This window comes from Lactuca sativa, chromosome 1, assembly GCF_002870075.4.
Source record: "Lactuca sativa cultivar Salinas chromosome 1, Lsat_Salinas_v11, whole genome shotgun sequence".
NCBI lineage: Eukaryota > Viridiplantae > Streptophyta > Magnoliopsida > Asterales > Asteraceae > Lactuca > Lactuca sativa.
Genome location: NC_056623.2, coordinates 218,427,784 through 218,499,872, shown reverse-complemented (window position 1 = coordinate 218,499,872; position 72,089 = coordinate 218,427,784). Strand labels below are relative to the sequence as shown.

At 39.3% G+C, this 72,089-nt stretch overlaps 1 long non-coding RNA gene across 2 annotated transcripts; it reads left to right on the top strand.

The window, feature by feature from the left end:
- Positions 1 to 45,630: 45,630 nt before the first annotated feature.
- Positions 45,631 to 48,386, top strand: LOC111892417 (uncharacterized). Of its 2 annotated transcripts, none has more exons than XR_008229371.1 (8): positions 45,631 to 46,048; positions 46,419 to 46,478; positions 46,624 to 46,876; positions 47,035 to 47,089; positions 47,258 to 47,346; positions 47,458 to 47,549; positions 47,691 to 47,813; positions 48,172 to 48,386. It is a non-coding gene; the product is annotated as an uncharacterized LOC111892417 (long non-coding RNA). The 2 variants fall into 2 exon arrangements; XR_008229370.1 differs by having other exon boundaries at positions 45,633 to 46,048; positions 47,645 to 47,813.
- Positions 48,387 to 72,089: the final 23,703 nt, after the last annotated feature.

Sequence of the window (72,089 nt, the reverse complement as noted above, 5' to 3'; positions counted from 1 at the left end):
CAGTAGATATCAAGGGAATCCTGGTAGAGCGCATTGGATTACGGTCAAAAACATCCTTAAGTACCTTTAGAGGACCAAGGAATGGTTTCTAGTCCTTGGAGGGAGTGATGACTTAAAGGTGCGAGGGTATAGTGACGCCAGTTTCCAGACCGACAGGGACAACTATCGTTCACAGTTAGGATGGGTATTTACGCTTAATGGAGTAGCGGTAACTTGGAAAAGTTCCAAACAGGAAACTATAGCTGATTCAACGTGCGAATCGGAGTACATTGCAGCGAGCGAAGCGTCAAAGGAGGCAATATGGCTGAAGAACTTCATTGGCGATCTTGGAGTTGTGCCTGCCATAAAGGAGCCCATGGAAATTTTCTGTGATAATGAAGGAGCGGTTGCCTTGACCAAGGAACCGAGGGATCATGGTAGATCTCGGCATATCAACAGAAAATATCACTTTATTAGACATCGAGTAAAAGGACACTCGTGGTTAAGAGGATATCATCAGAAGATAACCCAGCAGATCCGTTTTCGAAGGGACTGAGCAGGGTTAATCACTTGCAGCATGCTAGGAGTATTGGGCTGAAGGATGATATTAGTTTAGGTAGATAGTTTTAGAAACATGAAATAGATAAATGTAATTGACATTTGATGATTAAATAAAAGAGTATTGTTTATAAGTAAAGCTACTGTCTTATGTTAATTGTTTAGCTATTGTTTCACTTTGCATGTTTTGACTTCCAGAATAATTGAGTTTATTAAGAATAAACGAATTATTCAAACAGTCCACAATCGTTCATTTGTTGGAAGTAGGTATGAATGAAGATTGTCATGAATTGGTGTGTAGATTGTCTAAATGGTATTAGACATAGCAAAGGTTTTCTGCAACGTTCATGAGTGCTTCTGAACAAGTTTTGAGCATTGGAATAAACCCGCGCTTGCTGGAATCACTTTGGGGTGATCGCAAGACGATAATATCATATGGTCTTAAAACCTAGATATATGGTTTATTATTTACTAATTGATTGTACATTGATAATGCGAAACCGCATCAGTAAATTGATGTCATAAAATGCATTGTTGTGTATAGTTGGTTAGTCGATAAGTAAATGCATATAAGTCGAAGTTTATCTGTTACTTCTATCCTAAGAGGGTAAAAGCGATATCTCGGCCGCTCGATGATTTGATTTGACTTATGTTCCGGGCCCGGTCAGGACTAAATTGATGTGTTCAATTAAGTTCTATGTCTAATAAATCTGAGATCGAGAAAATAGTTGCTGGACAAAAAGTATGACAATGTTTCATGAAATTGTCTGCATGATATCAAAACAAAGGATTGTACGATCCCTTATCTAAAGGACAGGTTACTAATAAGATCAAAGTTGACAACGTCTTTGAGAGCTACGATTGCTAATCGGATTGTGTTTGCGTTTATAGTTACTAGACTTATCCAAGTACGAGACTGTTGGATTAGTGTCTAAGGCTGTAACTATATTTGGTAAGTACTTGACCCGATTGTGCATGGTCCTTTTGGGTTGCCTTCACCATAGCAACTTGACAGGGTGATTTAGAGAGAAGAGATATTATTATTAATGTATTATAAGAATAATACGTTAAAGGAATAATAATATTATTTGTTTAGTATAAGTCATAAATTAATTAGGAATTAATTTGGTGACATAAAGAGATTACTTGAAGTAAGGGGTATAAACTGTCAAATGTGTGATAGTTGTATTCTGGGCTAAGGATCTTTATGGATTAAGGGGTGGACGATTTTAGAGATATGGATCTCCTAGAAATCGTCCAAGGCTTCTCTAGAATGATCTTTGGATTGCTTTGAGGCTAAGTTATCCAATTTGGGTTTAAGGTGAAACCCTAGGAGCTCACAGTAGAAATAGACCCTTAGGGTTCAAGAAATCGGCCACTCCATGTTTGAGGAAACCCTAGAGCCGATTTCTCACCTCTCTCCTTCTTTCAAATCATCTTCTTGCTAGTTGGTGTTTGTAAGCCATTAGAGGAGTGACATTTGTGACTCTAAGCTCCAAGAAGAAGAAGGTTTTCAAGCAAGTAATTCAAGGTATTATTCTAGATCTGTTTTCATATGTTTTGATTGTTTGTTTACATTAGATCTAGCCATGAAAGTCTTGGATATATTGCATGTTCAATTAGGGAAACCTAGATCCAAGCTATAGGGTTGTATCTGCACATAGGAAAGATCTTATGTCTAAAACCCATCGAATACCTCATACCATACAATCCTACAGTAAACAGCTAAGAGATACGGGCCTCGCCCACACTCATGGAGATACGGGCCTCGCCCACACTCTGCTATCTGGGAGATACGGGCCTCGCCCACACTCCGCTATCTGAGAGATACGGGCTACACCCACACTCCGCTATCTGAGAGATACGGGCCTCGCCCACACTCCACTATCTGAGAGATATGATCCTCGCCCACACTCAGCTACTAAACCAAAAAATACATGTATCACACAGACAACGAGTATAAGCAATTCTATCATACTGGCATATAACATAATCAAACTCAACCATGTGATACGGGATCTGCCCACACTCCGATACTAACATATCGTCTATACGGGCCGGACTTGGTGCCTTTGACCCGTTCCTACTGGAAGGAAACTCACCTCGAAAAGTAGCTACCGAAAGTCTGACTGTTGGACGTCTGACTGCTGCACCGGTTATCCTCCGGCTACAAATCCATAAACATAGATTAGCTACTCATAAATACCCTTAGGTCAATTGACTGACCCACCCCTGGTCCAAGGTCATCTCCTTGGTCAAAGTCAACTTCCAATTGACTGGACTCGCCGATTCATGACACAGACTCGCCGAGTCCTTCTTGTACTAACCTGGTCCTACTCGCCGAGTCCTTCTCCTACTAACCCGGTCCTACTCGCCAAGTCCCTCTTCCTACTCACTGAGTCACCCTTAACTCACTACTTGGGACTATAGGACCGACTCGCGATCCGACTCGCCAAGTCCATGGACAACTCGCCAAGTCCCCTCGAACAGATCTCCTACTTGCTTCCAAATCCTCACTAGAGCATCCCTTATGAGGATTTGCGTTTCTGGGACTATTGCTACACATTCAATTGCTAATTCCGCATGCAGATACGAAGGTTTGACCTTCAACACTTAAATCCTTCTTACTCAGTAACAGTTCATATGACCCGCCAAGTTTGAAGAACAACTCGCCGAGTTCCAGGCAATCTTCATAGGACTCACCGAGTTGTTCATCCAACTCATCGAGTCTAAGACCATCTTCATAGAACTCGCCGAGTTCCACTTTGGGACTCGCCGAGTCCCTTCGACCCACTTCCCATAAAGACCAAATCTGAGACATGCAACCCTTCTAAAGCATAGATCTATGCTCCTAGAGCATGCTTATCACGTAAAGTTGCAAACTTTACGCGCATGCATGGCCCCAAAAGCTTAAAAAGGCAAATCCAAGCTCTTTAAGTGGTCATACACTCCATAGGGACCTCAATAACCCCAACCACAGAGACTTTACACTTCCAAGATGTCCATAAGGTCCAAATATGAAGTCCTTTCAGAACATAGAGAATAACACATGGAGCTTGAGGTTTTAAGGCTTGAAAACCACTAATTTGGGACAAAAGGGGATCTAATGAACTAGTGATCAAGGTGAGAACTTTTCTACCTGAATGGATGCTTCTCACAGTGTAGATTCCGGATCTACCTCCCCTCTTTGCACACTTCAACCTCTTCCTTCTTCTTCTAAGCTCCAAATCTTCTTCACAAAGCCAAAATCACTCTCAAGAACAATATGGGGGCTAGGGTTTCTCACTACAACTCTCTGGAAGTGTTAGGGACAAAGGAGGCCAAGTTAGAGCGTTTAAATAGGGTGCAAACACCCGGATTTGGGTTTTTGCCCAAACAGGGTCTACTCGCCGAGTCTGGGGACCGACTCGCTGAGTCCAAAGCTTAGACCCCGCATCTCATCCGGCTTCTACTCGGCAAGTTGGTCCTTCAACTCACCGAGTCCAAGGTAAAGTGCATAATTAAGAAATGTCAATTACAAGGATTACGTACCAGGAACCAGGTGCTACATCTATAATGGGAGAAATTCAAGTTAGTTGATTTAAAGTCCTTAATATAACACCCAATATGAAATATTAAGGCTAGGATCCAACAACCTATTTATAACTGGAAGTGGGACGCCGTAATCCAAGTTATAAAATAGTTGAATGTAGGTAAATGACGATTTACCAATTTCCACCATGATAAACGAAATATAATTAAGTTTTAATTGGATTTGGAACTCCTAGATCTTTTGAGATACATTGAACATTCAATGGCATGTTTGAATCTCGATTGTGCCTTCTCAAGTTTGTGACTAGGATGCCGAGGATCACAAACATGGTGTGAATAACCATACAAATTGACTGGGTACCCTTATCTTTATCACCTAATCGATGTGCCGGTTAGCCACACAGCTCCACCAATCTATAATAAGGTCAAGTTACCCCTTGCCACACTTACTAGTCCTTGTTAGTGTGCTGGTTAACCACACACGTTCTACTAACGACTTGGTAAGGTACAAAGTGTAATTTTATGGGTTAGCACCAAATTCACATTTTCCTAAAGTAACTAAGATTGGGAATTATTAAGGTATAGTAACTTTATAATTTCATTATTCTTTTAATGAGGATTAAGGTCCTATCCTACCTTTTTCGGCTAACAGCCCTCCACCAGTCAAGGAAGCGTTGGGTGAGAGTGGACACCCATTAAACTCCATTTTATAGGCAGTAACGTTATACCCCCCTTATAGACCGGCTTCGTGAATGAGGCATACTAATGGTAAGATTGACTTATTCTTATACGTATCTATATAATTAAAATTATAATAATAGTATAAGGGTGTATTTTAAACATTTAAAATACTTGGTGGTTTAATCTATTAATTAAACTATACTCTTAATTTAATTAAACTTAAACCATGTCTTTATGGAATTATTAACTCTTTTAATTTAACACTTTAATTAATTTAACGAAATTCATAATGTTTGAATTTTTTAACTTTTAAAAAAAATTAATTTGGAGTTAAAGTGTAAGACTTTACAAATTCCAAAACTTGAGGGCAAGTTTTGAAACTATTTCAAAACCCTTCAAATTTGTAACTTATGAGTTTTGATGGTTCATAAAGTTGAAGACTCTTCATTTTATGAAAGCTACTATTCTTTAATGACAACATTTAAAGAAGTGACTTTTGGTTATCCATGACTTGAGGACAAGTTATGGACACCGTCATTAACATTAAGATCATGAATTAAACAAGCATGTAGGTTACACACAATTCTTATAATCTTCTAAAACTCATAAGAACCAATATTAATATCAAACAATTTCAAGAAATCATAATAACATATATAAAACTTGAAAATTGATAATAGTCATTTAAAATGGGTTAACATAATCATTACCACTTTGAAAAACAATTTTTTTACAAGTCCAAAACAGTTTGGGATAATGATTTTAATCCATTTGCAGCATCAGAACTCGAAAAACTGCCCAAAACGCTCCTACTCGTCGAGTACAAGAACCTACTCGACGAGTAGGATGAATTTGTTCATGGACTCGGCGAGTCCTCCCCATGAACTCGGCGAGTCCAGTCGTCAGTGAGCAGATTTTTTGATTTTTAAGCAGTTTTGCATCAAGTATACAGAAAACAATCCTAGGCTCTGATACCACTGATGGGTTTTGAGCATTCTAACACTTCCTAAGTGTACATGCAACCCTAATAACCTTGAATCTTAGTTTTCTCCATATACATGCAAATTTTTTTTTCAAGGCTATTTCCTAAATAGCATGGCATGGGGAATATATAAAACTTAAAACTAGTACAAATACATACCTTGTTTTTGCTTGGATTCCTTCAAGACTTTGTGAGCCTAGCACTCCAAATGTTGTGCCTCAAATGCTTCACACAACACTACAAACTTGGAATAACTTGAGACAATGTCACTTAGCCTCAAAAATCGGTTATGCCCTCTTATGAATACCTTAGTGCCGATTTTGCATGCTATAGGGTTTCTTTTATAGTGTGTCATAATTAGTAGTTACAAATGTAAACCCTAATTGTCATGACTCTTCATTTCTCATGACCCATGGGTTTGTAACTCCCATGGACTAGCCATGGAGCTCCATATGGTTATAACTAAACCCATAAACCATGGATCATTAATCCACCATAAAAGAATTGATGATTGTCATAATCAACCCTATATATTTAATTAGTCTCACTTTGATCACCAAATTAATACTAGATTAATACTTGATCAATACTAATTAAATAATACTATTATTAATATATTAGAACTAATAATATATTAATAATCACAAGTGTACTTTCTCTCATTTTGTCTATCCAAGTATTGCAATGCCATGCATCCTAAATGGACCATGCCGGATCGGGTCAAGTACATACCAAATAAAGTTATGGACTTAGACACTATATCCAACATATGGGACTCAAAATTTTAGAGCTGGTGTGGAGTATCTTCACAGGTCACGATGTGAACTACGGATAGATCCTTTGGGATGACTTTCTTCAATACATTGCCAAGGAGAGCGCAATGGAGAACCCAACCAAACTCACTTTTGCAAGGTTCTGGTCCCTTTGCATTTCAGACCTTCATGCGGACGCAGGGATCGACATGGGCAGTGACATCAACTACTTTGTCACAAAGGATCTCAAAAGGTACAATCCTTCATCTGATCAATCAAATTTTGGACCAATCCGAAGACTTCCTACCCATAATTTTTCTACCCTCGGTCTTGAGACTGCTGATGTCACAGACCACATTGAGGCTACAGAAGGTACTGACCTATACCTTCCTACCCCACCTCTTCGAAATCTATCCTCAACCATTAACCCTGAAGGCACCGCAGTTCCTTCTTCCACTACTCTCTCCAACATTTCTCAATCCCAAAGACGCAAGCATAAAGCCTCTGCTCTTCATGGCCCCTGCAACACCAAGAAACAAGGAACTCCTAAAAAGGATGCTTCCAAGCCTTCCAAGAAGAGAAAAACACCACTAGTAATCCTTATTGTCGAACCAAGCCAACATAAATCCAACAGTGAATCAGAGGAGGATGCTCAACCCGTTTCAATCCTCAAGAAACGCAAAACCGATTCCTCTAGCCATATGCGTGACTGGAATGATACCTTTGATGGGTTTTGAGCATTCTAACGCTTCCTAAGTGTACATGCAACCCTAATAAACCTTGGATCTATGTTTGTCTAAGATACATGCAAAAAATTATTTTTCCAAGGTTCATATCCTAAATAGCATGGCATGGGGAACATGAATCAAATAAAGCTAGTAGAAATACTTACCTTGTAGTAGTAGTTGATTGCTTGGAGTTTTAGAGCCTAGCACCAATAGTGTGGACGCCTCAAATGGAAATCACAAATCACCACAAACTTGGAACTTTGAGAGAATAGTCACTACTATCTTGAAATCGGCCCTCTTGCTTTTCTCAACTCAACTAGTGTCAACTAGTGTCCATGTAAACCCTAATACCCATGTCTCTCCATTTCCATGAGATCCATGGGTTAAAGCTCCATGGAGTATCCATGGACTTTCCATGCAAGCCTAGCCCATTCCAAATAAGCATTAGCCCACACTATATAAATATAGAAGCCCATATTTAATTAGTAATATCTTTGACCTCTAAATTAATCCTAGATTAATTATAGATCAATACTAATTAAATAATATGATCTTATATTAATATATTAGAACTTATAATATATTAATAAATCATAACTTGTACTATTCTCAAAAGATTATCCATAAATTGTTCGGGTAAAGTGCAACCCAAATGGACCATGCCGGGTCGGGTCAAGTACATACTAAATATAGTTATGGACTTAGACACTATATCCAACAGTATCCCACTTGGATAAGTCTAATAACTATAGTTGCAAGTATGACTTTAGGAACCGATCAGCAATCGTAGCTCTTTAAACTCTGTTGAACTAGAACGCGCCATTTATGATAAGTGATCATATAATCCTCTGTTCTAGATATCAGCCAGAAAAATACATGGAACATGGTCTTACTTATTGTCCAGCATTTGTTTCCCGATTTCCGATTTGTTTGACATAGAACTTAACTGAACACATCAATTTAGTTCTGACCGGGCCCGGTACATAGGTCAAAACAAAATCATCGAGGGGCCCAGATATCGCTTCTAATCTATGAAGGAACAGATAAACTTCGACTCATATGTTTGTTCTACCACTCATTGAATTCTACACAAAGGCACGTTTTATAAGATCGAGTTACCAATGCATTTTCATCTGGGGGTTGACGCCTCCCATTACGGGTAACGTGATTTCTTCAAAACCCAAGACCTACGAGAGTGCAAAATGCCTGGCCAAGAAACTTTCTGATCACAGTGACAAGAAAAGTACCAAATAACCGAGTGAGAGAACAAACAAGAAGGAGGGAGTAACAAGAACTCGGAGAACAAGCGAAAAGGACGACATAATTCAGGGCCATCCAACAAACCACAGACAGTAGCAGTCCATTCTGCTACCACTCCAACCGCACCAGCCCCAATCACAACCACGCCAACAAAGCCATATGCAGGATGCAATCCTAAGTGTGACAAGTGCAACTATCACTACTACGGGGAATGCAAGGATTTCCAATGCACCAAATGCAATCGAAAAGGACACATTGTACGGTATTGCAAGATGCCCCACAAAAAAAACAAGCAGCCCAATGACAACAATGTCGGAGCTAGCCGTGCATGTTACGGGTGCGGGGAAACTGGCCATTTTAAATGTAACTGTCCCAAGAACAACAATCAGAATGCAGGAAGATTCTTAACCATGGGGAAAGGAGAGGCGGTGCAAGATCCAACAGTGGTGACTAGTACGTTTCCCCTCAACAACTCTGATGCATGCATTTTATTTGATAGAGGTGCTGAGCGAAGCTTCATAAGTCACAGATTCAAACAACTACTCAATCAAAATACTCACAAATTGAATGAAACTTATACGGTCGAAATGGCTAATGGTAAAACAGAATCAACTAATGAGATCTACTTAGGGTGCACACTAACATTAAATAATGACTCCTTCCCAAACAGTTTGATGCATGTTAATATTAAGTGCTTTGAAGTGATTGTTGGCATAGATTGGTTAGGCCCCCATCATGCAGAAATTATTTGTCATAACAAGGTCGTTCGCCTTCACCTACTGATGAGTTAAAAAAAAACTAACTTGAAGATCGATTAGATCTTATAACAGGTAAAATAATAAATACGAAAACTGTAAACAACTCAAGTATGGATCGAAGAATGTCGAATGATTAATCAACAATCCTCAGCAGAGCTCGATAAAGAACTTCTACTGTAGAGGATTTAGGGTTTACAAGAACGATGAAGAAATAATCTGTGATCTGTCATAATCGCTATCGATCGTTAACCTAATATGCATGCAAGCATATATATTTATATTAAACCCTATCAGCTCACGGTTGGACAGGCCCAAACCGGAGTAACAAAACTTAGACTATTAACCGAGCCCAATGGACGCAATACATCAAAAAGCTACGCTACCCAACAATCTCCCCCTTTGTGTCAAATTGGAGCGAGATTACTTCTTCTTCATGCTTGGGCCAGCAGCGGGAACCTTCTTCTTTACAGTTTCAAACAGACGTGAGATGAGCGCGAGGATTGTCTGTCTGAACCGAATGTACCATTGTATCATGTCGTCAAAATACTTGATATCATCCGCTGTATTTTCTTTGCATCTGTGGATGATCCCCAGCACATGCTCTAGACAAGTAGTGGTATAAAGATGTTTATCAGCTAAGGCAAAGAGACATTTCTGTCCTTCACTCCTAGTGAACATGACTGAGTTTCGCCTCGGGTCAATTTTTCCCATCTTCATCTGGTTTAGATCACTGGCCGAGCCAACAGGAGATATCTTTGGTTTCTTCTTGAAGACAGTTGCAATCTCCTGATCCATCAGTGCGACCTCCATGATATAGCACACCAACATCCTCTTAAGATGGTCGATGATCGGACCATATTCAGCTTCGTTGGTCAGAAGGATGTTGTGCAGAACAATCCAATCATGTGGATTGAGGTTCGGTAGATCTGCTAAAGAAATGGCATGTTCGGTTTTTGCAGATCCCCTGAGCACCTTGAACTGGAAATTGATAAACTTCCCTTCAGTGTATGGTTTCAGGACCCGAACGTTGATGATCTTCTGAGCGCTCCAGGTTTGGTATTGGGGTTGAGCAGCCTTCAGATAGAATTCAATCAATTCCCGATCAACCTCCGGATGAGGATGAGGGAACTCAGCAACGTTGGCGAAGGCGTGAAAGATGAACGCCTTTCGGGTAAGTGGCATGTCGAACTGAGAGTCGACAGAATTGTAACAGTCAAATGAGATAACTGGTTCAAGCCACAAGATGCTCGGGGTGTCGATTGCCTCCTTTATCATCCTCTCTCGAGTCCAAGCAGGAAAAAGAGTTTTCCTACTCTCGAGAAGGTCGTGGGCTTCGTTCTTTTTGCGTTCAGCTTCTTCAGCTTCTCTTGCCACACGATCACTTTCATCTGCATCATTGCGTCGACTCTTGCGTTTTAACAAGTCGACAATGGTTTCTTGATCATCTTCCTCTTCTTCCTCAGCAATCTTCTTGCCTTTGTCTTTTACACCCGAACCGGAGGATTGGCCTACAGGAGGAGGTTCGGTGGTGTGAGTTGCCTTTGAGGAATGAGGTGGTTGAGGTGCAGACTCCTTTTCTCCCCCTTGTTTCGGAATGGACACGAAATCGGGTAGCCCTTCAATTTTGCTTAAGAGGTCTAGGGCAGGAGCGAGCTTCTCTGCAAGGGTACGCCTCACAGAATGATTGAGTATCAGATCATGTGCTTCGAGGATGTTAGATATTGCTCAGTGGACATCCGAAGCACACGTCTTGATGACCTCCCGTTCGGACCGAAGAGTGTCTATTTGTTGTTGAGAGTGGGAGAGTTGAGCACTCTTGACCTTCAAGGCAGTGGTCTTCTTTGCCAAAACATCCATCAATGAGTTCTCAGCAGCCAAATCTTCTTGCAGCTTTGAGAGACGCTCATCGATAGAAGCACGGAAGGCTGAGTTGTCGTCGGTGAGCGATTGACGAAGTGAAGCAAAGGACTTCAACTCAGTAGAGACAAACATGGTCAACTGTTGAACAATCGGTTCCAATGTAGTCTTGGTAGCATCAGCACTCTCCTGTAAAGACTTTAACAGGGCAGAGGCATCAGAAAATAGTTTATCGACTTTTTCGGTCGCAGCCTAGCAGGCTTTCGTTGAGGCATCGATGGCGGTGGTGGCAGCAGCGACAGAGTCTTGCTGAGCCCTTGAGAAAGCATCAACAAGCTTTTGAATGGCAGCTTCAGAGAGGGATGATTGAGACGTAGAGGAAGAGGCAATGAGCAAGTCGACCTTGTCATGGAGCTCCTTAAGATGTTTCTTTGTGACTGGAGCGTCATCATCATCATCGCTCTGGACTTGACACAGACTGTAGTAGACCGAATCAAACGTCATGTTTTCCCCGCCAAGGAAAGGGTTATCTCCGTTAGAGACATGATCGGGAGATGGTGGTGGTGGTGAAGCTGGTGGTACATTTGTATGGGTAGGTTCGGGTTGGGTTGTTTCGGGTGTAGGTGTAGGTGTAGGTGCAGGTTGATTTTGGGTAGGGGTAGGTTTGGGTGCTGTTTGGGTTTCGGTTGTGTGTATGGTTTCGGTTGTTGATGGAGGTTCGGTTACATCAGTATGAACCCCCGTATCAGATACGTTGGTTGTAACCTTTGCAGTGGATGTTGCTGTTGCATCGGTGAAGATTGGTGGTGGCATTGGGATGGAGGTGTTTGGAATGTGGGTGAAGGGGATTATGGTGGGAATGGAAGCAGGAATAGTTTCAGTAGGAGAGGGAATTGGAGAAGTATGGATTTGCATTTCAGGGGTTGGTGATCTGGGTGGTGTGTTGCCTCTTGGAGAGCCGTCAGAATCCGAACTCTCACCCTCTGACTCACTGGAAGAGGAAGCGATAATCAGCTTTCTCTTTGGTTGAGTTTTTCGCCTCTTGTGCTGCGGAGATTGAGCAGCTTTCGTGGGTTTCCTCTTCTTGGGGGAAGGGCCTTTAGTCCCTTTCGCCACCTGTTTCCCTTTGTCTACCTTCTTGCCTCTTGGAGCAGGCTTGTCGGCGTCGTGGATCGATTTCAACATCTCCTGTGTGAGATCCCTCAGGCCAGAACGTTTGAACTCTTTGTAGGTTCTGATAATCCGGCTGTCAGCTGGAACGTCAGCATACATGGTTTCTGGAATGGAACCATTGAAAGGGAATTTCGAAGCATCTGAAACGATGACCTTCGTGGTATGGAATGTACCAATCGAAGACATCGGTGCACCGGCGACAGTGGGGACGTTGTACTTGTCCATTACCCACTTCGTGATCGGGGTCCAAAAACGAGCATACGACACCTCTGAATGCCGCGAAGAAGATGAGAGACTCGGGATGAGTTGTTGCCAAAGAACAAACCCATAGTCGACATTGATGCCATTGTAGACCCCATATAAGATGGACAGGAAGAGTCGACTGGAACCATCTGAGCCAGAGCTCCTTTCAGAAAGACCTTTGAATAGCACAGTGAACATACCGTTCCACTGTGGCGGCAAGCATGACTTCTTGAACTTGGCGACGGAAGTAAGCACCTCCGTATAACCCATGTTGTAAAACATATTAAACAGGTGCCCCATGGGAATTTTCTCTGGATTAACCCTTGTTGGATCAGCTTCAAACCCTAACAGAGAGCAAAAGCGTTGCTTGGAGATAGACGCTTTATGATGACAAACATCAAAGAAGATCCTATCGACCACTTTATCGTAATGAGCAGTCGCATAGATCTGCGACAGGAATTCCATGGGCACTGATTCCACCCTTGATAGTGCAGGAGCAATTGGCGAATACTTCAAGCACTCGATGATGGCAAACATGTAGGAATCATAGACATGAGGGGTTAGATCGATAATGAGGCATTGTTGAGGGCAAATAGAAGAATGTGGGAAGTGGCGTGCACAGAGGATGAATCTGCCATTGTTGAAGTGAGTGAAGAAGATGATGAACAGTTAGGGTTCAGGGAGTTCTTGCACTCTGGGAATTTTGATTGCAGTAAAGAGGTAAATGGTAGATGATGTTGCCTTTTATACTGGGGTTTAAGGAGAGAGAAAAATCTTCCCAAATCTTCTATCGAAATACGAAGGGTTTTCCGGAATTTGACTGATGCGTGACAGTTAAGGTAAGCGATGATCACGCATGAGAGAGAGTGTCAGATTCCTTAGAACACGCCTCCCATCAAGCGTCGTTTGGATAGAAACCGTTTCAGATTCACACGCGCCCTTTCTGTGCTTTTTAGAGAAGAACCGTTTCAAATTCGTACACGCGTCTGCGACATCATTTGGAGATTGGACGTTACAAATTCGCACGCGTTCCCTTTTTACCGCCGTTTGAAATCAAATCAATTAGACTCCCGCTTGATTCAGCAACCCTTCATCTTATCCCTTTAAAGTGTGACGGCATCTTTTGAATAATACGCTCACGTGGATTAAAATTAACCACATCAATTAATCAACCACCAATCCAATGAAAAAGCCTGTAATTATTAGAACCAGAATTTTGGAAAATCAAAGATTTTCGTGCTAAGGGTGTAAAAGAAAAGAAATAAAGCAATCCTTTTTAGGAAAAAGTGTGATGTCAATAAAAGACATAAAACAAATGATCCCGGGCACGAATCTCTTCCTTAAAAGTCAAGAGAGACCTTAAAGTGTTAGTGTGGTTTCCCGTTGAATTACGATCAAACATTTATTAAGAAGTGTTGAAAGGCATCTTTTAATTAAGCTTTTGAGGGTGGCTTTTGCTTTGATTCAACAGTCCTAATCTTGAAATAAGATAGAAAGTGAACAAAGTACTTGTGAGACCGGTGTAGTCCGTTGAACAAGTAGGTTTGAAATAATTTTAAAGTGGCTGGGAAGTATAAAATCTCAACAAAAAAATTAAAAACTGGATCCCAAGGGAAGAAATGTTATGGTTTTTAACAATTTCATAGGAATCACACAAAAGAAAAATTTGAGACTTTATGAAGATGCATCCGTCAAGACATTAGTGAAAACTAGAGCAAATTAATTGTTCACCGTCAATTCAGATTGGGTATTGAATTTTGGGTTTCACTCAGCTCCTAGTGGGACGAAACTAAGATCATAAACGCAGTTTTTGAGTAACCATAAACCTCAGTGGTAATTTCTGAGAGTCTCAAGGGTTATGTTTGTGAAACGAATTTAATGGAGAAATGCAATAGAGATGGTGTAAGAAATCAAAGTACCTCTGCTGTAAAAAATAGGACCAAGCAGAAAACTCTTATCTCATGTGAGAAGAGAGTTAGGTAGCTCACGATTAGAATAAATGAGATAGCCTAATTGGGAAGACAAGGTTTGTGTATACCAAGTCATTAAGGCTATTATTCAGAATCTGATGAGGCTTTGGGCACGTACAGCAGCATGCTTCTAGGGACACTTAACTAATTCGACAATTTCCCCATAAACAAACACACAAATAAAATTAAAGGCAAAAAGTAAATAAAGAACAAAATATTTTTGGAGTTTATGATATTAGAAGAAAAGAAATATTTTTGGAATTTTTGATAAAAAATAAAAAAAAAAATTATAAATAAAAATAATAAAAAAATAAGACTTAAAGAAATAAAGAAAAACTTTGGAACCGAACCCGAGCGTTCGTTGGTTTCGGTTTTGAAAATTTTTGGAGAACCGAACCCGAGCGTTCGGCTGGTTTCGGTTTTGAAAAATTTTGAAAAACCGAACCCGAGCGTTTGATTGGTTTCGGTTTTGAAAATTTTTGAAAAACCGAACCCAAGCGTTCGGTTGGTTTCGGTTTTGAAAAATTTTGAAAAACCGAACCCGAGCGTTCGGTTGGTTTCGGTTTTGAAAAGTTTTGAAAAACCGAACCCGAGTGTTCGGCTGGTTTCGGTTTTGAAAAATTTTGAAAAAAAAAACGAACCCGAACGTTTGGTCTATTTCAGTTACCGAAGAAATTAGATTTTCAAAAAGGAAATACGTTTGACAATAAAATAAATAATTTAAAAACAATTGTACATGAAATTTACAACCAAGAAAACTACCTTTAGTTGATGAGCGAGAGGCAGATGATCCAACCGAACCCAAACGTTTGGTCTATTTCGCTTCTTATGTTTGTGATTGAGAGGTAGTTTGTGGTACTGACTCTGATTCCATCATTCCTAGCCCTTGTAGAATTTTGTTGAACGACGCTTCAGGAAGGGCTTTGGTGAAGACATCAGCCAGTTGATCAGTGGTTCTAACAAAGTGAATTTCAACGTTTCCATCTTCCACATGATCTTTAATGAAGTGATACCTCAGTGCTATGTGCTTAGTCTTGGAGTGTTGCACTGGGTTATGACAAATCTTAATTGCACTTTCAGAGTCGCAATATAGTGGGATCTTTTTCATATTAAGTCCATAGTCTCTGAGTTGACTCTGGATCCAAATCACTTGAGAAGTACAGGATGCAGCTGCAATGTATTCTGCTTCAGCTGAAGACAAAGATACACACGTTTGTTTCTTTGATTGCCAGCTAACCAACTTCCCGTCAAGGAATTGGCAGCCGCCTGTGGTGCTTTTCCTGTCTAGTCCACAACCTCCAAGGTTTGCATCTGAGTAGGCCTGAACGAAGAAGCCCGAGTTGGATGGATACCATAGACCTAAAGAGGTAGTTCGCTTGAGATATCGTAGAATGTTCTTCACTGCAAGCATGTGAGGTTCACGTGGGTTCGCCTGAAATCTAGCACAGTAACAAACAGAGAACATTATGTCAGGCCTGCTAGCAGTAAGATACATCAGAGAACTGATCATCTGGCGATAAAGCGTAATATCAACTGTCGGTTTATCCAAGGATGGACTGAGCTTGGTGTCGAACGTCATGGGAACTTTGACCTTTGAATCTCCCATCATGCCAAATTTTTCTAGAAGAGTCTTCGTGTAAGCTTCCTGATTGATAAAGATGCCTTCGGGTCCCTGTCTAATATTTAAACCAAGGAAAAAGTTAATTGGACCCATTGACCTCATTTCAAATTTAGTCTCCATCAGCTTTCTGAATTCAGCTGTTAAGCTGGGATTCGTAGAGCCAAAGATGATATCATCGACGTAAATTTGAACAATCATAAGGTGGTTACCTTCCTTCTTACGAAAGAAGGTTGGGTCAACCGAACCTTGTTTGAATTTCGACATCTTTAAAAACTTTGTCAGCGTTTCATACCAGGCTCTCGGAGCTTGTTTCAGTCCATACACGGCTTTGTCTAAAATATAACAATGATTAGGATACCTTTCATTTACGAATCCAGGAGGTTGCTCCACGTACACTGTTTCTTCAAGTTCACCATTGAGAAATGCACACTTAACGTCCATTTGGTAGACTTCAAAGTTTTTGTGTGCAGCATAGGCAAGAAAGATTCTAACGGATTCCAGCCTAGCAACAGGAGCAAAAGTCTCTTCATAGTCAATTCCTTCCTCCTGACAGTATCCTTTCACAACCAGACGAGCTTTGTTTCGTATCATGTTCCCTTCTTTGTCCATTTTGTTCCGGAAGACCCATTTGAGACCAACAACTGAGGCATCTGGAGGAGTTGGAATTAGTTGCCAAACTTTGTTCCTTTCGAATTCATTCAATTCGTCTTGCATAGCTTGAACCCAATCGTAGTGATCAAGAGCAGTGTTAACTGTCTTTGGTTCAACTTTTGAGACGAAGGAGTTAAACATACATAATTCTACTTTTGAGAACAAGGAAGTTTGTTTTGCTTTGAGTTGTGATCGGGTCAGAACCTTTTCAGATACATTCCCAACAACTTGAGAGACAGGATGATCTCTAGTTCATTTGGTGAGAGGAGGGAAGTTTGGATCAAAGGATGGATCCAATTCAGTGTTTATCATCTCTTCTGGTTCGGATGGACTTTCATCGTCATAAAGCGTATCGGCATGCTCCCCCTCGACAGATAAGCTTTCAGGAATGTCTTGAGTGTCTTGTGCTACAGAGGTTTCTGCTGGTGCTGAGCTTTCGGGTGTTGATGCACCTTCGGGTGATGAGGCACTTTCGGTTGGTGTGGTATTTTCGGTTGATAACGTGCGTTCGGGAGTAGCTTGAGAACTGTTCTCCCCCTCAACATGTGAGCTCGGATGTGATGATGATGGCGGATCCTCCCCCTCGACTGAAGCATTGTGTTGTGGAGGGTCGTCAAAACTTGATCCTCCTTCATTCATTCTCTTTGCAGCATCATCGATAAGTTGCTTCAGATGATCTACCTTGTTCTCGAGCACTTGTTTAATACCCTGTACGCTTTAGAAGTTAGAGAATAGCCCAGAAATATCCCCTCGGCGGCTTTGACATCAAACTTGTTGCGGTTTTCTTTAGAATTGAAGATGAAACACCGTGAACCGAACACATGGAAAAACTTGACATTTGGCTTCCTGTTGTTGATGATCTCATAAGGAATGAGAGTGAAGCGCTTATTGAGATATGACCTGTTCTGTGTAAAACAAGCAGCAGAAATAGCATCAGCCCAAAAATATAAAGGTAAGGAAGCGAAACTTAGCATAGTTCGGGCCGCTTCACACAAAGATCGGTTTCGTCTTTCGACAATTCCGTTTTGTTGAGGAGTGTAGGGAGCCGAGAAGTTATGACTGGTTCCCTTTTCGGCCAAGAATTCTTCAAATTCTTTATTTTTGAACTCCAGCCCATTATCGCTCCTGATGTTGCGAACGACTTTCTTCAACTGTACTTCAACCTGCTTAATGAACGTCTTTAGTTTGAGAGTCGCTTCAGATTTTTGCTTCAGAAAGAACACCCATGTAAAATGCGAAAAGTCATCAACAATAACAAGAATGTTCTTGCTACCACCGATACTTTCGATAGATGATGGACCACACAGATCAATATGAAGTAATTCTAGTGGTTCAACAACTTTAGTGTTTATTATAGATGGATGACTTTGACGACTCTGCTTCCCCATTTCACATGCATCACACAAATGTTCTCTATCGTACTTGAGCAATGGAAGACCTCTAACATGACCTCCAGTGACAAGTTTATTGATGTCTTTAAAGTTGAGATGAGAGAGCCTTCGGTGCCACAACCAGCTTTCGTCAGATTGTGCTTTGGATAACAGGCAGATAGTTGGGTTCCCTTTGATAGGTTTGAGGTTCAGGGGAAACATTTCACCTTTACGCTCCGATTTGAGAATAACTCTTTTCGTCTTCTTCTCAATTATTTCAGAACCCTCATCATCGAATGAAACTTTGAGACCGGTACCTCCAACTAGCTGAGATACACTGATGAGGTTATGTTGTAGTCCTTCCACGTATGCAACCTTTCTAATCGTGAAATCACCATTTGTAATCATTCCATAGCCTTTTATGGTGCCGAAGGAGTTGTTCCCGAATTTGACATTTCCACCATTTGAAAGAGATCTGTATTACCTTAGCTCTTCCTTCCTTCCTGTCATGTGACGCGAGCAGCCACTGTTAATGTACCATTCTTCGTCAAACTGCTCGTCACTGATAACCTACAAAAATCAAGCAGATTTAGGAACCCAAAGTTTCTTGGGTCCTCGTGAGCCTTTCACAAGAACAGGAATAGTAAGAGAGATGTCAACAAGATATGTTCTTTTTATTAGTGTTGTTTCATCTTTCTTTTTGATGGTGAATACTTTAATTTTATTGGGATTCGTTGCTTTTGGTTTGGACTCTGGTTTAACTGATGAAACCTTCGATTTTCCTTTCGCTTCAATTGATGATTGAGTTTTTTGAGAATGAACAGAATGGAATTTAGAACGAGGTGGAGAGGAATTAGAAGAGTTAGAATGAGAGAACTTAGACTGAGATGGTTGCTTGACTTGAGATTCTAGGGGACCTTTTTGCTTTTGATCATTAGTGGGACCGAACCTAGAATTTTGAACTCTTTTGTTCTCTGAACCGAACCTTTGCTTTCGGTTGATGTTGTTTTCTGAACCGAACCTCTGCTTTCGGTTGTTGTTGCTCTCTTGTGATTCAACAGGACTTTTCTCTGAATTTAAGTTCCTGTCATGATGTGAGAAATAGGCATTTTGAGATTGCCAAAACTGTTTTCTTTCAGAGAGATTCTTCTTGTATCTCTGATTCCTTTGCTGTTTTTGATTTCTCATCTGCTTCGGTTGATGATGGATATTGGCTTTTGGTTTCGGTTTCCCTTTAGCTGGTTCACTCTGAACTGATGATGTTTCGCTTAAAGGAGTGACTTCTTTTGCAGGAATTCCTTTTTCTTGAGGAATATCTTTTGTACCACTAGTACTTGGCACATCGAAGCTGTCAGGCTTATTTAAAGGTTCTGGCACATATCTGCCTTTGCTTTTCCATGAAGTTCTTTCTGACAGACCTACCGTTTCATCAGCATTGTCAATTGGAGCTGACCAGAAGAACTCGTCGCATCCATCAGCATTGTCTTCGTTTACAATGGTTGTGAGTTCAGCAGTCTGATGTTTGGTTACGCTTGTGACCTTATACACCTGATTTGGAGTGGTCCTAACTTTTTGATATACTACTGCCTTTTCTGCAAGGATCGGGGACTTTTGTTGGGATAAACGAGCAAACTCCACTGAATTCTCTGAGATGAGATTCTTGTGGTTTTCGGGTTCGCTCTTAACAAATTCTGAACAATCAACTGTGTCCTCTACAGAAATTTCACTCATATTGTCGTCCTCATTAAGCTCAGATGCATTTTCAACATCAATTTTATTTTCTGAGCTCAAGTTGGAAGTTAATGAGTCAAATTTTTGTATGGTTTCGGTCCTCAGTTTCAGTTTATCATTTTCATCCAGAAGATTTTTAAGCATGTCCTTATGGTCCTTGGACTTAATGAAAGATTCAATTTTGTCCAGTCCATACATATACGTTGGATTAACTTCCTCAAACGAAATAACACTTTCACAATTATACGCTTCAGCATCAATTTCATCCTCCTTAAACTCAAGGAAGGGTAAAATCATGCGATGAATCTTTTGTCCTATTTCACAGTCCAAATGAAGTTGAGTGATATTAGTATAAAGACGTTTAGCAATCAAACAAAAAACATTTCTCTGTTTTAAAAGCTTTAAATTGTCTCTTTGCAAATAAATGTTTTCATCTTTGGTTTTGATTAACTCCGACTCCTTCAGTTCGATCCACATTCTCCGTTCCTCACTCTTCGAAGACACCCTGCTTATTTGGTCAGTTAGGTTAGAATTGGTGACTCAAGTTTGAGTTAAACTACTGTCTAGATGAGAGATTCTTGAATTAACACTTTTTAATTCTTTTTCGTATGAGCATTGTGGGACTTTGAATGAAACAAAAACGGATTGTACCTTCTTGATCAGTTCATCAAGCTCGTTGAACTGCACGCTGAGCGGTTTTGCTGTGAAGCACAAGTCCTCTCGCTCCTTTGCATCTCCGTTCCCACCATCTATGTTGTATCCCCTCATCTGAGACACGTCCGACACCATCAAACATTTTCCACCGCTGCCTTCTTCTTTCACCACATAAGCCTTTCCATGAGAAGGCTTCCTTACTTCATCATCCTCAGAGTCGGTTGACCAGACCTCCACGCCACCGAACTCATCATTCGCTACCGAACCCTGCACAATTAAAGCATTCATAGAAGGGTTAGCAGTAGATTTCTTCTTCCTGATCTCATACAGCTTTCTCTGCAACAATGCTTCTTCATCCTTTTCTGCTATTTTCTTGAGGACACAGTCTTTCGCATAGTGGTTCTTTCCTCCACAGTAATAGCAGCTTACTCCCGAATCTCCTTCAGCTTTCGGTTCTTTCTTTGATTCTTCTGCCTTCGGTTCATCTTTGACCTTTTCAGAACTATAACTTCCCTGCCAATTTCTATTTTTATTTGTGGGAAATCTTTTCTTGATGAACCTCTTGGGGTTTGACACCATCATAGCATAGTCTTCCGAAGTAAGGTCATAGTCCTCCAAGTTGAGGTCTTCTTCTTCCATCACCGCTTTGCTTTTGGACAAAAGGGCCAACGAACCCAAGCTAGAGACCACATTTTTCTCCTATAACATGATCTTTTCTTGAGATTTCAGGATGCCCACCAGTTTCACCAAAGACTAGGATTTGAATTGCTCATGTGCTTTAACTGTGGACACTACAGCTCTCCACTCAGATCTGAGGCCGTTCAAAAACGTAACCTTCTGCTCAATTAGCTTCCTTTCAATGTCATGTTTAATCATCTAGCTAAGAAGATGATTGAAGCAATCGAGCGTTTGAGTCACGGTTTCTTCGGTTCCCTGCTTGAATTCACCAAACTCAGACAAGAGTAAGGTTTGAATGGAGTGTTCAAGATCTTCGTCCGTGGAATACAATTCTCGTAGCCTGTCCCATATTTCTTTTGCAGTCGTGCATGAACTCACCAGCCTGAAAGTATCGGATTGAAGAGCGAATCTGATTAATCTCAACGCTTTGATATTGCACTGAAATTTATCTTTTTCGTCTTGAGCAATATCTTTAACGTCTTTCAAAAGATCATTATACTCCTTCTGAGTTTTAATAATCCTTGAAGTTGCTGAATGAGCGAAAGGTCCAGAAACGATTGCTTCCCAGATGAGGTATCCATTGTCCTCAGATCCTATAACATAGTCTTCAAAGTGATGTGCCCAGACTTCATAATCGTGGGTGTAAAGGATGAGAATCTTCGTTGTTGATCCAATGTTGTTCGAAATATTAATTGGATTGGATTGCGACTCGTCCATGCTTGATCGAATAACCTGTTAAAAGATCAGACTTGTAATGTATTAAATTAGGGCAAAACAATAAATATCGAGTTACGTCAATTATGGGATGACGGCTCAATAAATATCAGTAAATGCGGAATAACCCTAATCGAAACCTTTTTCACAGAAAAGAAGTGTATGAATTACACAGCCTCCTGCTCTGATACCAATTGATGAGTTAAAAAAAACTAACTTGAAGATCGATTAGATCTTATAACAGGTAAAATAATAAATATGAAAACTGTAAACAACTCAAGTATGGATCGAAGAATGTCGAATGATTAATCAACAATCCTCAGCAGAGCTCGATAAAGAACTTCTACTGTAGAGGATTTAGGGTTTACAAGAACGATGAAGAAATAATCTGTGATCTGTCGTAATCGTTATCGATCGTTAACCTAATATGCATGCAAGCATATATATTTATATTAAACCCTATCAGCTCACGGTTGGACAGGCCCAAACCGGAGTAACAAAACTTGGACTATTAACCGAGCCCAATGGACGCAATACATCAAAAAGCTATGCTACCCAACACCTACCCAATGACGAAACCCTAATAGTCTATGGCGATAAACCCAACTCAAACCTCAAACTAATTTCTTGCATCCAAGCACAAAAGGGCTTGCATAAAAAGAATCACACCTTTTCTCGCTTATGTCATGGATAAAACAAAGGTGGAGAAAAACATTAATGATATTCCCGAAGAACGTGACATCCCTGACGTATTTCCCGACGATTTTCCAGGAGTCCCTCCCGAGCGCCAGGTCAAGTTCCGAATCAATATTGTACCAGGACCCACTCCAATCACCAAATCACCCTACAGGTTAGCTCCTGCCGAGATGCCAGAGTTATCTAGTCAACTAAGCGAGCTTCTCAACAAAGGATTCATCAGGCCGAGCTTTTCACCTTGGGGAGCTCCAGTTCTATTTGTCAAGAAGAAAGACGGATCTTTCAGAATGTGCGTAGATTATCGAGAATTAAACAAACTCACCGTCAAGAATCGATACCCACTTCCCCGAATAGATGATCTATTTGATTAACTCCAAGGAGCCAGTTACTTTTGCAAGATAGATCTGACGTCTGGATACCATCAAGTAAGAGTCCGAGAGGAGGATATTCCAAAGACTGCCTTCCAAATCCGTTATGGGCATTTTGAATTCGTAGTCATGCCTTTTGATCTCACAAATGTGCCGAAAACTTTTATGGACCTAACGAACCGAGTTTGTCAACCGTTTATCGACCACTTCGTAATTGTTTTCATTGATGATATACTCGTTTACTCTAAGAGTAAGGAGGAGCACAGCCTACACTTACGATAGATTTTGGGGACACTGAGAGCAGAGAAGCTTTATGCAAAGTTCTCCAAATGCGAATACTGGATTCGTAATGTGGAATTTTTGGGTCATGTAGTCAGCGAAGAGGGGATACATGTGGACCCTACAAAGATCAAGGCTATTGAGGGATGGACAACCCCAAGAACCTCAACAGAAATCCAACAATTTTTAGGCCTCGCTGGTTATTACCGAAGGTTCATCCAAAATTTTTCCATAATCGCCTAGCCTCTCACCACCCTCACCCAAAAGGGTGTACCTTTCCATTGGAATGAAAAAACGAGAAGCTACATTCCAAACCCTCAAATAAGCCCTCTGCAGTACTCTAGTGTTGTCCTTGCCAAAAGGAACGGAGGACTTCGTAGTATACTGCGATGATTCTAATCAAGGGTTAGGTTGTGTGCTTATGCAACGAGGAAAGCTGATAGCATACGCATCAAGACAATTAAAGACCCATCAAGTAAACTACACCACCCATGACCTCGAGTTGAGAGTTGTGATCTTCGCTTTAAAGATTTGGAGGCACCACCTGTATGGTAGAAAGTGCACCATTTTCACAGACCACAAGAGCCTCCAGCACATTCTGAACCAAAAGGAATTGAACATGAGACAATGGAGATGGGTCGAACTGCTGAACGACTATGAGTGCGAAATTAAGTATCATCCAAGAAAAGAGATTGTGGTAGCTGATTCCTTAAGTCGAAAGGAATACTCGGGTCGCCGGGTAATGACACTATCAATGACTATCCATTCCCATCTATCCTCACAAATCAAGGAGGTTGTGTGCCAATGAGGCATTGCGCAGAATGGAGAAGAATTTGACGGTCAAAAAAGACGGAGACAATTATCTTATGGAATGAATCTAGAAACCGAGGTTCGGTTGATTTTGGGACGTTATAATGAATGAGGCTCACAAAACAAGGTACTCTATCACTCTGGGTTCCGACAAGATGTACATGGATATCAAACAACATTATTGGTGGCCGAATATGAAAGCAGATATTACCACTTACGTTGGCAAGTGTCTCACTTGTGCCAAAGGTAAAGTGGATTATCAGAAACCCTCGGGTCTACTCCAGCAACCCGAAATACCCGAGTGGAAATGGGCGAGGGTAACAATGGATTTTATAACCAAATTGCCCAAGATGGCAGATAGTCTAGATACTATTTGGGTGATCGTTGATCGATTAACAAAATCTGCACATTTCCTGCCAATAAAGGAGACGTACAAAACGGAAAGGCTAACACAGATATACCTGAAGGAGGTAGTGAGACTTCATGGAGTCCCCATATCTATTATCTCGGATCAGGATAGTAGACTCACCTCTCGTTTTTGGCAGTCGCTCCAGAAAGCATTGGGAACCCGACTGGATATGAGCACTGCCTACCACCCTCAAACCGATGGCCAAATTGAACGAACTATTCAAGCATAGGACTCACCTGTCCTGGTTGAATTCGCATACAACAACAACTATCACACAAGCATAGGACTCGCCCCCTTTGAGGCCTTGTATGGCCAGAAGTATAGATCGCCCCTCTTTTAGGCTGAAGTGGGTGACACACAGCTGGTAAAAGGGTAATCACCAAGCAACACCATTACGAGACCCAAAATCATCCAAAAACTACAGAGAAGATAATCCAAATCAAAGCCCGACTCCAAGCATCGCATGATCGACAAAAGAGTTATGCTGACAAACGACGACAACCTCTATAGTTCCAAGTCAGAGATCGAGTGTTATTAAAGGTCTCTCCATGGAAAGGGATGATCCGTTTCAGGAAACGAGGAAAGTTAAACCCGCGATACATCGCGTTATTCGAGATTGTTGCCCGAATTGGTCTGGTGGCCTATAAGCTGCAGCTACCCTCCGAGCTCAGCAACGTGCACCATGTGTTCCATGTATCGAATTTGAAAAAGTGCTTATCAGATGAAACCCTTGTAATTCTGCCAGAAGAGATTGAGATAAATGAGAACCTCTTGTTCATTGAAGAACCAGTCGAAATCATGGACAGAGAAGTGAAGTGTACTAAAAAAAGTTGCATCCCAATTGTAAGAGTTTGTTGGAGTGCCAAACGCGGCCCTGAATTCACATGGGAACGTGAAGATCAAGTGATACATAAGTACCCCACCTATTCGCTTACCCTTGAAGGCTACTTCAAAGAAAAAATTTGTGATGAAATTCCCTCTAGTAGGGGATGATGTGACAACCGGCAAGCTTCTGGTCATGTCAAAGTGAAGTCAAGGTTAACGAGTCAATCTGGTCAACTTAACTAGTGTATATATGTTAGGGATTACTTTATGTTTACCAATGTATGACTCTAAATCTTAATGCGAAGTATCACTTGAAAGTTCAAGTGTTCAAATATTCTAGATCCTAATCAGGATAAGGGAACTAACAACTCTATAAAACACTATTACGTGCTCCTCGGGGGTGTATAACACTCAAAATGGGATGTAACTAAGTCTAAGTTCCTTGCCCAACAAAGAAAAGCATTAATAAAGGCCCCTAGAAAAGTATCTCCCAAATCTCTCCAAGTATATCAAATCTCTCCAAGTATATGAAATCTCTCCACATATCTCAAATCTCTCTCAAATCTCTCTATGTACCTTCCTCAGTCGTAAACAACTCAAAAACCGAAGGAGAAAACCCAAAATGACCCTCATCGTCTGGAACCCGCTTGGTCCTGAACCCTGTTGGCGTGGAACCCTCATAGTCCGAAACCCTCTTTCTCCAGAACCCTTTTAGTCTAGAATGCCTTATAAGGGACCAAGAGGAATCGCATCTCGGAACTCTCCTGCTTCAGATATCCTCGCAGCTCCAGAAGACCCCGCTTCTCCTCGCCTCGCTTCGGAATTGCTAGCCGGTCCGGACCTGCGGACTTTGCACCTGACTCCGGATTAGAGGGAAGTGCTCTGGAACTTAGTACGCAGCTTCGAAACTCGTCTGTTAACTCTAGAACCTCTTGAATCTACTCCAGAATTTGGATTTTGACTTCGGACCCTCGCAGGAGCAAGGCAACACTCCGGATTTTTGTCCATTTCAGACTTTTTCTTCAGTTTAGGATATTTTGACGTCGGGAATTCCTCCAAAATCGTATCTTTCATATCTTATACCCCTTAAACCCCAATTTTAGGCCAAAATTGATTATTGTAAACAAATTTATATAAAATAACGCCCAAGATTTTTAAAAGGGATTCTAAGCAGATAAGGGGTTTGACCTTATGATGTGATGCAAATCCGCCATTTTACCACGCAAATCTCAGTAAAACCCATATTACCCATAGATCATAAGGTTTATCCACCAGCCCTCCAAGCAAATGTCAAATCACCCCTTATCCACTCCATTTAGATACATGAACTCTTTTCCTCTTATTCCACTTCTCATTTTCATACTAAGTAAACTCCTAAGAGGTGCTCTCAACTCATTCAAGCTTCAAGTCTCAACCATTCAAAGAAAAATTCCCAAATTTTTGAAAGTATCTCATCTTCTTTGACTAGTGATTTTCCACATTATTCCTAGGATTTCATTATATTTACACATACAATTATTCTTAGAATATTCTAAAGTTTAAAGAACCTTTCAAGTGTTGGAACTTGGAAGCTCCTTAACACTTCTTTAAATCACCCTACAAGCTAAACCAAGGTGAGGTTCATACCCCTACTTTTTCGAGATTTTTATTGTTTTTGGGGGAGAATGCAAGTCAAAAACCATATTTTAAACTTTGATTTAGTTGCTTATTATGCTTGTATGCTAAGTTATGTATATTAAAGTTATGCAAACTCCTATAACTCAAAAATGTAGCTAACCTCAAGAGTTGATGTTTATATCACAACTTATGTATGAGAAACAAGAAACATAAGTTACAAATTTCTATGACAAAAATCCTAAGTATTTACGTCAAAAGAGTTTAAAGGAGTATTTTAGAAAGAATAGACCACTTTCAACATATCACATAGGTTTGAGTCACTTTTTAACAAAAATGGGTCTTATTTGTTAAATTATAAATTGAAGGACCATTTACAAAAGAATATTTTCTAAACAAAAACGGAATATCTAGTCAAGAAGTACACCATTTCTGTTTATGTAACAAAATAGTTGATTACGACGTGCTCCAAAAATCTGTTAGTATTCTAGTTAGACGAATCTTCAAAGTACCTATATATATATATATATATATATATATATATATATATATATATATATATATATATATATATATATATATATATATATGTATGTATATATACACTAGTGGGGTACCCGCGCGATGCGCGGCACGAGCTAGTTTCCAGTCGGCGATAATTTTCATTGACGGTGGATAGTTCCTTTCGGCGGACTATTTTGGACCAGATCGTTCCTTTATGCACTAGTGTATGGCTAGGTTCGTAGTCAAAAGCGGTTGACGGCAGTGGTATGAGACAATGATAAATACATTTTTTTAAATGCTATTTTCTTTATATGTGTTTTTATCCTATTAATACAACTTAAATGTAAAAATATGTTTTTAAAAGTGAAAATACGTATTGTTATATTTTTAGAATTATTAATATGTTTATACTTCTAAAAATGTTTTTATAAATCTAAAATACAGACAAACACATGTTTAAATAATTATATTTAAAAATAACATAAATTCAATGTTTATATAAACATTTTTCAATATGTAAATACGTATTTTGGGCATTCTATGTAAAAAAAATATAGGGGCTTTCGTATCACATCGCTATATTATAATAGTTAAGGTTTTATCAATTAAATACTTTATTTTAAATTAAGGCAACATAAATTAAGCCACATTTAAAGTTTTATTATTGTCTATCCAAACATTTTTGTTGTCAATCATCACATATTCACCGGATTCTAGTTTCAATATTAGATATATGTTGGTTTTAAAGTTTTCATACAAATTATGTTTGATCATTTTAGATTGTTCGCATATATATATATATATATATATATATATATATATATATATATATATATATATATATATATATATATATATATATATATATATATAACAATTAACAAACATTAGAGGTTAAGTGTAGATATAAATAGATGCTTGGTTTACAAATTAGTCAAGATAAATAGCCAAAAATTATTACTACTTTTTACTATGAATAATTTTCAATACACTTAGAGACTAATCTTTTTTTTTTTTATGGTTTAATGACTTTTATTTTTCAAACTATTTATCCCATTCAGTCAAACATTTAATCCAAAATTTAATCTAAAATTATACTTGAAGTAAAAAAAAATTACATAGCAAGGTACATAAACCAAAAGTACATTCCTATGTCTAGGTTAAACCATAAAGTACATTGCTGTTTCTTACTTTCACCAGATAGTACATTGCAATTTATTGCTTTAAACCACAAAGTAAATTGCACGTTACATACACTACAACTACATTAATCATCTTTGTGTGCGTTTTAGTTCGCCAAATGCAAATCAACTTGATCTTTAGTCAAACTTTGAATATGTATGGACCAATAACATAACTTGACTATATAAAAAATAGTCTTAGCCTAGTTACATGTATGTCGTTTTTTAGTCACCAAAAACCTATCCTCTTGCAAGTTCAGCTCATATAACCCATGTCCCTCATGTATTCATCACTACACATGGAACAACATTACCAATAGAGATATAGGTATACCAATAAGTAATTTTAATACAAGGGTAAAATAGTCTAAAAAATGTCATCATATTGTTGGTCTCTGCCCTATGCCCTGTCCAGGCATATCAACCTGTAACATACATATCAAGGACATCAAGTTGAACACAATTAAGCAATAATATCTCAATTGAATTAGTAAATAATTTTCCATAGATGTTTCTAGGAAATGTGTTACCAAATAGTGAGTGATATATCTGGAGAAAGAGATCAAAGTTTGGATAGCAACTCATGATATGCCTAAAAAGAGGGGATCACATTTTCCAACATCAAATGATTCATATTTGGGGGTTGTGTACTGCTAAACAAATCGATTACAACATTTAAAATCCGACATTATATATCAACAAAGAAATTCATCAAAACATAGTATGATGTAAAAATTCAAGTACAAGAATATCTCTTAATAATAGAAAAAACAAAGATATAAACTTCTTGATTGCTTTTTACTGTTATATATATATATATATATATATATATATATATATATATATATATATATATGGCTTATGCAAAGTTCAAGTTTTAAGCTGGTGGTTTTGTGGTGTGGCTGGTATTAGCTTTGATGGGCTTGTAACTCCAATACTCCAAATCATCGGCTTGAATTGATACGTGTTTGTGTTCGTTGCTTCAACTTTCTTTTATCTAATGGAATACTTCTGGATATCTCCCACAACCTTCATCTCCCATCGACCTCCAATACATTTGTCCATTGCAAAGTCTGGATGTATATTACTTTCTCTCATAAACCTTATCATCATTTTTGTTGCCCCCCACTACCAACATCGCTTTGTTGATTGTTGCCTCCGCTCACCCTTTCTCTCTGAAACGTCGGCCTCAACTTCTCCTGTCAACTTCGTCGTTGTCATGTACAACATGTAGAAATCGGTTCTAAACAAAAGAAAGCTCCAAAATCTAAAGGATTTGTTAGAAGCAACAAATCCACATGTTGAATTAGCAACAAATAATTTGTTATTTTGATTTCGCTCTTCATATATTTATTTCATTTTTTCTTGGTTTCTAGGATTAGGTTATGTTTGGTTTTTTGTAACACCCCGAGATTCAGGTACATTTCTTTCATCCTTGTTCTTTGTTGATTGGTTATGTTTAGTCCTTGAGTGGAGGGATTGTAGCAAGTGAGTACGTTGGGCGTACCAGAGGGGTACGATGCGCGTACTCATGCGCTTAATTTGGACGCGGAGTCGCCAAGGTACGCTGGGCGTACCTAGAGTTACGCCGGGTGTACCCGGCCCAGGTGCAAAAACCCTAATCCATCTTGTGCACTATTTAAAGGGTGTTAAGGCTCATTTCTCAGCCTCCATATCAGTGAGTGAAACCCTAAAAGAGAGTCCCCATCGTCCCTAGTGTGTGAGAGTGTTGATTGGAGCTTTTGTGCTTTGGTGACTTAGTGAAGGAGAAGGAAAGGAGCTCTTAGAAGCTAAAGCTTGAGGTGCCATTTTGGATCTGAGATCTACAGAGAAAAGGGCTACTCTTGGAGGTATAAAGTTCAAAACTTTCCTCTTCTTTTGGTTGTTGTTGCATGTGCCATTTCTAGGGCTAAAAACCCCAAAGGTAGAGACTTTATGAGTGTAAAATGCTCCATGGTCCGAGATCTGTCCCTTTTCAGTGGTATTAGTGATTTAGAACCATAAAGTTTCCATCTTGGATGTTAGTTTGAGGTCATGCTTGTGTAATAAGCCTTCTAGAGTTAAAGGATGGATCATTGTGGGAGTTGGTGACTTGTTCAGCCATGCAAAGGCTTAAAGTCATCAACTTTATGGATTAAGAGGCTTAGATGTGGTTAGATCTAAAAATTGGACATGGGTCTTAACTGTTTAAGACCTCAAGAGCTAAGGGGCTGAAGCAGGGGAGTACGTCGGGCGTAATCCCAGTACGCGTACCGGCCCGTACTGGGTGGCGTTCCCTGATTCTGAGATGCAGCCGGGTACGCTCAGCGTACACATCTGGTACGCGCGGTGTAACCCGGAAAGTTGACTTTTGGTTGACTTTTAGGGTATGGTCTATTGTGGGGCCTTTTGAGTTATGAGAGGGGTAAAATGGTCTTTTACCCTTCTGAGAGTGTCATAAGAGAGCATAGTCTAGCCTTTGAGAGTTATATTAAATAGAGTATTTATTTCATATGATTAGGTGGAGGCTAGGACAGCGTTTACTAAGACAGAGATTTACCGAGATACCCGAGGTGAGTCTTCTCACTATACTTTACCTAGTGTGGTAAAAGAGTTATGTGATAGAGTACTATAGAGTTATATGCCAGTGTATTTGCATGTCATTTATGTGTTGTGATTTATTGTGATATGTGATATGCATGATTCAGAGTTACAGAGTTGGGACTTTCGGGTCCCTAGAGTTAGGGCCAGAGGGCCCACAGAGAGTTGGGGCTGGAGGGCCCCACTGAGACACATTGACCAGAGGGTCGACCGAGTTACAGCCTCGAGTGGCTATTAGGTGTTAGAGTGGTATTTTGGGGAACTCACTAAGCTTATGCTTATAGTGTTACGTGTTATGTGTTTCAAGTACCAGTGATGACCGCGGGAAGGCATCGGCTTGATTTGTACACACACATGGGATTTTATGTATTTGATCTTGGGAGATCTTTGTGAAACAAAAGACATGATACTATGACATTTTATGAATAAATGAGTTTGCGAAAATGTGTTTGAAAATGCGAAAAATTGTCTTAATTTTTACGGTGTTACATTTTTGTTGTTATGGAGGAAGCAAAATTACCATTATATATGTTGTCTTCGGCCGTTGTGTGCAACAGAGGTAATTTCATAGTGTTTTATTTTTGGCATACTTCAGACTTTCATCTACTACTTCCAACTGTTTCGATTAAAAAAATTCATTTCATCTAGTGAATTGTGGAGACAGAAATTAGATTGAAAATACGAAATCAGGTTTCTTTATGTGAAATCGAATCTATGGTTTTAGGTAGTTTGAAAATAACCTTTTTTTTTCTTTTTTTGAGTTATGCAGATAATATGTTTGACGAAAGTCCTGTTAGAGATATACCATTTATTTGCTTCTTTATTTTCTTTTGGACAACATTGATTGTTAACTCCATTTTTAGGTTCCATAAAGCTAACCCCTTTAGCTAAGTTTGTCAATAAATTTGATCAAATTGTAACACCCATAAAAAAATCACAAGAAATTTAATCTTTTAAAATCAACCAAATTCATAAATTATTTACAAATCATAGTTTTCAAAACATTTTCTTAACATGAGAGTCTCTGAAAATCATAAGTTAGAAATAAGAGGATGTGTACGGTCATACTTTCGCCTTCCCGAGGTCATCCAAAGTACCTAAAACATAACCCAAAATTATAAGTAAATGCTTAGTGAGTTCCCCTAAATTACTAGCACATAAACTGACAACATATACAATAACATGTACTGGGTCCACAGCTAAAAGATTGGATTACCCCTGAGCCCACAGCATAAGTCGGGCTTGCCCTCAGGCCCATAGCTTATGTCTATCTTGCTCCCCGACCAAATCAGTGATCAGACTAAAATACCATCAACCCCTCACTATGAGTCTGGCAAACCACCCGGTCCTCAATTCGTATCTGGAATACTTCTGAGCCCTCGGTATGAGTATGGCATGCCCTACCCGACCACCCTCAACTCATATCTGGAATGATCCAGGGTTTGTGGATATCGCACGAAGTAGTACAACCTTATCCCACCACAATATGTCGACATATAACAAAAACCAAACTTATATAGATAATTATGCAGACAAAATCACATGTAGTCATACAGATCTACCAGACAAGCATATCGACAACTAGCATAAATATGGATATATATATTTCATACTCAGCATATGAGTGAATAGTAGGATATCAAACCAATGGGTCGGTCTTGTTGCCTTCGACCCGTAAGTACAGTGAGGAAAACTCACCTCACAGACTGAACAAAACCTGATGAGGTCTCGACTCCAAATCTCAGCTCTAATCATCACCAATTCTAACCAAATGACCAATCTTAATCAAAATCCGAAAATACCCAAAACACCCTTAAGTCAAACTTGATCAAACTTGTTTAAAGTCAAAGTCCAATTGGTTAAATCAACTTAGTCAGCTGAGTCAACCCATCCGAGTGAACCTTTAACATCCTGTTTCGGATCGTCTATGATCAGGGTTCGTGGGCTGCAAACCAGGCATGAGGAGGTCTCAGGGTTGCGATGAGTTGCTAAGACCTTAGGGCATCTCGTCTCCTTTCCGTGGGTTTGAGTTTTGTAGGAATCAGGGTTATATCGAGGAAGCGATAACACTTTGAAGATTGGGCAAGATAAGTCCTTTAATTGAAAGTGGTGGTAGCGGAGTATGTTGGGCGTACGTGTGTGTACGATTAGCCTACTCATACGCGTGAATTTTATGCAGAGCCACCTAGTACGTTGGGCGTACCAGAGGGTACGCTTGGCATACTAGGCACGAAAGGAAAAACCCTAATTGAGGAGTGTCCCTATATAAAGAATGAGATGGACTCATTCTTGGCCTCCATTCTCAGAAAACAAACCCTCCTAACCCTAAATCTCCGTTCTTATATCTTGTGAGTGCATTTTGAGAGCTTGTGAGTGAATTCATGTGTTCTTGAAGTGAAGAAGAAGCTTTGGAAAAGAAGGAGTGAGAGTCTAGGCCCTTAGATCTGAGCATATTTATGTGGGAAGCCTCATATTGAGGTATAAAGTTTCAAGCTTTCTCACTCTTTTGATTTGTGCATCTTTATAGAGTATTTTAGGGTTTTGCCCTAGAAATATGGAGACTTGATGAGATATAGAGCTCCAGAGACCATGATCAACACCCTTTGAGTGTATTTAGCAGAGTAATGTCATAAAAATCCAATCTTGGGAGTTAGAATCAAGTCATGCATGAGATATGAGCTTTATGAGAAAATTAGATGATTGTTATGAGTGTTTGTGACCAAATCAGCCATGCAAAGGCTTAAAGTCACCGACTTTATGGAGTAAGAGATGATAGGGAGTCAAGATCTGAGAAATGAGTTAAGGTCTTAACGAGTTAAGACCAAGAGAAAGGACAAAAGCAAAACAGCGTGTACGCCCAGCATAAGTTCCAGTACGCCCCGCGTACTGGATTGGTGTCCCTGATCTGTTTCATGCATGCATGTGTATGCTGAGCATACCAAGAGAGGTATGCCTCACATAACTTCACTCTGAGCTTTTGGGCTAAATCTTATAATGGGCCTTAAAGGTTGTGCCAGAATCTTTAGGTTTGTGAATCAGAGACTATGAGCAGAGAAATATTATAATTATGCCTTGGTCCCTTGAGTTGGGCTTGTCGCTTGGACTTGAGAGTTGGGCCTCGGGAGAGCCCATTCATTATTGGGCCTTGATGGGCCCAATGGGTTTTAGATTATTGATGGGTTGGTAAGTGGTCACCCTTTAGGCCAAATGAGTGAGAGTCTGGACTTACATCCTAATTGGGTTAATTGTGGGTTTTGGCTTAGAGTTAGAGGTCGGTGCGCAATAGCAGTGTTTTTCGGGGCTGTTCTTCATCCGAGGTGAGTCTTCTCACTATACTTTACCATGAGTGGTATTTTGTGTGACAGAGATGTCTTACGTGCTTATCTATGTATCGTGATATCCTGCATTATTTCTTTGTGAGTTATGTTGTGTATTACTCAGAATTTATAGAGTTAGGACCGGAAGGTCCACATAGTTAGGACCAGAGGGTCTATCAGAGTTGTGGGACTGGAGGGTTCCATTGAGAAACATTGACCAGAGGGTCTTATAGAGTTATAGCCTCGAGTGGCTAATGTGTTGTATGTGGTATTTTGGGGAACTCACTAAGCTTCGTGCCTACTGTGTTATGTGTTATGTGTTTTAGGTTTTTCTCAGGATCGCGGGAAGGCACCGGCTCGATTATGCACACCAGAGAAGCAGTTATGTTTTAAGGATCCTGGATTTTTAATCAAACAATTATGGAGATATGTTTTGTAAACTAAACAAATGAGATTTTGTGAAATATGTTATGAAATTTATATGATATTAAAATGAAAATTTTGTTTGGAAATTTACGTCATTACAAGTTGGTATCAGAGCCTTGGTTAGAGGGATTTAGATGCACCTTCGGGTATATCTGCACTCAAACTGAGGATTTGAGAAAAATTTTCAAAGGAAATGTTTTTTTCTAAAATGAGCAAGAGTTGCTAAGAGAAAAACGAGAAGGAGCAGTGTGTACAATTAGCCAGAGCTCGAACGGTGATTTCCCAAAATACCCTTATTTGTTTGTGTTATGAGTTCTTATTTAGATATTAGAGATGCATGCTAGAAGATAGGCTAGGTGTTTCATATTTTAGGGCTAGAGTTGCCTGATTTGTGATGCCTTAGCGTAGGAATGTTGCTATCTGTGATGTGCTTTGAGTAACGTCCGGAGTAAGAGTAACCAGCAGGAATCTTTTAGAGAGAGAGAGAGATTTGAGGAGTAATCTAGGATAGATACCTAGATGAGCATCGGAGGAGCCTACTGAGAGAGTAGTTAGATACCCGCGAGGGGTAGAGTTACTTGAGTTTGGTGATACTTTTTTAGAGCAAGTAGAGCAATAGATTTGTAACCTTGAGTGGCTTTACGTGTTAGTAGAGATTATTTGATGCCCGAATGATGCTTGCTTTGTGCATTGTGGAACTCTTCATGATGGGAGTCAGCTACTAAGTGAATATTCTGATATTTAGCAGTTGATGGAGGAGAAGTGAGGTGACCTAGGAAGATCCTAGGGAGTGGCTTTAGTTAGAAGAGTTTGCTGATAGAGGAGAGTCTTTACTGGGAAGCGACCAGGTCTAACGGGATTGGTGATAGAGAGGGTTGAGCAGTTACTTAGGAATTCTTGGACGATCCGTGTGGAAAGTACGGGTAGATGTGGCAGGTAGTATGGGCCCGTACTACTAAAAGCAGAGGACCCGTACTCGAAGCAAGGAGAATACCAAAGGTCCTAAGTAGAAGATTGAGAGGTGATCACATGGTTCGAGTACCATGATTCATGGCGGTTAGTGCTTCTGGTTTTGCCAGTTATCCCAGGGTGGTTGACTAGTCTGAGATCAGGTGATAGAGTATGGGGTCTAAGGGCCATGTCGAGCAAGTTTCAATGGAGTATACCTGAAAAGGGAAATCAAGTTCATTTTCGAGGTATTTTATTGGTGAGATGTTGGTTGGAGTCGCAAGGCTTAGGGATGATTCGAGCCATCGGATGATAGATGTGTCGTCACCTTCTGTGGCAAGAGTTGCGTTGTTCCCATTTTCCTGGAGAAGCGAAGGAGATATCGAGTTTCCGGTTTTAGAGTTTCGAGGAAAACCCCGTAGTATCGAGTTTCCGGTTTTAGAGTTTCGAGGAAAACCCCGTAGGGTAGCATTGGTGGTGACTTTTCATTAGAGTATGTGGGCAGTTTGTCTACTATAAGTTATTTCTGGTACCAAGGAGTCATTAGTGGAGGCTGAGATGGAAGAGACCCAGGAAGGTGCCTTTATGAGTGTAGCATGCTTTTTAGCAGCATTTTCAGGTGGTTAAGAGGAATATATCGGGGCGACGGCCCTTGTTGTTGTGGTGTGTATTGGTTGTGAGAATAAGGTTCCGTTCTTTGATGATGACTTCTGTGTTGGGAGGCTGGTCGAGGAGTTAGAGACGTGGTGCGTGATAGGGCATTATTTCTGGAATGAGGTTCGTGATTTTTGGAACAGTTGAGGTGTCTGGCGGTATTTCGGTCCAAGATTTCAAGACTAGAGGCAGTTGTGCTTGGAGGATTTTGAGATTTTGTCTGAGTTACGGGATATTTGAAGTTGCTTGGTTTCCGTCGGGAAGATCTTTAAGTATTTTCATGGTACATTCCAAGAGTCAAGTATGATGTACCTTGTGAAACAGTCCATGGAGTATATTGTTGGTATGTCGACTAGTGATGGTTCGAACCCTGAGTGGGGAAGAACTAGGTATTCAATTGAGAAGATCAATAATTTGTTCAAGTGCGATCAGAGAGCTTGTTATGGAGGACCGCGGTGCGGACACATGAAATCTGGTATATTAGTGGATGCAGCAAGGTGCGAGGCCGGATAATGTATGAGTACGTGCTTAAGGGAGGATGAGTGAATCCACGGCAGGTGGCCATTGGTTAAAGGATTTATTATGGCTAAAGATCTTCGGATTTGCAAATGTTGAGTTCGAGGAGGATGGTTCGTTGAGTTCAGGGTGCAATAGCTGAGATTTGCAAGTATAGGTATAGATTTTAATCTATACCCAGAAGAGGGTAGCATTTGGTTTGTCTACCAAATTTAGATTCGGTATGAATAGTTCCTTTGGGTGGTGATCAATAGAGGGTGGAGCTTCAGATTTTCTCCATTCAGTCGTTGATGATTCCTCCGTGTATCAATTTGGGAGGTGGGAGTATTTCGAGGTTTCGATTTGTGTAAATGAAAGATCAGCGGTAAAGGCAAGTCCACGTGAGACGCTGTGATGGTGTACCGAGCTACGCGAATATGATGACCTTATTTTGGTCATTATAGGACACAAGTTGTGAGATGGGGAGTAGAGTGCTAATTGATTTTGTTCCCATGGGAACCCATCAGTTAATTGTTGGCAGATTGAGGCTGTCTAAGTGTGTATCTATGCTGAGATAAGTGCCTTGCCTGCGAGAACTTACATCAGGAATGGTGGTGCATAAGTTGGGTAGGCGTAAGCACCTATCTATGTTGAGTTGCAGAGCATGAGTTGGTGAGATCAGTGTAGTGATGTGTGATGATGAGGTTATGGGGTGATAAGAAAGCAAGTGGATCTGGGTGGGAGTACTCACTTGGGACTATCAAGAGAAGCCGTGGGGTGAGCTCGTGGTGAGTCAGCGAAAGAGAGTGTCGTGATACTGCAGGGAGCCGTAGTATTCACTGGTTAGAGAGAGAGTGTGTTGTGGCACTACGAGGAGCCGTATTATTCACTAGATAGTGGGAGAGGGTTGTGATATGCGGGGAGCCGTGGTATTCATTAGTCAACGAAAGATAGTGTCGTGATATTGTGGGGAGCCTTAGTATTCACCGGTTAGAGAGAGTGTGTTATGATAATGCGGGGATCAGTAGCATTCACGAGTCTGTGAGAGAGTATCGCAAGAGTACGGGGGAGGCCGTAGCACTCGGTAGTCGATAAGGGTACATACTGTTCTACCAGGAGCTGTAGTATTCACTAGTCAAAGTATGACATAGAGGAGTTCTTAGACTTGGGTAGCCTTACCGCTTGAGTCTTCGGGAGCCTGGTTGCCGAACCAGGGGCGAGATGGGGGTCTCTGTGTCAACTAAAAAAATTATGGACATATGTTTTGTAAACTAAACAAATGAGATTTTGTGAAATGCGTTATGAAATTTATATGATTTTAAAATGAAAATTTTGTTTGGAAATTTATGTCGTTATAGAACCCAGCCGAGTAAACTCAAAGTGAGTATCTGGGGCTTACTCCCTAGTTACGCTGGACATACTCGCATGTTGACCACCATCGGGGTGGTTGACCTTGTATGTTGGGTGTACTCCAAGTACGTGGGGCTTACTCCTAAAAGTACCAAAACTTAATATGTGCTTAATGGCTTAAGCACTCACATCCATTTTTCAGATCCATGGCTAAAATACCATCAAGAGTCATAAAGATTCCAACTTTATTACTTTTCATGTCCATTTAGTTCTTAACTCAAATTCTTAATCCGTTAAGACCTTCTAAATGATGCATGGAGAAAAACCAACCATGTGTAACCTATTTTTATGACTCAAGACCCTTCGAAGGGTCTGAAAGGACAGCTTAATCGCTCAAGAACATGCTATATTCATGAATCATCTTTCTCAGGCCCTATGAGTCGTCCGATACAAAATACTTTCTCTCAACTCCAAGATCTTCTCACCGCCTTCTTCTTTCTTCAAAACCACTCCAAAACCCTCTTAAAGGCTCCAAATTTTCTCTCTCTTGCTCTAGGGTTGCTTGGGGTTAATATCACAGATGGAGGCTGGGTAAGAAGAGGATACGCGTCCATAAGGTTTCTTAAAAAGGTGGCAAAGCCTTAAAATTAGGGTTTGCGTGCAATCAACATATGCCCTGCATATGAAGTGTACGCCCAGTTTACTAAGGCGCGTCTTAGTACGCTTAGCGTACACACACGTACGCACAACGTACTCATCCCATCCCAACTTTAACCAAAATGCCACTTTGGGCCTTTTTCACTCTCTCTTTTTTGGATTAGGTGTCTAAGTCCATAACTATAATTGGTACATACTTCACCCGATAGTAGCATGGTTATTTTGGGTTGCTTTCATTATAGCAATATGATATGATGAGTTTTGGAGAAAGAGGTTAATTAATGATTTATTAATATATTATAAGAATAATATATTAATTGATAAATCATATTATTTAATTAGTATTGATCATAAATTAATTTGAAAATAATTTAGTGATCAAAAGAGACTGATTAAAAGAATGGGGACTGATTATGTAAATCAGTAATAGTTGTAGTTTCGGCTAATAGATCCTATTAGTATAGGATGGACGAAAATCTATGGGGGTGCCCATATATTTTTCGTACATGTCTTGCCATATAAGGGGTTCATGTGTTGCTTAGCGCCTAAGCAAGGGAAATAGGGTTTGCAGTTGAAAACCCTAGTAGCAGCTCAACTGTATAAGGACCTCTTGGCTACCAGTTTTTTGGTCCCCTATGCATTCTTAGAGAACCCTTTGGCCAAAAATTGTGAAGCTCCACAACCTTTCTCCTTCTTCCTTGTTGCTAGTGGTGTTTGTGACTCCATTAGAGGTGCAACAATTGAGGCATTAAGCTCTTGAAGGTCAAGATCAAGCAATCAACAAGAAAGGTATTCTTCTAACTCTTGTTTATTCATTGAATCCGAAAAATATGTATGCTAGATTAGGGTTTTTCTTTGGAAAATTATTATGCATGTATAACTTGATAAAAACCTAGATCCAAAGCAATTAGGGTTGCATGTGCACCATAGGAATATTGTAACGCTCAAAACCCATCACTCTTAACTTAGTGACCATAAATGCAACATAATAAAACTATAGAGTCTAAATTTAGAAGTACCTTAACATTGGGATGTTACAATTCTATCCTACTTGATCTAGACTTCGTCATCGAAGTCGGTTCTGGTGGATAACTCAGGATAATGCTCCTGCATCTAAGCATTTGGCCCCCAGGTCCAGTCGGAGCCACTACGATGCTACCGTTGTACCTTTACCAAAGGTATCTCTTTGTTGCACAAGACCTTCATCTTTATTTCCAAAATAGCTACCCGCCTCTCAACATAGTTTAGGCGCTCATCGAACTAAATATCATCCAACAGAACCACTACCTCGCAGTCTAACATACACTTTCGCAACTGAGAGACATGGAAAGTGTTGTGGATCTAACTAAGCTCGCTCGACAAATCCAACATGTACGCTACCTTGCCAACCCTGACGATCACCTGATAAGGTCCAATAAACTGGGGACGCAATTTCCTCCTCTTCCTAAAGTGTATTACACCCTTTTTAGGTGAAACCTTCATGAGCACCATATCGCCGACCTCAAACTCCAACTCTGGTCGACGTTGTTCAGCATAGCTCTTCTATCGACTCTGAGTGGTCTGTAGTCTCTACCTGATCTGTTGGATAAGCTCCATGGTCTGAAGGACTACTTCAATCCTTTCCATGGCCCTATGACCAACCTCTCTCCCAACAAACTGGGGTACGACATCTCCAACGACACAAAAGCTTAAACGGTGGAGAAGTGCCAAAAAGATGTTTATTCAAGTGCTCCAAGACCACAAAAAACTACAGAGAATCCTCCGATTTTCGGATGTGAAAAAGTGCCCAAAAGATGAACGCCAACCTTCCCCATATAGTAATAAAGAGAGATTTCAGAAATTGCCCCTGCTGGCCTGTGCATGGCCATCACAGCTGTGTGCAGGTGGTTTTTGCGGGTAGTGCCTGAAATGGGCTCTTTGTTGATTTGGGCCTCAAATGACTTAGCCAATTAGCCCAGAACGAGTCCAATAAGCATATAGTCCATAATTCTTTAATTTAAGCCTGATTTGGCTTCTCCAAATCACCCATAGCTCACGTACTCGTCTGATCAATAATTTCTACATGCTCGAATATTCTTCCGTCTTCATTTAAGTAAAAGACCATCTTCTTTAAGTTTCCATAATCAACAAGCCCATAATTTGTATCAACCACACAAGTCTTTTAGCCAAAGATTTTTCATCGTCCTCCTAGTCCATTTTCTTTTCATACGTCCGTAACATTCTCCCTTCACTAGCATTCTTGAAATCTGCAATGATTAGCTAAATTATGAATGAAAAAAAGCTGAACTTTAAAAAGAAGTAAGTAAAATGAAACTATCAAATCACCCAAGATTGAACCCTATTTGTCTTCAAGTAAGACAAGACTAAAATGAACATTTGATGAAATCCTCCTAAAAATAAAAAGAATGGATTGAACCATAGAACCTGGTCAAAGTTATTCAACATGGTCAGAATTAATCTTGCTATTATCTCAAGAAATTTTCATCTGATTGATATTGGAACCATAAACCACAGCCCAAAACAACTCATTTGGGTGAGTAAAGAGAGAAGGTTAGTCACAACCCCCAATGGAAAATGCATACAATGAAAAACCTTTGTTGTAGGGAGAAAGCAGATGCATGGGCTCAGATGGAGCTCTTCTTTAATTATACACTTTTATCACGAAAATTTTGTGATATAATGTCTGACGACTTCTCTCATGTGTGATTGGGTTTCATCGCTCAACACCGTTGTAGGAATCAGGTCCCTTAGTGTTGACTCGAACCTCCCATAATATCTGACTCGACAGACTCCCGAACATCACTAATTTGTGAAAAAACAAGATGTATATAAAATAAAACCTACCTATCTAGATGAATCCAATCGTCGAGTGACCAAAACGCAAGAAAACTTGTTCAATAATTGAACCGGTCACCCGTCTAAAATAATCGTAGCTTAAAATTGCTTGTTTGAGCTTATCTTTTCTGATTTGAAAACCTTTCTATTTATTATTATTATTATTATTATTATTATTATTATTATTATTATTATTGATTTTTTTTAAACTAATGCTTCAAGGTAATGTTGCAACATAGCGAATTTTTTACCAAATTTTTTTTTTTTTGACTCGAGATTTGGTTCCAAAGATATTATTTGGAACCGTAAAATAGTAATCCAAATAGTCTAATGAAAATGACAAATGGTTACCCGGACAACCCATGCGTCTTTTTCATGTTACTTATCTCGATTTTTTTTTCTATAATTGGAGTGGTACACATTTAATCAAATATATTTACCACATGTCGAGCCATTACAATAATGAAAATGAAAAAAAAAAAAAAAAACAAACTAAGTAAACTTTTATCTTTTTAAAAATTTGAAGTTCTCTAGACGACACTATAAAGTTTGTTTGTATAGTGATACTTTTTTGGTTCAACGATATAATAAAAAAGATACGATATTACACTCACTTTTATTATTATTATTATTATTATTATTATTATTATTATTATTATTATTATTATTATTATTTTACAATTCTAACCTAAGTTTAAAAGAAATTTACGACTTTTATACAAGCCTTTAACAAAAGAATTTGATACTTAGTATTTCTGACGTTTTATAATTTTTTATACAGATTAAATTTTCTTTTACAAAATATTCTTTATAGTCATTGTGCTTTTTATTTTTACGTACATTCTTGAAAAATCTAACTCATGTCATAAAGAGTCGGTGGTCATGATGGAAAAATTAGATAGTACATTATGTATTGACAAAACTGTACAAATGGTCTCTGTGGTATGTCAAAAATTGTTACTTTGGTTCAAAAAAGTTTAGACTAGCACCAATGGTCCAAAAGTTTGATTTTGATGCCACTTTAGTCCAATTTACTTGGAACTTTTTTATAATGACGAATTTGCCCTTATTTTATTTTTTATCAGTTTTATCATTTATCTAAATAGATTAAAAGAAAACTAAAAATGAAAATTTCAACCCTTATTCTCTCTCTCTCTCTCTCTCTCTCTCTCTCTCTCTCCCACCTGCAAATTCACACAACATACCTACACTTCTGCTTCCCCATTTCCTTATCTATTTTCTTCTCTCCTTTTCATCAATCGAAGCTAGCATCTATGATAACAAGCATTGATGATAGGAAAGTGAGTTTGAAGAAGCATATGTCCAACAATTTCTTCTCTGAATTTATATGAAGTCTCTTCTTTTTTCCAGCTGGGTTTTCGATGAAGAACAAACCCAAAGTCTTAACGATCTTCATGATTTTCAAACTCTTGATGGGTTTTCAATTTCTAGTTTTGAAGTGAAATGACTGGTAGGTTCTACGATTTATCTTATTCATAAGATTCTTCATCAAATCACAATTTCAGCCTACCATCCCATAACACCCAAATCTTCGCCTCGCATCTCCATTACCCTTCTCTGACCCTCTTACATCTCTTTCACCCTCTTAATCTTTCAGGTTCCAACGAAAACGATATCAAGGACAGCGAAAATAGAGGTAGCGATGATTAGGATGAGTTTATGAACGAATCTAAGCCAGTTTCGGTTTAGGTTTCAAATGTCAGTGTGTTTATGATTGGTATCCAGTAAACTTCCAAAAGAAATTTTCAGATCATAAATTGTTTCAATCCAAAAAAATCCTTTCCATTCATAAATTTCTGTCAAAAATCAATCCCGAAAACCAGCTTAAGCCTATCAACTTTATCAAAAAAAAAAAAAAGAAGAAGAAAAAGTAAACGACCTGTGAGCATTCGACCAACCCACGATCCTCCCCACCTGCATCAATATTTCATTGCTCTTTCCCTTCTCCCCCCTCGCGATCTACAGTTGGAGAAGAAACAAGCAACCAAGCGCTGCTTTAGCAGCCCTTGCTGAACTCACCAAGTAGGACGACAGCCTCACTGCCCCGTTCTTCTTCCCTTCTTCGGTTCAATCAAACAACGAGGGTGTTTCCCCTTACTCATCTACGACCCAGCAGCTCCGAAATCATAGCCACTCGTTGCTTCCTCCCACCTGCGTTGCTTCGCTCTCGCCGATCCGGAGACTTCTCCCTCCTCACGATATGCAATCGCCGATACCTCCCCTGGTCCCCTTTCTGGCTTACGACGAGCAACGAACCAAGGATTGAACCCCAGAAAATCGAAGTTGGTGTTCGATTTCTCCTCTACTTGCAATGACGCTTCCATTCCTTCTACTAACTTGTGTTCATACGCATTTATCCATTGCCCGATCATACATTGAACAAGCCATTAAAAGCCCTAATTTCATTTTAGATTGTGAAAGGAAAAATTCAGATGAGAGAGAGAGAGAGAGAGTTATTTTCTTTTTTATTTTCATTTTAATTATCAGAATATTTAAATAAATAAAAAAAAACTGAAAAAAACAAAAAATAAGGGTAAAATCGTCATTACAAATTTTTTTAAAGTAAATTGGACCAAACTCGCAACAAAATGAAAACGTTGGGCTTGCGGTGCTAGTCCGAAACTTTTTGGACCAAAGTGGCAATTTTTAGCAAACCACAGGGACCATTTGTGCAGTTTTGTCTTATGTGTTCATATTCATATATATATATATATATATATATATATATATATATATATATATATATATATATATATATATATATATATATATATATATATATATAAAAGAGGAGCACCATTTTAAATAGTGAACTTATGTACTTTTTGGCAAGAATAGCCCATGGACGTGTTGTTACTTTTTTTTTTGTATCTGGGCATTTTATGAAAATATTTACATTCTTTTATGCAGGTGTTGATCAACGTTTGGGTTTATTCGCTTCTGGATCCTTCCCAGCGTCCTTATCTAATATCTTCCCATTGCAGCTCCATCCCCTGTCCCAATTTATTTCTTCGAAATTTCAGATGAGCATCAAACTCCTTACCTCCATGGTAACAGCCCTATAACCATTCCCTCGCCCAATCACCTACACTTGCTTCTACCGCTTTCTATTTGTTTTAGTCATTTGGAGACGATAAGTCTCCAGTTCCACCGCGTCTCACCGATTATGTTCCCCTCCTCTTCTTCTCTCTCTCTCTCTATCTCTCTCACCCTAAGTCCAGACGGTGACCCATTTTCTCCTATATCCACCATCACCTGCTTTTGCTAATATCCACCTCCAATGATTGACTATCCATTTTGATTTTCTACAGATAAGAATCGCACAATTTGTAGGTGGTGTTTTCTTTAATACCACATGCCTTCTCTGCCGCTTCTCGAGTGGTCGTCGTCTCCATCGGAAGTAGAATTACAGGTCTCCGGTGGGTCGCAATAGATTCCTTCACGGTAGGTAATAGATCATCTTCATCTTCTTTCATATTTGCAGCGTAATCCGAGTAGATCAGTAACAATAAACTACGTATGATCTTAAATTTTTACTTAATATACATTCAAAAGCAAACAATTAAAAACCCTAACTTTGTATGAGAATTATTCATAAGCATTTATTTCTGTTACAACCCTTTCTATTCTCTTTCCCCAACCCACTATTGTTTCCGATGACGTATCTAATTTGTGCCCATTGAAGATGCGTTCTTGATCACAACAAAGTCTCACAAACACTAATTTCTTTTAATCACCATCTATTGCTTATGTAGAGTACATGTTTGAAGCCAATGATTTTGTCGTTTGGCATATGTGGCTGGTATAGCTGATGAATAGTGAAATGGCTGAGCAAGGGAATTTAAAGACCCTGCTACCAAGAAATCGTAATTGCACCCTATAGGTATGATTTGATTGTTTCTAATGTTATCTATCTTCCAAACTCGATTACAAAAAAAATCAGCCACAAGCTGTCTTCTCATGTCATTTGTGTGTATTTGCTAAGGCTAAACTTTGAATGGAAAGAAAGAAAATCACCCAAGAAGAGAGAGAAGGGAAATCGCGGTTGCGTTCATCGCGCTCTCAAATATTGATTGTGAAGCGCATTTCACTCTAGCCCGAATTGAGAATAAATCAAAAAAGAAAGATATGGTGAAGGTCATCTTGTCTCTCAATCCAAATGCACATCTGACTAATGATATTGATAAGGTTAGATCATTCAACTATAGTCCACATTGTTTTTTGTTGGAGTTTTTCAATCAAATTTTTGAAATTCGCATTTGGGTAAACCATTGAATTTCTTTTTATCAATAAATCGGAGAAGTAAGTTACACTCTCTGCAACCGACTGTCCCTGCGTATCTGTATAGGTGTATATACATGTTTATTTTTGTAGTTATGTGTATTTGTTGCTATTTGTATTTAGACTTATGAAGTTTTCAAATCAGTAAAAGGATATTTGCAGTTTTAGATAAATATATAATGATTATGATGTTATTTCAAATTCAGTTTTGTCTCTACCTTTTACTGGAATTAGCCATGCATGCCACTGATGGATGATACATATATGAATTTTTCAGCTCCACTTTATTATGCTAGATGAACATGGCTGCTGACATACAAATTATCTATTTTATCAGGTAGTCTACAGATAAACTACAATATAACTTTTCCTTTGTTTATCTTGAAATGAGTAGCGGTTTAGAAGCTCTAACCGAGTTAAAAAGATATGTTGACTATTGGCTTAGGTTTCTATTATTTATTTATTTTTTTGTGTATTTTCAGCTGTAGTTAGATGAATATGGGGAAGAAAACGAATATGGTCTTGAAATGCATTCAAATTGAACAAAGAAGCTTATGGAAGTAGAAATTTATCAATGTTTTCTGTATTTTTCTAATATTCCAGATTTCGTGTAGGTTTTAGAACTTTCTATATTTAATTTGCAAACCAATGTTGATTCGAGTAATAGGAAGTAGGGCAATGGAAAAACCTGCAAAGGAGGCAAAACACTCGCCAAAAGTGACTCCAACTTCCCAGGTGAGTTTATTGATCTAAGTCCATTTTTTCGTGTACATACATGTTGTTGTACTTAATACATTCATTATATATATATATATATATATATATATATATATATATATATATATATATATATATATATATATATATATATGTTGTGTATTTTCTTTGTTCAGGGGCAATCCTCAAGTAATCCCATGGAGGTTGTCCTATATTACACAGGGTTTTCAGGTTTCATATATTTACCACTTTTAAGCTTTGTGAATTGGATACTAAATCTAGATGAGATTAGATGTTATTAAATCTCTACAATCAAATGACGTAGCTTTCTCTTGCTTTCTGATTTCTTCTCAATTTGAATAGAAATATCGTTGGTTCATGTAACTATACATGTGTCAGGTACCTTTGAAACACTACAATAGCAATATAGGAAAGGATCTAATACATCAATTTAGAAGATATCTTGATTACAGAAAACCTCAACTATAGTTAGTAATCAACCTTATTCCACCATTTGTTTCTGGATTTCATAAGTTTTTAGTGTTTCTGAATTGTATTGATTCTAATTTAACGCTTACACGTGGAATATCAATGCCAAGATATCTGAAGATATGGTTGGCATGGATATGCAATGATAGATTTTGACATGACTACCACCGATTCCTATTTCATAATGGAAAGATCTAGAAAGGTAACACAAATCCAACATCTATACCTTTCTTTTTAATTCATTTCACAAATTAAATGCTTATGTTTGATTATATCTTAAATGCTCATATTTCTAAGTCCATGAACTTGATGGATCATTGGGTGGAGATGTTACAACTGGCAGGGGTAAAATAGTCCAACAACATCCAAAAAAACAATTGGAGTGGTAGAGATACTAGAACTGGATGCGAAATTTTTATTTGTTCGTGCTTCTACACTTTCAGTTCTTGATGAATAGTTATCAAAGGTAATAAGAACTCTCTTTCAAACATGTATTGAAGAAGAGGACATACTAACCGACTTTGTTCTTTCCAGTGTTGGTATTATTCTTTCTTTTAATTAAGTTTATCTTTAATGTATACAAATATTTATGAAAAAGGGAAATGTAATAATGTTTTTAATATTGGATATCTTTCTAGAGTTTGATGTTTTCCCTTTTTTTTGAAGAAAAATAAATACCAGTAGTTTAGGAGTTAATCACTGAGTTCCAAATTATTGAATTGCTAGAAAATGTATTGAACTTAGATAAATCTATCATCTTGGATCTATTATTATGCTTCATCGGTTATTTTTTTATGGATTTTTCTATGCTATTTTCACTGCAGGATACAAAGCTATATTGCATATTCACTCTGTTGTTGAGGAATGTGACATTATTGTGTTCATGCATCAAGTTGATCCTAAAACTAGGAAACAAATAACGAAGGTGCTTTTTTGTCAAGAATGGTGGTGTTATCATTTGTCATGTTCAGCTTAGTTTTCATATTTGTTAAAAGGACCATTTTTCCCTTTTAACATTTCAATTTTATATTTTGTTACATTCTTCTCTTACCTTTTCCTTTTTCCCCTAGATGTCTATTTACTTTTAGAACCATTGTATATTGAAAGACCCTAACATTCGTATTTCCGAAAGACCCAAATTTTCATACTTGACAGTATAGTTACTCCAAAACATGCTACTTGCATATTCATAAAAACAATATTTTACATTGATAAAGAGGTTACAAACTACTGGATACAAACCGACTATTAGAAAGTGTTATATATTACATAACTACCCAGGATATTGTAATTTATACAAACATAAACTGAAGTACAAAAGTACTATTACAAACTATTCTTAATCTTTGAACAGTATACGATCATACTGATTACTTATCTCCTGCAATTGTTAAACATTGACAAGGTAAGTGGTAACGCTTAGTGAGTTCAATAATAGAGACAATATAACCTTATGCCATATATATACTTCAATATGGCAGAAGCAAAGAGAAACAAGGAACAACAAAGGCATATGTGAATCATGTGTGAAACTGTCACACCCCCAAACCAAGGATGGCGGAAACGTCCGGGGGTGGAGGACTTCATGTGTAGTATCATAACAACAATGACAATAGTGATGAAAGTAAACACAACCAACATATATATAATTGAAAGAGTTACATCATTGTATGAATTACATGTTTCAAAATCAATTACAATATGTTGACAAAATATGATAAGTTTGACGCCTCAACGTCCCATCCTCAAAAGTACTTTGTTACCTGTTTAGCGATTTCCTGAGAATACAAGTAGTTTGAAAAAGTGTCAACACAATGGTTGGTGAGTTCATAAGTTTTTGTATATAATTATGAAAAGCTTGTCATGTAATTGTATAATTGTTCCAGAAAAATCCGATATTTTCCTTACAAAGTTATGTAGTCCTAAATACCAGGACCGAAAATGAACAAATATTTGTCATACTTAAAAATATAAAGGTGGTTTTAAATTGGCATAAAACCCTTTCTGATGTGAGAAAAATTCCGTAATGAATGATGTGTAGTCTTAAATACCAAGACCAAAAGTATACAATAAAGTATGTAATTGTTGATGTAAAAAGTGATTTTAAATCGACATAAAACCCCTTTTTTTTTTTTGATAGGAAGGCGTACAAGTACTTTTCCATACTTAAAGTAATTTCAGTGAGCTAAATAGACCTAACTCGCTAATTTAAAGTTAGAACCCGTAAATCTTATGATTGTTAATACCACATGTGAGTTATTATAACCATACTAGACATAGACGGCCTCGTAATGCGACGTTCTTCAGGCGTCGCCGTTAAATGACACTTGTCACCACAGACCTGCCGGTCTAGCTGTTGCAAGCAGCTCTGGTGTGGGTTTGTCAAACCCAATATAGATCTATACACAACTATCACGTTCTCCCTACAAGAGACTCTAGTTACAATTTACAGGACTTTTTGACTTTGTTACTTTGGAAGTAACCCGAAGGGAATGACTCACAAATTTATTCATTAACAGATTTACGTGAACTAAACGGAAAACCTTTGGTAAATATGTTTGAGAAGTAAATGATACATAAACTATACCTATTATAGTTTATCCAAAACGTTTGTAATGTATAAGAATTCTTTTATGAATGCTTTAATGCTATGAATCCATAAACTATGCTCATTATAGCTCAATATATGTGTTCTAAATGAATAATTAATCTTATCATGAATGACTATATTTCAGTTTATGATGATAAACTAACATGGAAACACATTCAATATTTGGAACTTATCGTTATACACTTTGCTCAACATAATACAAAGTGTTATGAAAGCTATAAGCTGTTAACAAATTTTCAACCTTTCTACACTGTTTTTGAAAATTCATAGAAAAATCATACGAAGCTGAAAACTAAATCCGTAAATTCTGAGAGTTCCCAAAATGTGTCTAGTTTACTCATAATTTTTATCATGATTTTTAATGACCTCCAACTTGGGTGAAAAAGTCCATAATCACAGACTGGTCCGGATTGGTGTTTGAAATGATAGGCAGTTTTGTAAAAATCACCATAAATTGTAGAAAAATCGTATGGAGATGTGCAAGTAGTCATTTTAAAGCTAAGAACTGGAACTACGTACACCTAAAACAGTTTTGAAAACTAAAATGTTTATGTTGTCCAAAACAGTCCGTGAATGGAGTTGAACTTTTCTGATGAAGGCTGTTAGAAAAGTGTAGTTATGTTCTTGGTGTTTTAACTTGTATTCCCCCCCGAAAAACTTGAGAAAACATGAAAATATAGGGGTATGAACTCACCTTAAGTGTTTTCAGTAGATGATTGTTGAAGAATGGAGGTGTTTAACTCAAGAACACTTGGAGATGCCTTGAAGATTTTTTAGAATCTAGCATCATAGTTATGGAGTTTGTATAAGCTATCAATGATTTGAGTAGAATGAAGTGTAAAAATCACAAGGAGGATGGATTACACTCACCAAGAGTGGAAGAACACTTGATGATCAGCCTTGAGATCTTGAATTAGAGAGAAAAGTTGGAGAGAAAAAGTTGGAGTTGAATCTTTGGTGGAATGAGAGTGATTGAAGAAAATGAGGAGAGAGGTTGAGTGACCAGCCCTTAGAACGTGGGGATGGCTTGTGAGAGGGGTAAAAAGTACAAGGAAGTGACAAGGTATGGTGGGGAGGAGTGTGGGTTAATCATGGAGTGGGTATGGGGTTGTTTGTGTCATAAAATAAGGTAAAGTCAAAACTCTACCTTTGTACTTTACCTACTCTCTTTTGGATAAGGTTTTATCCTTAAAATATGATTAAATCATTAATTTAGGGGTCTTATATCTTAAAATAAAGTTTTGGGTGAAAATCCCATGTTAAAACAATTAAAAACGGCTTAAAACGCGAATTTAATCGAAAACCGGGAGAAAAAGGGCTTCCCAGCGAGACCTCTCGGTCCTAGGCCGAGGTTCGGTCCCTAGGCCGAGGTTCGGTCAGGAAGGTGCTGATTCGGAAGCGAGAGGCTGAGCCGGAAACGAGATGCGAAGCGAGGGTTCGATCCGAAGAGTAGTCAGAACCGAAGGAACTGTAGTGAATAGTACCTTCGGTTCGGTTCTTCCTTTTTAAGCGAGGTTCGGTTAGTGTGAACAGTACCTTCGGTTCGGTTAGTGTGAACAGTACCTTCGGTTCGGTTCAGCAGCCTTCTTCATCAGGAGGGTTTCGGTTCCTAAGAGGGGTTTCGGTTCCTAAGGTCCGTTTTTCGCGTAGACTTTCGTTTTTGGGCTGTTTTCGCCAAATTCGAGGGTCCGGATGCCCCGAGTGATTATAGAAAGTTGGGAGAGATTTCGAGAGAGATTTGAGAGAGATTCCACGTACTCAGAGAGATTTGGAAGAGATTTGACATTCTTGGAGAGATTTCACATACAAAGAGGTATTTGGGAGAGATTTCACATACTTAGAGAGATTTGGGAGAGATTTGACATACTTGGAGAGATTTCACATACAGAGAGATATTTGGGAGAGATTTCACATACTTAGAGAGATTTGGGAGAGATTTGACATACTTAGAGAGATTTGGGAGAGATTTGACATACTTGGAGAGATTTCACATATAGAGAGATATTTGGGAGAGATTTGACATACTTGGAGAGATTTCACATACAGAGAGATATTTGGGAGATATTTCACATACTTAGAGAGATTTGGGAGAGATTTGACATACTTGGAGAGATTTCACATACAGAGAGATATTTGCGAGAGATTTCACATACTTAGAGAGATTTGGGAGAGATTTGACATACTTAGAGAGATTTGGGAGAGATTTGACATACTTGGAGAGATTTCACATACAGAGAGATATTTGGGAGAGATTTGACATACTTGGAGAGATTTCACATACAGAGAGATATTTGGGAGATATTTCACATACAGAGAGATATGTGGGAGAGGTTTTTGATAAGAAGAGATAGAGTGAAAACGATTGAGAGCGTTTTCGTGTGTGATGAATGTGAGTGTCCGGCTTCGCAATGCAAGGTCCTTAGACCCCATTATGCCATGTTTTAGGATCTTACACACTCCTTATGAGCATGCAACATTGTTTTATTGTTCTTGTTTATTGTTTAGCACTAAGGTTAAAGAAATTTAAACACACAAACTTTCCAAGTGATGTATTCTTATTAAGATAGTGAGTTATACAGTAATTACATAATACAAACCCTATTATACAAGGTTTTAATTGAGTTGACCGGTTTAACTCGTTGACCTTGTCTGGCTTAGACTTGACCCGAATTTGACTATTGTCACATCATCCCCCCGTTAGAGGGAATTTCGTCCCGAAATTTACGCTTTGGCCAGGACTTTAAGGGTTTAGGAAAAGATGCGGGTACTTTTGTTTCATTTGGTCTTCGCGCTCCCAGGTGAACTCAGGTCCTCGTTTAGCGTTCCATCGAACCTTCACGATGGGAATACGACTTTGTTTCGTTCTTTTGACCTCCCGATCCATAATCTCTACTGGCTCCTCTACGAAGTGGAGATTTTCGTTAACTTCGATCTCGTCGAGAGGTATTACAAGTGTCTCGTCGGACAGACACTTCTTCAGGTTCGATACGTGAAAGGTGGGATGTACCTTATCGAGTTCTTGAGGTAATCGAAGTTTGTACGCCACAGGACCAATCCTGGCGAGGATTTCGAACGGTCCAATGTACCTCGGGTTTAGTTTCCCACGTTTGCCGAAACGTATCATTCCTTTCCAAGGGGAAACTTTTAGTAACACACGATCACCAACCTGGAATTCCAAAGGTTTGCGTCGTTTATCCGCGTAACTCTTTTGCCGATCTCGGGAGGCCTTCAGCCTTTCTCGGATTTGAACAATCTTTTCTGTGGTCTCCCTTATGATTTCAGGACCAGCGAGGGTGCTATTAGGGACTTGCCCCCTAGCTATCTGAGTATCCCCCACTTCAGCCCAACATAGGGGTGATCTGCACTTGCGACCGTAAAGGGCTTCGAATGGAGCAACTTTAATGCTGGTGTGATAGCTGTTATTGTAGGAGAATTCAATCAGCGGCAAATGGGTATCTCACGCTTTACCAAAGTCTATCACACAGGCTCTCAACATGTCTTCTAAGGTTTGTATAGTGCGCTCGCTCTGCCCGTCGGTTTGTGGATGGTAGGCCGTACTCATGTCTAGCCTAGTTCCCAAGGATTTCTACAGGGACTGCCAAAATCTCGAAGTGAACCTACTATCTCGGTCTGAGATAATAGATATTGGTACACCATGCAGTCGCACAATCTCCTTGATGTATATCCTGGTTAACTTCTCCATCTTGTCGGTTTCCTTTATTGGCAGGAAGTGCCCAGACTTGGTCAATCTGTCTACGATTACCCATATAGTGTCAAACCCGCCCGAAGTCTTAGGCAGCTTGGTTATGAAGTCCATGGTTATCCGTTCCCACTTCCATTCTGGTATATCAGGCTGTTGTAGTAGTCCTGAGGGTTTCTGGTATTCCACCTTGACCTTGGCGCAAGTCAGACACTTGCCTACATATGTAGCAATCTCGGCTTTCATATTCGGCCACCAGTATAACTTTTTGGGGTCTAGATACATCTTGTCTGACCCTGGATGGATGGAGTATCGAGTCTTGTGTGCTTCATTCATGACCACGTCTCGGATCCCACCGAACTTCGGTGTCCAGATTCGGTTACTGAGATAACGGGTTCCGTCATCCTTGACTTCTAAGTTCTTATCCATTCCCCTTAATGCCTCACCTGCCACATTCTCTGGTTTCAAGGCTTTGTTGGCTTTTGAGCATTCTAACACTCCTAAGTGTACATGCAACCCTAAATACCTTGGATCTATGTTTTCTCTATTATACATACAAATATGAACATCCAAGGTATTATCCTAATCTAGCATACAAAACAATAACTATAGCAAGATAGAATACATACCTCTTTGATGTAGAAAGTCTTCATGAAGCTTGAGTACCTAGTGCCCCAAGTGTGACACCTCAAATGGAATCACAATCATCAAAACACTTGGAATGACTTGAGAGAATTTCTACACTCGTCAAAATCGGCTAGCCCTTCACTTCACACACTAGTGTGATTCTAGTTGCCAATTTTGTCAAGAATAAGATCTTTATATAGTGTTACAATTAGGGCAAACCCTAATTGTCATGACTTTCCATTTCCTTGGATCCATGGGTTCAAATACACCATGGAGCATCCATGGACCATCCTATGGGTTTTAGCCCAACTTGATTATCCATGGAGCATTAGCCCACTATACAAGTATGGATGATTTACACAATCAACCCATATATTTAATTAGTCTTCTTTTGATCACTTAATTAATCCTAGATTAATTCTTGATCAATACTAATTAAATAATCTTATTATTCTTATTATTAATATACTAGAACTTATAATATATTAATAACCATAAGTGTCTTATTTCTCTCATTATAGTCTATCCAAGTGCATGATGGTATGCAACCCAAATGGACCATGCCGGGTCGGGTCAAGTCTTACCAATTATAGTTATGGACTTAGACATTAATCCAACAGTCTCCCACTTGGACAAGTCTAAAACTATTATTGCGTATGACTTCAGGAACCAACCGGCAATCGTAGCTCTCAAAAGCTTCTGTCGAACTCTGACCTTGTAGATGAACTCTGACCTTTGTCAGTGACTTGTCCATTAGATAAGGGATCATATATTCCTCCATTCTAGATATCATATGGACTGAGACATGGATTATAATCATTCTCTCTGTCCATTTGTTGTTTCCCGATATCCGATTTATGACGACTGACTAATTGAACAAATCAAATCAGTCCTGGCCCGGCCGAGCACTTCCATTTGTCATCATCAAATCATCGAGGGGCCCACAGATATCACTTTTATCCCGAAGGTAAAAGGAATGGATAAACTTCGACTCATATGGCTTGTTCTACTACTTGTTGAATCATACACAAAGGCACGTTTTATAGCACAGAGTTACCAAATGCGGTTTCGTGCAATCAATGTACTATCAACTCATAGTAACAACTCATATCTCTAGTTTTGAAGAATATAAGATATTATCGTCTCATGATCACTCGTGATAAAATCCATGAAGTGATTCCAATGAGCGCGGGTTGAATCCAATACTCAGAACTTATGAGCACTCATGATTGTTGTAGCCTTGTCCAACACCTTAGACCTCTACAACCCATCATGACAGTCTTAATTCATATCTACTTCCAAAATATGACCGACTGTGGATGGTTTGAATAACTTAGTCATTCCGGAAGAATAACCTAGTTTATTCGGGAAGTCAAAACATGCAAAGTGAAACACAATAATAATTGAATCCAATATGGTCTCAGAACTTATGAATATAAATAAAACACCTTTTATTTATCACCATATGATTACACATTATTCATTGTATACTGTTTCAGCTATCAACTTTATTCTTGAATTTAAAACAATAGTTGTCCCATGCTCCAAGCATGTACACTATGTTTTCTAAACACTAGTCATGCCACACACCAAGTATGCATACTATGTTTGTCTATGATCTTTACTTTGTGAACTAGATCAATTGAACATAACTTCAATGATTCTCTTTTCACACTCCCAAATCCTTACCGCAAATGCAAGAATTCCAAATTCATGCCATTTACTGAAATCTGTTAGATTCTAAACTTATATGCATTGATCCTCTTGTAATGATTATGCACAAAGTCATAAAGACTTGACAACAAACATTACAGAGCATTCCAAAGGAGATCAACTTCTTGGAAACATCCTTCTTGCATTAAGTTTCCTTAATCTTACACAGATTTGAAAATCCTAACTTTGAAACATTTCCAGATTCCATTTTGACCATCACTTCTGAACAAGAGTTGCCTCCTTACAGACTATGTCAATATGGTCCTTCCAGAGTTATCACTATACTTCCAACTGTCCTTGAGCAAGCAATCTTTGGTAAACCTTAGATTGTCCTCGACAATTGTTTAATCCTTTTAGTCATATCCAGTTCTAAACCTTTTCCCTTCTTAATGCCCCAGGCATTTGGAAAATTTTAGAACGGATGAATATAGCACATGTAATCGATCCTATATCCGAAGCATATGGGACACGATTCATGATGTCTTACATAAAGACTAAACCAGTCTTTTGCTATAATATTTCCATTTCAATTTGCCAAGTTCTCATAATTCAGATTATGAAAAGGGATGCCGTAATCATAATCGAATTTTAGAACGCAAATAATGGACCCATATACATAATTTCCTTATGTTGAGCCATTCCAACATGAAATTCATATATATATCCTTGACTAAATGATTAAAACCTCACGATCTAAGCTTATAGATTTGAGATGAAGTATAATTTCCTCTCCCTTAATTATAGCAAAACAACTCTTTCCCAATTGAAACTTTTGTTTTCTATAATTAACATTGCTAACTTGCAATACTTATCATAATTATCATGCTCCCACTAACATGATGATTATTAGCATATCACTTATGCTCCCACTAGCTTTGACATGTACTCAGAAATCAGCTGGACTTCTAGAAATCAATACTTCATTGACTTTCTTACCAAACTTCAGATTTCTGATGCTAGATTGTTTTGATAAAGCTGTATCAAAATCATACACCTTCCCTTAGATAGCACACTTGTGAGTCTAAACAATTATGAAGAGGTATGCCGTAATCATAATGGTTAGACCTTTTTGCCACTTCTCACAAGTCCATATTAGTGTGCCGGTTAACCACACGCGCTCCACTAACGACTTTGAGAATGCAAATATCACAATTGCTATCTAGCTAAAATCTACTTAGTGAAAGTGTTTCCTCACCATCATTTTCATGAATCGGAGAGAAACCTTATGACACTTAGATTTACTGGTGTATGTGTTCTTATCCATGTGAATTGTCATAACCATAGTCACAAGACAAGGATAATAACAAATCCAAACTAATATGGATTGAACTCAATCTTAATTTCTTGCCACCTGGCAGCGCAAGGGCCTACCATTGCTTCCAAGTTGTTGTGCAACCAATTGAGAACTCTAAGAACTCATATGCAAAGCCAACTTTAACTGGAATGGGCACAGAATATGTCAACATGATAGGTTATAAGCCTCAAGTCATGTGCTAGAGAAGAACTTCAGGTTTTATTCTTGATTAGTTCTTGAGACTTTCAAGACCTTTAAGACTCCCACTGTCCTCTTGACCTATAAGACTCCCTTGTCAAACATCCAAGAGACAGTGTGGATTCTAATCAAGACAAAAACTTCACACAATTGGCCTTAGTTGGTCTTTGTTTTATCCAAAACATCACAACTTACCAATTTCAAATGTACAAGAGTAGAAAACTTTTACTCTTACATTTGACAAGTGTTTTAAACCTTCTTTAAGACATGTCACTCAAGTTACAATCTTGGAGTATGACTCTAAGACTTGTATTGGAACGAAGTATGACTCATCTTCTTGATTTAACCATTTCAACAATTCAAGATCCCTCTTCTTAGTCATAAGAATGCACTAAGATTTCCTTAGAGAACTAATTGTGCTATGGTTTCTTAATCATTAAGATGATCACAAAAGCTGATACTAAAGTACTCTCCCATCTTTTCAGATTTGAGAAACTTTTATCCTTCTGCCTAAATTGATTCTTCTTATTCGCTCTGCCATACATTGGAACCTTTTTCCAATGTCTCAGAATTACACTTAAGCTTGTAAGTATAATCATATTTACTGTGCTTTAGTAAACTATGACGAATAGTTTTATCAATCTTTTTGTGGTGGACTTGACCAGTGCACAAGAATGTGTACTCGATCCCTTAGTCCTTTACTTGACTCACACATCCATGTGAACAAGTAATTAGTCTTAATTTTCCAAAACTTGAAAGTTCTCATTCATCATGCTATACAACTTGCATGATTCCAAGTTCCGGTCCAATTGAAACTTGGGTGATGAGAATCTTTCCTTATTTGGTAAATCTAGACATTACCACAAATAAAAGAATCAATTTCATATTTCCACTCTTGCTCTTAATGGAATCATATAAGCAACAATTTTTCCTCAAATGCCATTGTAAGGATATTTTAAAATAAATAAAATCAAAATTTTTCCTTTTATTTTAAAACTTTGCGGAAAAACTTATCCTTACAATCCATATGAAAACTTGTTGTTATCTATTCCTAAGCAATATCTCATAACTCCTGAGAAGTAGCTCAAGAATCTGATCTTCAAACTATGCGATAGAAATCCATCTATGCCATCAGATTCAGCATATTCTTTCTTTAAGTTTCTTCACTTTTCTTTGATTCTTAAAACATCACCATGTGACCCAGTCACATCATGTATCAGGAATCTCAGAATAGAAACTTAACAGAGTTAGATAGTGGACTTTACCTGAAGTAGAGTCAAACTTATTGACTTTAACCTCCTTAGGTAAATTTGGCAGCTTCGCAACCAATGCCCCTTTCTTTGGCAATATAAACATATGGACCCTTTGATAAAGGTGCACAGGACTATCACAGACTTAGTTTTTCTCTTTACCATTTGGTCAACCGAGTTGACTATGGCCGATCCCTTTCCATTGGGAAGAGAATGCTTTTCTGGATATCCTGTGTCACTATTGTCAATGTCCATCAAGTTTTAAGGAAGTTGATCTTAACAAATAGATAAGATCATTAAGGGTCTTGTCATAGTCTGTTTCATAGGTGTTCCAAAAGAACTCACTATGTGACTTAGAAAGTGATTGAATCACCAACTTTCTTAATACTTTGACACCCAACTCTCCCGGCTTGTCAATATGTGACTACATCTCCAAGATGTGTTCACACCTAGACCTTGCCTTGCCAATAGGGCTTGAGTGACCTTAAACTTTTCAAGAACTTGTGGGTTAGGGAGAATAATTGGAGGAGGAGAAAGAAGTATGATATCCATGGGACATCATCTTCATTAGGAAAGCTTGTTTCAAGAGATTTGGGACGATCATAAATGTCTAAACCAGACATCTTTTGGGAGATATTCAAGATAGTTGATCTTAAGTCCTTAATATGACACCCAATATGAAATATTAAGGCTAGGACCCAACAAACTATTTTATAACTTAGAAGAGGTATGCTGTAATCCAAGCTATAAAATATTTGAAGGTAGGTGAATGACGATTCACCAATTTCCACCAAGATAAACAAAATGTATAATTAGGTTTTAATTGGTTTTGAAACTCCTAGATCTTTGAGATTCATTGAACTGTTCAATGGCATGTTTCAATCTCGAGTGTGCCCTTCAGGTTTTGTGACTGGGATGCCGAGGATCACAAAACAAGGTGTGAAGTAACCATGCAAATCACTTGGTACCCTTAATAAATTACCCCTCAATCGATGTGCCGGTTAACCACACACGCTCCATCGATACTATGATAAATATTAAGTCACCCTTTACCTACCTTGTTAAGTCCAAGTTAGTGTGCCGGTTAACCACACACGCTCCACTAACGACTTACACAAAGTGTAAAGTGTAATTTCATGGGTTAGCACCTTATTCACATTTTTCCTAAGTAACTAAGATTGGGTATTATTAAGAGTTTAGTTACTTAGTATTATCATTAATACTTTTAATGAAGGGAGAATTCTAGTCCTGTCAAACCCGTTCGGCTAACGACCCTCCACCAGTCAAGCAAGCGGTGGGTGAGAGTGGATACCCATTAAGTTGCCATTTTATAGGCAACAACCTTATACCCACCTTATAGACCGGCTTCGTGAATGAGGCGTACTAGCGGTAAGACTGACTTTACTCTTATACATATATATATTATTAACTTATAATATTATAAAGTATAAGGGTTGAATTTTAACTTTTAAAATTCTAAGGGCTAACTTGGAATTAAAGTATTCATACTTGAAAACTTTTCAAATTCCAAAACTTGAGGGCAAGTTTTGAAACTATTCAAAACTAATTAATTCCATAACTTATGTGTTTAAAGTAGTTTTAATCCAAAAACTCTTCAAGTTCCATAACTTGAGGACAAGTTATGGAAGACTTTAAACTAATAAAAGAACTAACTTTTTCTTTATTTTATAACTTATGGATTTAATTATGGTTACATATTTTTCTTTAATGAAGTGACTCTTGAACTTCCATAACTTGAGGACAAGTTATGGAGTCATAAAAAAATTATTCAATGTTTTAGGATCTTACACACTCCCTATGAGCATGCAACATTGTTTTATTGTTCTTGTTTATTGTTTAGCACTAAGGTTAAAGAAATTTAAACACACGAACTTTCCAAGTGATGTATTCTTATTAAGATAGTGAGTTATACAGTAATTACATAATACAAACCCTATTATACAAGGTTTTAATTGAGTTGACCGGTTTAACTCGTTGACCTTGTCTGGCTTAGACTTGACCCTAATTTGACTATTGTCACATCATCCCCCCATTAGAGGGAATTTCGTCCCGAAATTTATGCTTTGGCCAGGACTTTAAGGGTTTAGGAAAAGATGCGGGTACTTTTGTTTCATTTGGTCTTCGCGCTCCCAGGTGAACTCAGGTCCTCGTTTAGCGTTCCATCGAACCTTCACGATGGGAATACGACTTTGTTTCGTTCTTTTGACCTCCCGAACCATAATCTCTACTGGCTCCTCTACGAAGTGGAGATTTTCGTTAACTTCGATCTCGTCGAGAGGTATTACAAGTGTCTCGTCGGACAGACACTTCTTCAGGTTCGATACGTGAAAGGTGGGATGTACCTTATCGAGTTCTTGAGGTAATCGAAGTTTGTACGCCACAGGACCAATCCTGGCGAGGATTTCGAACGGTCCAATGTACCTCGGGTTTAGTTTCCCACGTTTGCCGAAACGTATTATTCCTTTCCAAGGGGAAACTTTTAGTAACACACGATCACCAACCTGGAATTCCAAAGGTTTGCGTCGTTTATCCGCGTAACTCTTTTGCCGATCTCGGGAGGCCTTCAGCCTTTCTTGGATTTGAACAATCTTTTCTGTGGTCTCCCTTATGATTTCAGGACCAGCGAGGGTGCTATTAGGGACTTGCCCCCTAGCTATCTGAGTATCCCCCACTTCAGCCCAACATAGGGGTGATCTGCACTTGCGACCGTAAAGGGCTTCGAATGGAGCGACTTTAATGCTGGTGTGATAGCTGTTATTGTAGGAGAATTCAATCAGCGGCAAATGGGTATCTCACGCTTTACCAAAGTCTATCACACAGGCTCTCAACATGTCTTCTAAGGTTTGTATAGTGCGCTCGCTCTGCCCGTCGGTTTGTGGATGGTAGGCCGTACTCATGTCTAGCCTAGTTCCCAAGGATTTCTGCAGGGACTGCCAAAATCTCGAAGTGAACCTACTATCTCGGTCTGAGATAATAGATATTGGTACACCATGCAGTCGCACAATCTCCTTGATGTATATCCTGGTTAACTTCTCCATCTTTTCGGTTTCCTTTATTGGCAGGAAGTGCCCAGACTTGGTCAATCTGTCTACGATTACCCATATAGTGTCAAACCCGCCCGAAGTCTTAGGCAGCTTGGTTATGAAGTCCATGGTTATCCGTTCCCACTTCCATTCCGGTATATCAGGCTGTTGTAGTAGTTCTGAGGGTTTCTGGTATTCCACCTTGACCTTGGCGCAAGTCAGACACTTGCCTACATATGTAGCAATCTCGGCTTTCATATTCGGCCACCAGTATAACTTTTTGGGGTCTAGATACATCTTGTCTGACCCTGGATGGATGGAGTATCGAGTCTTGTGTGCTTCATTCATGACCACGTCTCGGATCCCACCGAACTTCGGTGTCCAGATTCGGTTACTGAGATAACGGGTTCCGTCATCCTTGACTTCTAAGTTCTTATCCATTCCCCTTAATGCCTCACCTGCCACATTCTTTGGTTTCAAGGCTTTGTTGGCTTTTGAGCATTCTAACACTCCTAAGTGTACATGCAACCCTAAATACCTTGGATCTATGTTTTCTCTATTATACATACAAATATGAACATCCAAGGTATTATCCTAATCTAGCATACAAAACAATAACTATAGCAAGATAGAATACATACCTCTTTGATGTAGAAAGTCTTCATGAAGCTTGAGTACCTAGTGCCCCAAGTGTGACACCTCAAATGGAATCACAATCATCAAAACACTTGGAATGACTTGAGAGAATTTCTACACTCGTCAAAATCGGCTAGCCCTTCACTTCACACACTTGTGTGATTCTAGTTGCCAATTTTGTCAAGAATAAGATCTTTATATAGTGTTACAATTAGGGCAAACCCTAATTGTCATGACTTTCCATTTCCTTGGATCCATGGGTTCAAATACACCATGGAGCATCCATGGACCATCCTATGGGTTTTAGCCCAACTTGATTATCCATGGAGCATTAGCCCACTATACAAGTATGGATGATTTACACAATCAACCCATATATTTAATTAGTCTTCTTTTGATCACTTAATTAATCCTAGATTAATTCTTGATCAATACTAATTAAATAATCTTATTATTCTTATTATTAATATACTAGAACTTATAATATATTAATAACCATAAGTGTCTTATTTCTCTCATTATAGTCTATCCAAGTGCATGATGGTATGCAACCCAAATGGACCATGCCGGGTCGGGTCAAGTCTTACCAATTATAGTTATGGACTTAGACATTAATCCAACAGGCTTCTAGTTGAGCTTTCCTGATTTGCGTAGCCAGGTGGGAATGGATGGTCATGGTTAAGGATCTTACTCGGCGGCCCGAATATTCCTTCCTGCTTAGGGCATCAGCCACTACATTGGCCTTGCCCGGGTGGTAGCGAATTTCGCACTCGTAGTCGTTTAGCAGTTCAACCCATCTCCGTTGCTGCATGTTGAGCTCTTTCTGATTGAGGATATGCTGAAGACTTTTGTGATCGGTGAAGATGGTACATTTTGTGCCGTAGAGGTAGTGCCTCCAGATCTTTAAAGCGAACACTACCGCTCCTAATTCAAGGTCATGGGTAGTGTAATTAACTTCGTGTGTTTTAAGTTGCCTTGACGCGTAGGCGATGACTTTCCCTCTCTGCATGAGCACGCATCCGAGGCCTTGATTTGAAGCATCGCAATATACCACGAAGTCATCAGTTCCTTCTGGAAGAGACAAAACTGGTGCGCTGCATAGGGCTTGTTTTAATGTCTGGAAAGCGGCTTCTTGTTTATCTCCCCGCTTAAATACCACACCTTTTTGAGTCAGGGTGGTGAGTGGTTTGGCGATCTTCGAGAAGTTTTGTATGAATCTCCGGTAGTAGCCGGCGAGCCCTAAAAATTGTCGAATTTCCGTCGGCGTTGTAGGTGCTGACCAGTTTTTGATAGCTTTGATTTTAGCGGGATCCACGTGTATCCCCTCCTCGCTAACCACATGGCCAAGAAAATTCACTTCTCTAATCCAGAATTCGCATTTAGAGAATTTGGCGTAAAGCTTCTCAGCCCTCAGTGTTTCCAAGATTAGCCGGAGATGTTGACGGTGCTCTTCCTCGCTTCGGGAGTAGATTAAAATATCGTCGATGAACACAATCACGAAGGGCATTACCACAAATACTGCCGGTGCGTTCGTTAATCCGAAGGGCATTACCACAAACTCATAGTGCCCGTAGCGAGTTCTGAACGCAGTCTTGGGAATATCCTCTTCTTGTACTCGTAGTTGATGATAACCCGACCTCAGGTCGATTTTTGAAAAGTAGCTTGTTCCTTGGAGTTGGTCGAAGAGGTCATCGATTCGGGGTAAGGGATATCGGTTCTTGATAGTGAGTTTGTTTAGCTCCCGGTAGTCTATGCACATGCGAAAAGATCCGTCCTTCTTTACAAACAGGACCGGTGCTCCCCAGGGTGAGAAGCTTGGCCTGATAAATCCTTTGCTCAACAGTTCATTTAACTGGCTGGAATGTTCTTGCATTTCTGCCGGTGCTAAGCGGTATGGAGCCTTGGCGACGGGGGTAGCTCCTGGGATTAAGTCGATCCGGAATTCGACTTGTCGTGCGAAGGGTACACCTAGAAGATCTTCGGGGAATACATCGGGATAGTTGCACACCTCGGGAATGTCGTTGATATCCTTCACCTCTTGTTTCGTATCTACTACGTGGGCTAGAAATGCGTGGTACTCCTTTCGGAGATACTTTTGGGCCTTGACGCAAGAGATGACTTGCAAATTTGAACTGGGTTTGTCGCCATAGATGAAGAGGGTTTCGCCATTCGGCAGATTAAGGCGAACGGCCCTTTCGTAACATAGAATGTCGGCACGATGTGAACTTAACCAATCCATACCGATGATTATGTCAAAGCATTTTATTGTGACCGGCATCAGGTCTACTTTAAACGAATGGTTGTCTAGAGTGAGGGTACACCCTGAGTATATATCATTAGTGTGCTCTTCTTTCCCATTAGCCATTTCTACTACGTATGTATCTTTTAATGAATGAGGGGTTTGTTTTAGTAATTGTTTGAATTCATGGCTCACAAAACTCCTCTCTGCTCCACTATCAAATAGTACGCATGCATATGTGTTATTGAGGAGAAACGTACCAGAAACCACCGAGGGATCCTTGATTGCTTCTCCGTGTCCCATCGTCAGGACTTTCCCTACACCTCCAGCATTGGTGTTTCGTGCTTTTCGGCAGTTTCTTTTGAAGTGCCCTGCCTCTCCACATCCGTAACAGGTTTGACTTACTCCGGTGTTAGCGGCTGGGGCGACTTGAGGAGCGGATTGGGCTGGCACTTTACAAAATTGAGCAGTGTGCCCCTTCCGGTTGCAATTTCTGCAGTGCATTTCCCGACAAGCACCGGTATGGTGGAAGTTGCACTTGTTGCACTTGGGAAGAGTTCCTGCGTATTGCTTTGGTGGCGCTGGGGCGGGAGCAGTAGTGGCTGCACGGACAGCAACAGTCTGTTGCTTCTTTGTGGGGTCCTGCACCGGTTGTTTCTTTTTACTGTTCCAGAACTTCCTCTTGTTGTTCCCTCCTTTCGTTTGGTTGGTGGTGGCGACCATGGTGCCACGGCTGGCCCTATGATCGATAAGTTGTTGTGCCAATTCCTTGGCACTTTCAAAGGTAGTAGGTTTCGAGGCCAGAACACTATCATGAATCTGGGATGATAGCCCCCAAAGGTATCGTTCTACCTTTTTCTCCTCCGGAGTAACCATTGCAGGACAGAGGAGTGCTAGGTCATTGAATCGGGCAGTATAAGCTTCGAGATCCATTCCCGACATCTTGAGATTCCAGAGTTCCTCTTCGAGTTTTTGTATTTCTCCCCTCGGGCAATACTCTTTTAACATCAACGCTTTTAAGTTTTCCCAGCCTATGGAGTTAGCCACTGCAGGAGTAAGTGACTTAACTCGGCCATTCCACCAAGTAAGAGCTTTTCTTGTGAAAGTGAATGCCGCATACTTGACTTTGCTTGCTTCGGGACAAGCACAGATTTCGAAGACTGCTTCGGTCCTTTCGAACCATTGCATCAACGCTATGACGCCCCCGCTTCCATCGAAAGGATCGGGTTTGCCATTAGTGAAGTCTTTGTACGAACACTCCTTAGTGCGCCCCGTGTTGTCCCCCTGATTCGAGTTAGTATTCCCGGATCTGGAACCGCCGGAACCATTTGTACCCATTTGCGACATTGCTGCCGCCACGGCTGCTGTTACTGCAGCCTGAAACATCACAGGATCAAACTCCGGAGGTGGTGGCGGAGGGGGTGGTGCTGAGTTTCCGGAAAGTCTTGGTCTTTTCCTTGGTGGCATGGTTCTGACATAAGAAAATAAAAAGAAAGACTTGTCGGTAAGACTTCAATGGTGATAACGAGTCGAGCATTACTTGTTTCATCTCAATTGTATTTTGTCCGAGTTTATTAATTTAGAAGGCAATTCATCGCAAAGTTTATGCAATTAAACTGATGAATTAAATAGTGTTGACCCGAGCAGAGTCAAGTGCTTGGTTTGTGTCAGCATCAAAGGAAGTAAAATACATGCCACATTCATTGATAATTTGTTAGTACATATTGTTTTGAGAAATTTGACCTCATAAGGGTCTACATTACATCATAATAAAAGATAAAGTTTTGGCAGTACAAAAGCCCCTTTGACTAGTGTGATCACTTAGTCGCGAGGTCAACCTATTCGCAATAAAGAGTAGCACCAACGCATACTCGAAATCCTAGATTTATAACAAAATATAAGTAGCGCGAACACTACTCGTGGCGGGTAGCATCCGGTCCATGGTGGCCCTGGGATGAGGTCGAGGCTCCCTGAAGCTCCGCAATCCGGCGTTCGGCCACGATCACTCTCTCCTCGAGAGTTGCGTGCCTCTCCTGGTACTCCCTTACCTCTGCTCGAGCAGCGGTAAGGTCCTCGATGATTTGGTCCAATGGATAGAAGTCCCTCTCCAAATCCCGGGTGCGTGCATCGGTGGCTGCCGTAATAGCGCTGAGATTTCGAACCTGGTCTGCCATTTCCCTACTCTGGTTCCCCAAGTTCGTGATGTGCTGGGTCATAACGGGGAGAGTTCTGTCAGCCGGTCCCCCGTGACTGAGGTCATAGTAACCTCGTTGGTCGCCATAGGGTGACCTCTGGCGTTGTTGCCGACTCCACCTCTCGATCATGGTTGCCCAACGGGGCTCAGGCCCATTGTGCCCCCAGCGGTTTGCAGGTACCCTCGCAATGTAAGGAGGGTTGAAGACTTCCTCCTCTGGCTCTTCTTCACCTTCATCCTCATCCATGTCCACCTCGTCGTCTTCCTCTTCTTCTTCTTCTTCTTCGTCTACCTCCTCTTCTTCTTCTTCGGGTTCTTCTTCGGGATCCTCTTCGGGATCCTCTTCAATCAGCTCTTCGGGCTCTTCCTCAATCCAGCCGGCATTTCCCTGGTTGGGAAAGTATGGGTCTCCTGGTAGGTGAAATCCTGCCATGTCGTCTGCGCGAGAATAGAGGGTAAGAAGCAGATAGCGGTAGATATTAATAATATTGCGATATGGCAACATACAAATACTCCTATAGTATTTTAAATGTTTAGATTTGGTTCTTATAACACTCTTTGTAGGGTGAAGTTAGGTTATTAGACTTGTTGCCCTCCTACGACTATCCCCCGATATGAGTAAGTCACTTCCCGGACTAATATAGTTGATCAGGCTATATGCTTCCCAAAACTGATTACTCATACCAAGGCATACTCGTAGCGTTCAACTCCTCTTCTTTTAGTTTATGTTCTTCTAGTTATGACACTACGCGAGTATGAAATGCATGTAGGTATACTTTTAAACAAGAACTATTCGTTTTCTAAAAGTATAACCGGTTAGCATGTTTTAAAATCAGAGACTGTTAGTCCCAAATATGTTTATAGTTTGTATATCCTATGTTGTTTGATATACTTAATTCACTATAAACCGTGCTCTGATACCAATCTGTCACACCCCCAAACCAAGGATGGCGGAAACGTCCGGGGGTGGAGGACTTCATGTGTAGTATCATAACAACAATGGCAATAGTGATGAAAGTAAACACAACCAACATATATATAATTGAAAGAGTTACATCATTGTATGAATTACATGTTTCAAAATCAATTACAATATGTTGACAAAATATGATAAGTTTGACGCCTCAACGTCCCATCCTCAAAAGTACTTTGTTACCTGTTTAGCGATTTCCTGAGAATACAAGTAGTTTTGAAAAAGTGTCAACACAATGGTTGGTGAGTTCATAAGTTTTTGTATATAATTATGAAAAGCTTGTCATGTAATTGTATAATTGTTCCAGAAAAATCCGATATTTTCCTTACAAAGTTATGTAGTCCTAAATACCAGGACCGAAAATGAACAAATATTTGTCATACTTAAAAATATAAAGGTGGTTTTAAATTGGCATAAAACCCTTTCTGATGTGAGAAAAATTCCGTAATGAATGATGTGTAGTCTTAAATACCAAGACCAAAAGTATACAATAAAGTATGTAATTGTTGATGTAAAAAGTGATTTTAAATCGACATAAAACCTTTTTTTTTTTTTGATAGGAAGGCGTACAAGTACTTTTCCATACTTAAAGTAATTTCAGTGAGCTAAATAGACCTAACTCGCTAATTTAAAGTTAGAACCCGTAAATCTTGTGATTTTTAATACCACATGTGAGTTATTATAACCATACTAGACATAGACGGCCTCGTAATGCGACGTTCTTCAGGCGTCGCCGTTAAATGACACTTGTCACCACAGACCTGCCGGTCTAGCTGTTGCAAGCAGCTCTGGTGTGGGTTTGTCAAACCCAATATAGATCTATACACAACTATCACGTTCTCCCTACAAGAGACTCTAGTTACAATTTACAGGACTTTTTGACTTTGTTACTTTGGAAGTAACCCGAAGGGAATGACTCACAAATTTATTCATTAACAGATTTACGTGAACTAAACGGAAAACCTTTGGTAAATATGTTTGAGAAGTAAATGATACATAAACTATACCTATTATAATTTATCCAAAACGTTTGTAATGTATAAGAATTCTTTTATGAATGCTTTAATGCTATGAATCCATAAACTATGCTCATTATAGCTCAATATACGTGTTCTAAATGAATAATTAATCTTATCATGAATGACTATATTTCAGTTTATGATGATAAACTAACATGGAAACACATTCAATATTTGGAACTTATCGTTATACACTTTGCTCAACATAATACAAAGTGTTATGAAAGCTATAAGCTGTTAACAAATTTTCAACCTTTCTACACTGTTTTTGAAAATTCATAGAAAAATCATACGAAGCTGAAAACTAAATCCGTAAATTCTGAGAGTTCCCAAAATGTGTCTAGTTTACTCATAATTTTTATCATGATTTTTAATGACCTCCAACTTGGGTGAAAAAGTCCATAATCACAGATTGGTCCGGATTGGTGTTTGAAATGATAGGCAGTTTTGTAAAAATCACCATAAATTGTAGAAAATCGTATGGAGATGTGCAAGTAGTCATTTTAAAGCTAAGAACTGGAACTACGTACACCTAAAACAGTTTTGAAAACTAAAATGTTTAAGTTGTCCAAAACATTACGTGAATGGAGTTGAACTTTTCTGATGAAGGATGTTAGAAAAGTGTAGTTATGTTCTTGGTGTTTTAACTTGTATTCCCCCCCTAAAAACTTGAGAAAACATGATAATATAGGGGTATGAACTCACCTTAAGTGTTTTCAGTAGATGATTGTTGAAGAATGGAGGTGTTTAACTCAAGAACACTTGGAGATGCCTTGAAGATTTTTGAGAATCTAGCATCATAGTTATGGAGTTTGTATAAGCTATCAATGATTTGAGTAGAATGAAGTGTAAAAATCACAAGGAGGATGGATTACACTTACCAAGAGTGGAAGAACACTTGATGATCAGCCTTGAGATCTTGAATTAGAGAGAAAAGTTGGAGAGAAAAAGTTGGAGTTGAATCTTTGGTTGAATGAGAGTGATTGAAGAAAATGAGGAGAGAGGTTGAGTGACCAGCCCTTAGAACGTGGGGATGGCTTGTGAGAGGGGTAAAAAGTACAAGGAAGTGACAAGGTATGGTGGGGAGGAGTGTGGGTTAATCATGGAGTGGGTATGGGGTTGCTTGTGTCATAAAATAAGGTAAAGTCAACACTCTACCTTTGTACTTTACCTACTCTCTTTTGGATAAGGTTTTATCCTTAAAATATGATTAAATCATTAATTTAGGGGTCTTATATCTTAAAATAAAGTTTTGGGTGAAAATCTCATGTTAAAACAATTAAAAACGGCTTAAAACGCGAATTTAATCGAAAACCGGGAGAAAAAGGGCTTCCCAGCGAGACCTCTCGGTCCTAGGCCGAGGTTCGGTCCCTAGGCCGAGGTTCGGTCAGGAAGGTGCTGATTCGGAAGCGAGAGGCTGAGCCGGAAGCGAGAAGCGAAGCGAGGGTTCGGTCCGAAGAGTAGTCAGAACCGAAGGAACTGTAGTGAACAGTACCTTCGGTTCGGTTCTTCCTTTTTAAGCGAGGTTCGGTTAGTGTGAACAGTACCTTCGGTTCGGTTAGTGTGAACAGTACCTTCGGTTCGGTCCAGCAACCTTCTTCATCAGGAGGGTTTCGGTTCCTAAGAGGGGTTTCGGTTCCTAAGGTCCGTTTTTCGCGTAGACTTCCGTTTTTGGGCTGTTTTCGCCAAATTCGAGGGTCCAGATGCCCCGAGTGATTATAGAAAGTTGGGAGAGATTTCGAGAGAGATTTGAGAGAGATTCCACGTACTCAGAGAGATTTGGAAGAGATTTGACATTCTTGGAGAGATTTCACATACAAAGAGGTATTTGGGAGAGATTTCACATACATAGAGAGATTTGGGAGATATTTGACATACTTGGAGAGATTTCACATACAGAGAGATATTTGGGAGAGATTTCACATACTTAGAGAGATTTGGGAGAGATTTGACATACTTAGAGAGATTTGGGAGAGATTTGACATACTTGGAGAGATTTCACATATAGAGAGATATTTGGGAGAGATTTGACATACTTGGAGAGATTTCACATACAGAGAGATATTTGGGAGATATTTCACATACTTAGAGAGATTTGGGAGAGATTTGACATACTTGGAGAGATTTCACATACAGAGAGATATTTGCGAGAGATTTCACATACTTAGAGAGATTTGGGAGAGATTTGACATACTTAGAGAGATTTGGGAGAGATTTGACATACTTGGAGAGATTTCACATACAGAGAGATATTTGGGAGAGATTTGACATACTTGGAGAGATTTCACATACAGAGAGATATTTGGGAGAGATTTCACATACAGAGAGATATGTGGGAGAGGTTTTTGATAAGAAGAGATAGAGTGAAAACGATTGAGAGCGTTTTCGTGTGTGATGAATGTGAGTGTCCGGCTTCGCAATGCAAGGTCCTTAGACCCCGTTATGCCATGTTTTAGGATCTTACACACTCCCTATGAGCATGCAACATTGTTTTATTGTTCTTGTTTATTGTTTAGCACTAAGGTTAAAGAAATTTAAACACACGAACTTTCCAAGTGATGTATTCTTATTAAGATAGTGAGTTATACAGTAATTACATAATAGAAACCCTATTATACAAGGTTTTAATTGAGTTGACCGGTTTAACTCGTTGACCTTGTCTGGCTTAGACTTGACCCGAATTTGACTATTGTCACATCATCCCCCCGTTAGAGGGAATTTCGTCCCGAAATTTACGCTTTGGCCAGTACTTTAAGGGTTTAGGAAAAGATGCGGGTACTTTTGTTTCATTTGGTCTTCGCGCTCCCAGGTGAACTCAGGTCCTCGTTTAGCGTTCCATCGAACCTTCACGATGGGAATACGACTTTGTTTCGTTCTTTTGACCTCCCGATCCATAATCTCTACTGGCTCCTCTACGAAGTGGAGATTTTCATTAACTTCGATCTCGTCGAGAGGTATTACAAGTATCTCGTCGGACAGACACTTCTTCAGGTTCGATACGTGAAAGGTGGGATGTACCTTATCGATTTCTTGAGGTAATCGAAGTTTGTACGCCACAGGACCAATCCTGGCGAGGATTTCGAACGGTCCAATGTACCTCGGGTTTAGTTTCCCACGTTTGCCGAAACGTATCATTCCTTTCCAAGGGGAAACTTTTAGTAACACACGATCACCAACCTGGAATTCCAAAGGTTTGCATCGTTTATCCGCGTAACTCTTTTGCCGATCTCGGGAGGCCTTCAGC